General features: G+C 33.7%; 4 protein-coding genes across 28 annotated transcripts; all 4 read right to left on the reverse strand.

The window, feature by feature from the left end:
- Positions 1–7,628: 7,628 nt before the first annotated feature.
- Positions 7,629–15,162, reverse strand: LOC126717120 (disease resistance protein RUN1-like). 6 transcript variants are annotated; one of them, XM_050418498.1, is made up of 9 exons: positions 12,693–13,908; positions 12,312–12,584; positions 11,129–11,944; positions 9,958–11,029; positions 9,781–9,843; positions 9,442–9,609; positions 8,777–8,932; positions 8,125–8,232; positions 7,629–7,962 (listed from the first exon to the last, which is right to left on the reverse strand). In XM_050418498.1, the coding sequence occupies exons 3-4, from the start codon at positions 11,732–11,734 to the stop codon at positions 9,992–9,994; spliced, it is 1,644 nt and encodes a 547-aa protein (XP_050274455.1). In that variant the 5' UTR covers positions 11,735–11,944; positions 12,312–12,584; positions 12,693–13,908; the 3' UTR covers positions 7,629–7,962; positions 8,125–8,232; positions 8,777–8,932; positions 9,442–9,609; positions 9,781–9,843; positions 9,958–9,991. The 6 variants fall into 6 exon arrangements, with proteins under 6 accessions (XP_050274455.1, XP_050274454.1, XP_050274458.1 ...); XM_050418497.1 differs by lacking the exons at positions 8,777–8,932; positions 12,693–13,908 and adding an exon at positions 14,508–15,162; XM_050418501.1 differs by lacking the exon at positions 8,777–8,932 and having other exon boundaries at positions 9,958–10,986; positions 12,693–13,915.
- Positions 14,453–21,918, reverse strand: LOC126719272 (disease resistance protein RUN1-like). The gene is made up of 2 exons (XM_050421844.1): positions 21,857–21,918; positions 14,453–15,029 (listed from the first exon to the last, which is right to left on the reverse strand). Exons 1-2 carry the CDS (start codon positions 21,916–21,918, stop codon positions 14,453–14,455), a joined length of 639 nt encoding a protein of 212 aa, XP_050277801.1.
- Positions 17,161–28,818, reverse strand: LOC126717114 (uncharacterized). Of its 20 annotated transcripts, none has more exons than XM_050418469.1 (11): positions 28,717–28,818; positions 28,252–28,533; positions 27,392–28,138; positions 26,198–27,281; positions 25,690–25,905; positions 24,535–24,960; positions 24,302–24,334; positions 23,074–24,090; positions 22,101–22,288; positions 21,857–21,983; positions 20,945–21,398 (listed from the first exon to the last, which is right to left on the reverse strand). In XM_050418469.1, the coding sequence occupies exons 1-4, from the start codon at positions 28,810–28,812 to the stop codon at positions 26,361–26,363; spliced, it is 2,046 nt and encodes a 681-aa protein (XP_050274426.1). In that variant the 5' UTR covers positions 28,813–28,818; the 3' UTR covers positions 20,945–21,398; positions 21,857–21,983; positions 22,101–22,288; positions 23,074–24,090; positions 24,302–24,334; positions 24,535–24,960; positions 25,690–25,905; positions 26,198–26,360. The 20 variants fall into 20 exon arrangements, with proteins under 20 accessions (XP_050274437.1, XP_050274426.1, XP_050274424.1 ...); XM_050418467.1 differs by having other exon boundaries at positions 24,302–24,375; XM_050418475.1 differs by having other exon boundaries at positions 23,074–23,385; positions 23,991–24,090; positions 24,302–24,960.
- Positions 28,819–28,910: 92 nt separating this feature from the next.
- LOC126719273 (disease resistance protein RUN1-like) lies at positions 28,911–60,205 on the reverse strand. The gene is made up of 3 exons (XM_050421845.1): positions 59,470–60,205; positions 29,064–29,849; positions 28,911–28,929 (listed from the first exon to the last, which is right to left on the reverse strand). Exons 1-3 carry the CDS (start codon positions 59,940–59,942, stop codon positions 28,911–28,913), a joined length of 1,278 nt encoding a protein of 425 aa, XP_050277802.1. The 5' UTR covers positions 59,943–60,205.
- Positions 60,206–68,302: the final 8,097 nt, after the last annotated feature.

Raw genomic sequence — 68,302 nt, forward strand, 5'->3', positions numbered from 1 at the left:
ATTCCATGAACAATTGAAGCGGATAAAGAGAGAGCAATATATAGAAATTAAGGAGAGTAAAAAACATGTTTTAACTACCTCAAAATAAAACATGATGGGTTGGATTGAGCGACGATGGAGAGGCAAAGAGAAATCGATGCAGTGGCAATGATCCATGGTGGCGGTGGTGGTGGGAGGATCGAGTTTTGGCGTGCCAGTGTATATTAGAAAACAGAGAGGTTGTAGGGTTTAGACGTGAAGGCTAAAGAAAGAGTTGTAACTTGGATTAGGGTTCTAAATTGATAATTCTAAGAAAAGAAATACTTAGTGTACGTTTTAGCTAAAAAACGTTAAGAAGAATTAAAAAACATTTTATTTAGCACAAACGTTAAGAAGAATTAAAAAAAGGTGACGTGAAAGCTGATGGGGGGGAATAAATGGAAAAATTCTAATATAAATAAAACATCAAAAATAATTATAAAAAAAAGGTGACATGGAAAATTGTGGAGCTAGCAGAGGCTTCGGTTTTATATATATATATTTATAGATTTCTGAAAGTAACAAGCAGAAATTTTAAATGGTCCTACTCAGGTTGAAATGACCCGGTACAAACTTTGACTTTGAGAATGTCAAGGATGTACAGCTCTTGGGCGAGCGTATATTACAATTAAGGGAATGTGTTACTTATAAATTAATAAATAAAACCATGTTTAGTATACTATAATAGACCCTATAATAGAATAGTTATTACATAAGAATATAATAAAAACTAAAATATAAAACTTACTTTTTAACTTTCAATAAAATTCATTTTAGTTCTCTAACTTTACATTCATTCAATTCAATCTTCTAATTTTCAAAACTGTTCAATTAAATCCTTATTTAGACCTTCGTTTATCTTTGCCGTTAACTTTTTTTTTTTTAATTTATTATTAAATTTAGTATTTTATTATTTATTTCTAAACTTTAAAAAAATGCTAATTAAATAATAAAATAAAATAAAAAAAAGACAGAACCCATAAATTAAAAACGATATCATGCCAAACCAAGCCTAAATCTGAGAGAGAGAGAGAGAGAGAGAGAGAGAGAGAGAGAGAGAAGGATATCTAGAGTTTGTCAATTGAGTTGGGTTTGGAAAAGATAGGGTTCAATGGATGAAGAGTGGCTAAAACAAAGAAGGATAGGTAGCATGACCAACAGAATTAAGGATTTAAGGGATTGTTTTAAATGGTGATATGAAGTTCCAAAGGTTGGGAAAATTTAGGCTTTTTGAGGTTTCAAATCTGTCCTACGTCAAAGCTCTTCCTTAGAAGTGGAGGTTTTGACCCTTTTATGGTGTAACTGTTATGGAGGAAGAAAATATAAATTTGATTTTAATGGTGCTTACCAAAAAAATAAAATATCATATAATAACTAAGATTATTATGTGCTGGCATAAGTTTGGATGTAGAAGAGCAGTATTAATGTGATATGAAGTTCTCAATATCTCTCTCTCTACGTTTGGATTGAGAGGGAGGAAAATGGAATAGAGTAGAGTAGAGTAGAGTAAAGTAAAATTGACCCAAAATTAGTATATTTTCAACCAACTTTACTTTACTAATTCCTACTCTCCCCTCCCTCCCCCCTCAATCCAAACAGGCCCTTAGTCGTAGGGTTTAGGGGTTTGGTGGGAGTAAGGTTTTTTTTTTTTTTTTTTTTTTTTTTCCTTCAGATTTAAGCTCAGTTGGGTACAATGCTCCTTCTATGTTCATTGCACGAACACCAGAATGTGAAAGAGAATGAGACCCAAGAATGAGATTACTTGATTTACCACTATTAATGAATGATCATACTTATCTTTTTTGGTGGGAGTAGGCTTTTTTTTTTCTTCAGATTTAGGCTCGGTTGGGTACAATGCTCCTATGTTCATTGCACGAGCACCAGAATGTGAAAGAGAATGAGACCCAAGAATGAGATTACTTGATTTACCACTATTAATGAATGATCATACTTATCTTTTTTGGTTTCAGGCACACAATGGGTATGTGAGAATTGAAAATAGTAAGAAGAAGACATTGAAGCAACTGGAGAGGAACCAAATCTTTATTTTTGTTCTTTAAGAAAAAAGATATTTATTTCTTTTTTTTAAATAAATAATTTAATAATAAAATATTTTAAAAACACTAAAACTACTTCGTTTGGAGGGAATTAATTGTAGATATAAACAGAGGTTTAACGGAGGATTGAATTGAACATTTTTTAAACTTAGACGATTGAATTAAATGAAAGTAGATTTAGAAAATTGAAATAAATTATGGTGAAACTTAAAGGGTGAGTTTTGCATTTTAGTCTATAATTAATATAGTAATTTGGTTGTATTTCAATTACAAGGCATAACAATTTCTTGAAATAAAGAATAACTATTATTTACCAAAATTGTTGTGATTGTTGTTCCAAAATGCTCAATGCTATTGCAGCTTTGCTCTTCTATGTAGGTACTCTCTCTCTCTCTCAAACAATAATAATTTTTTCAATCCTTCAGATAGGGATTTCAGATTTTGACTTCGTATTACCTGTTACTTACTGGACCAAGTATTTTGGTATTAATTAATTTCTGACATGTAAAATAATTTTTGTAATATTTTCATTATAAAAATGCCACATTATTAAAAAAAAAAAAATCAGGTTACTATTCCGTTAGACATGTAAGCAATATCATTAATGGCTATTAACATAAGTACTACTAATACTACTCATTTTTAAAATTTGAGAGACCAGTAATACTTACTTGCAACTTGAGGAACCAATTATGCCATGTAGTTTCGCTTTTGAATTTTAAATGTCACCTAAATTTAGGCATTTTTTAAAGAGAAAATTTAAATGTTTGAAATATATTATTTTTCTTATTTGATCATATTATTTGATTTTTTAATAAAATTTTATTGTGATTGATGGTTGAGGGTATTTTGGATCATTTAAAAATTAATGCCAATGGATTCTTATTCTCTTAATAATAAGTTGATGACTAGCATTCAGGGGCGGAGCCACATAGTGGCTTGGGGGGGCCATGGCCCCTGCAAAAAAAAAAAAAAAAAAAAAAAAAAAAAAAAAAAAATTCCCATTAGCCTATGAAGAAAAAATAAATGGGCCCTTCAACATTAGACAGCCGGGCCCCCCAACATTAGACAACCGGCCCCCCTACCCATTTCTCACCCATTCTCCCAGCCCTCAACCAAAAATTAGGAACACCTCAAATTAAAAATTTAAAAAAAAAATTATCTGTTCTACTTTCAAGCAAAAAAAAAAAAAAAAAAAAAAGCCCAAAAAAAATTTGAACTAAAATCTGAAAAAAAAAAAAAAAAAAAAAAAAAAAAAAAAAAAAATTAACAGAGCCCAGCCCACGGCAAGCCAAGCCCACAGTGAGCCCAATAGATGACAGAGGTAGCTCGCTCACGGCAAGCCCACGGATTCTTAACCAAAAAAAAAAAAAAAAATCAATACAGAGAATCAGAAAATGAACCCATCACGTTGCTGGTCACGTCCCTGCCACAAAATCAAACCCCAATATTACTGCGTATATAGAGCAAATCAGCTAAAGCAAATCAAACTCCAGCAAAACCAAACATAGACTCACAGAGTGACAGAGGTGTTTATCTAAAAAAAGAAAAAAAATCCCCAATACACAAACCAAAACCAAACCCAAAAACCCACGGTCACGTCGCCGCGACGCCGCAGCTCGTCGTCGCTCGCCCCTCATCGCAGATCGGAGATTGGAGATCGCTCTACCTCTGCCTCTGCTCCGGTGCAACGGTGCTCGTTGCCGGTTGCTCCCATCGGCAATCCGGCCCTACCTTAAGGTTTTTCTCTCTGACTCTCTCTCAGTCTCTCTCTCTCTCTATCTCACTGAAATACTGAATGAAAAAATGAAATGTAATTTTTGAACGTTTCTCTCTTTATTCTTTAACTTTAATAGCCTATCTGAATATCTGATCTCACATCTCAGTAAGTCTCTCTCTCTTTTGGCGGTCTCTTATTGGTTGGCTTTTACTTTTTTTTTTTCTTTTTTTTTCTTTTTTTTTTTCTTTTTTTTTTTTTTCTGTTTTTGTCTTTTTTTAATTTGGCTTTATCTTATCCCTTTTTGTTGGTCAGTGTGTTGGTCTTTTTTTTTTTTTTTTTGCTAAAAGTCAGTGTGTTGGTCTTTAGTGTAACGTGTGTTTACTGTGTTGTGATTTGTGATTGGCATTGCGAAATTTTCTGATTGCAGCTGGCTATTGTGATTGGGGCGCATGTTGTGCTTGTCTGTTGTTTGTTGAGTGGGGTGGGGAGGGGGTAGATGGGCTCATGGGGTCGGGTAAACAATAATTAAAGCAATGTAATGTGCAACACATTACACTGCTTTAATTATTGTGCTGTACATGTAATGTATAATGTTCGGCTCTTTTAATGTAATATGTACAAGGGGCTAAACAATATAACAAATTAAAACAGTATAATTAATGACAAATAAATTAAAGCAATATAGTTTATTGTTACGCTAAACATCAATAATTAAAGCTATATAATTAAATTAACTAATACATTATAAAAGACAAATTAATTAAATTATTTTTGTTTTTGTTTGAGGGGTTATTATTAATTAAAGTTGTATTAAAAATGGGTTGACTGTTTAAATTATAGTGGAAATTTTGTTTTTTTCTTGAGTATGAATAACATTCATATAACTAAATTAAAATTTCTAATTAATATTTTATTTTTTATAATTCTTTTCAGGTTAATTTTTGAGTCATATTCTTAAAGGTAAAAGAATTATGAGCAAACGAAAAACAATTGATGCATTCTTTAAGAAAAAAGATGTTAGCAATTCAGAAATTGGGACATCTGTGACTGTAGAAACAAATGTTAATATTTAAGAATTATATTTAGTATATCTCTGTTACAACCCGGCCCTCCCAAGTATGTATTCCTGGCTATGCCCCTGCTAGCATTATTGTACATTCAATGTGTGCTCATAGGCTTTTTTATTTTTATTTTTTCAATGTCAAAATTTTCCACATATTGCAACTGGAGGTTTATGTGTTTGTCATTGTCATAGTTAGGGCGCTATCGTCTTTTTCAAGAAAAATGATTGGTGAAATTTATACGTTTAGCAATCAATGCAATAATCAATTCAAAAGTGAGAACTCCTGTTCAATTTTTCTTTAAAGTTAAGTAATAAGTGAAAATTTTAGATGGACCTTACTTTGAACCAGTTCTGCATATTATATTATCTTCTATCTTTTTGTTTCTTATAAGATAATTGATAATTTGTTCAACTCAATGCCACACTAACAGAAGAAACGAAAGAGTTTATAATAGAGCTGCTCCATTTCATTGAATGAGGAAATAAAATGAGAGAGTACAGTCAGTGGATTACACCTCTGTCCTATACAATATAGTGAAACAGAGTCAGAAGAAGTAAAAAATCTGTAATAGAACTCAACGTCTACTAACAGAATCTTGACACGTAATCTGGCCTAATTATAACAGACCAAAAAAAAATTAAACTCGTTTCTTCTTCACGTGACTTCGGCGTGTATCACTTAAGTAAAGCGGCACCGTTTTGCACTTGTTCTTTTATGAAACGTGAGGATCTCTGGCATAAAACGATGGCGTTTTGTCGCTGCCTTCTTTGTTGAGATCAGCGTCAGAGTTGAGAATGCTCGATGATCTATCTTCAGCAAAGTTAATGCTTATTCACTTAGTCTCATCTTACTCAGTACTACTGACCCATCAAGCTGAATATCAAGAAGACAAATGAAGTGTCTATTTGGCAAATATTATTTTTGCTAACTTTTTTTACTAATCAGCTTATTTTTGCTACTATTTATAGATTTTACTGCACTTTTTGATATTATTTACAGTTCTTATTATACTATTTCAGATAACTTTTACCGTTATCTACAATATTTTCAATAAAAAATTTTCAATTTCAGCAAAGTATGCGAATCCTAAACAGACTGATATCACCATTCCCATAAGCATTTGGATGAATATTGGTTGTTTTTATCACCCAAAAAGCATGTCTAATAAGTCAAACATTGGTCATTGTTGGCTGACTTGCTTTTTTTGGGGGGGAAAATGGGCTTTTGCTTTTATTTAAAAAAAAAAATCTAGCACAATGTTCATGTTTTGAAACTATGAAGAACCGTGTTTCTTTTTCGAAACTCGACTTTAACAAAGTCGAGTTCTATACATATTTTGCCACGTAATTTTTTTTGAAAATTTAAGTGAAATTTGACATTAGTAATGTCGAGTTTCAAAAATAAGGACATTTTGCTAAATAATTTCAAAATATGGACATTGTGCTAGATTCTTTTAAAAATAAGAGCAAAAGCCCATTTTCCCCCTCGGAGCTTTTGCAATGGCCATATCAGCAACAAATATGCCCATAACAAACTCATAACACATGCTATAAGCCTATACACACTACAATCATCTACTTAATTTTTAAGGGGTCAAGGTGAAGAACTGCAAGAGGAGCTGTCCAAGAGTACATTAGATTGAAGAGGGAAATAAATGCATGAGAGGAGGACAAACAATGGGATGATCAAATGGCTATGAAAGGTCAATATTGTAGGTGCAGTTTGTGGAATTGTGAGCTTTAAAAGAAACGAGACAAGATGCTCCCATACTTCTAACATCAATTGAAGAAAGCTACTTAAATTTGATTCTTCTTAAAACAAAACAATCTGAACACAAACATTGAGTTTCATGGTATGTCCCAGTGGAAGGAGATTAGAAGAGAAATAATAATATAATGATGTACATAGGGTCTGATGTGAATCCCTCCCATGGCAGGCACGGCCTTCTCTCTTCAACCGTCCCTCAATCAAAGCCACTGCATTCTTAAAAACCAACTCACTCATACCAAAAATAGAATTAACACAACTTAACAAAGTTTTAACAATCAAAGAAATTAGAATTGGAAATTTATATAGTGTATCTGGCTCTCTATATCTCTTTTGATCTTTTGACAATTTGAAAATGTAGGGAGAATAAATAGGTAACTTTTATACTCTAGGGTTGAAGTTTATAAGCAATAGCATAATCCCCATCCACCTAAAAAAGGTACTTTTAACTGGTAATGACACAGAATTTTTTGCAATTTTTAGATTTTTTTTTTATACAATCAAAAGGAAGGGTTGGTTCAAGTTTCTATTACAAGGCCAGGAGATATTCATATGTGATTTAGAAGCCAATTTAGCTAAAGCCCTAGCCTCAGTTAGTGCCCTTGTTATGAATAGCAAAAAACACTGCCATCCACTGCTTCCGTGAGTCAGAAGTGATTTTATTTTATTTTATTTATTCATCAAAGAAGCCTTCTCAGTACTCACATGTTTTGATTACAGCTTCTCCTCATTTACTTCTTGTATTCCTTGATGATTCTCTGAACTTTTTGACCGCATGCTGAGGTTTACAAAGTTGCAGATTTTCATTTATTCTCTGATGAGATATTTCAAACACCCAAGTTGGATATTGCATATCCCCAATTATCATCAATCCCCATCCAAAGAGCATTGTTGTCGATCTCCACATTTATGTTCAAACAACTTGATCTATCATTCCAACTTTCATTACCATAACCAAAGCACAGATTACATACAACAATTTAGGATCATTTCTCAATGTCATCAAATAAATGCATATATGATTGCATAAATACCACCTATTAACAAACAAATAATTTTCCTCATTTTAAAAATATGATTTCACAAGTCTTTCATTCTTAGTGCCACCTGAATAACAAAAGCACCAGAATATTGTATTTACTTCTTAATATCTCCTCACATCCCAACAAGCACCTCATTTTTTTTTTTCTTTTTAAGGTAAGGCAAGTCGTGTGTTAATAAGCTTTGCCCGAACTAAATTGAAATCTGACACATCTTAATGCTATGTAGACACCGTTATATTGAGTACTGCACAAAACCCACAGATAACTTAACCGAAACATAGATGCTGCTTAATCTGCATATAAATAATAAGAGGCCATTAGCATCTAGAAATGGGAAATGCAATTCAGTTGCGTTTACAATTAGAAATCTAACAAGAATGCTTCATGTTGCTTTTACAATCATTCTTCTAACGTCTTCATAACAAAAAAACACAAGAGCGGGGATCTAGGATTACCTCAATAATGCTGAAGACAACACTTGGGCATCTGTTCCCAAGAACTGAGAATGTCACAGTGTAGAGTGGAGACATAAGCTGAAGTCTTATCTCGCCCCATAACCGTATCTGTTAAACAAATATGAAGGAATTTAATAAATTTCACACCCCTACACAAAACAAAAACAAAAGAGAGCATCCAGACTTCAAATCCAAAACAACACACATGTATCTCAAGTTCCAGTAACACTTCCTAAGAATCCCATATTACTGGCTACCATTGTGTTCTGATTCCTAATACAGAAATCATTACTAACTAAATAGTATTGCAGTCTTATTCCAGAATTCAGAAATAGTTTCCACTGAATCAGAATCAGAGCAGATTAACAATGTTCCACATGATCCAGTGCACCGGGCTTACTTCTAATATTCCAAGTGAAAATTCTCTTGTTAGCATTTATTCTATCTACTTAGTCAAGCTTGGCATATCTAGGAGCAAGAAAATATCGAGGTACACCTTTCAAAATCACCTTACAGCTGCATTCTTTCTTCAGACCCTAAATCTCAAAAATTAAGAAAAAAATTTTCACTATAGAACTGCCTATTCTTGAACCCCTGTAATGAATAAGCCTTCGATTTATATTGCTCACCAGGTACTTTAACAATGTTTTACCTCAAATAATATATTGAACAACATCGCATTGTTTCCATGACCCTCGTATACAGAGAGAGCCAAAAATTGAACTCCCTTTCATGCTTTGGCTCCAAAGAATCACATATGCCCTTGTTCATATTTTCTTTGGTCAAATAAGAACCTTCTTTTTATTCCCTGCATTAGCATCAACTACCTAGTCAACTTGATGTTCTAATATCTCTACTACTCAACATCCTGCATTTGATAGTTTTAATTTTACAATAATTCAGAGGTTTTAAAAGCCTTATTATGGAACTGCCTTCAAGAAAATAACATTCACCTATATACCAAAACAAAAAGGCAGATATACATAGAAATACGTACATATATGCATGTGTGTGTCTGTGTAAAAGAGAGAGAGGGTATCAGACTGTCGAGTTTGTAACGATTGAATATATTTAGCTAGATCTCATTTAACATAGACTCCATCTCCAAACTTCTTTCCACTCCAATAGCTGGGTTACCAAGTAATGTAATTATGTAACTCCCATCTAATTCCCCAAAACCAGTTTCCAAAGGACACATGATTACTAAATTAAGCTCATTCTCATAGAAAATAAACCAGCAGAACACATAGAGCACAAGACATATACATAAACTTTAAAAGCATTCAAACAAAAACAAACATCACATCTCAAATATACCATTCCAAGAGCTCGACAGGACCCAAACCAGGCTTCACTTCCTCCAAATTTCCTGAAACCTCTCCAATCTAGCAGTCTTGTTCAACCAACCTCTCTCCACCTCACCTTCCCCTGATGAAACTCACCTCAGTACCCCTCTTCCATCATAATGACAATCCACACTCCACACTAAAACAGTGGAAAAAAATTGTTAGTTCAAAGTCTAAAAAGTTTTAAATGAAAGAAAAGGCCTAGGAATGAGCTCTAAGGCAAAAAACTTATGCAGAGAGTGAATAAAGAACATGTTCCACCGGCAAACAGTTGACTCAAAGTTAGAATAATTTTGAAAAGTTTTTTTACCATTAAAAGAGAATGAACTCTGCATGTCATTTGCAATTGTATTAATACCCCTCACGCATAAACCTGTTCATTTAGAGAGAGAGAAAGAGAGAAGTGAAAAAGACACCCAAAGGTTCAAATGAAATAATGCAACTAAAGAAAATTATTTGAAAAAAAAAAGTCTTAAGAGTACTTTACCTAGGCATATTTCTTCATTTTTTTTTTTAATTTATCAAGATCTCCTCATTTTCTTTGATCTTGTTCTATTTTGGGTAGAGTGACTTATTTTTGGTATTTCTGGTTCACCAATTGGCATATCTATAATCCGACTGTCCGAATTGCTGGACCGCACTGAAGTTAATCCCTCCGAATATGTAGAGCCCAACTCTTTTGAGCACAAGCCATGCTCTTGAGCTCCATACAAACATATGCAGCTCTTGGCTACTAAGAGCCTCTTGCTGCTGTTGCTGTTATGGAATTTTCTTGCTTTTAGTAGTTGTCGACGAGAAGTACTCTGGATTGGGCACTGGGTATGGTACAGTCTGCGTAGGATAAAGCTGGGACCTCGGTTAAGAAACGGTCTGAGTCGTTGGTGCACAATCCTCTTTGAAATTTGATGGTTTTGTGGTTGGACCAGTTCATAGTTTTCACTGATGATAATGGAATTCTGAGGATGACAAATGCATTCCACATGGATGCCCATCCTTGCAATGATCGGAGCATTTTCTCCGCCAGTTTTACTAGTCCAATTAGAGATTTTACATGAAACTTCAACAAGATTCTGATCACCTTGAAGCAAGTCTCGAAATTCCTGCTGCAATTGGCTATGAGGTACACCATAAAACCACAGATGACCACACTCCAAATTATCAAAGAGTCTTTGCCTGAGCAATCGCTTATGACCATTGATGAAAATGTCGACAACACAAATATAACTGTATGTATCTGTCTGCCTCATCCCATCTAGACAAAAAGCTAGACACAGGGCAAATGTTGGAAATTCTGGACCAATCCTGAATGATATGGAACCATTGACACTCTGATGGTTGAACTTCTTTGGAATCTCATTTCCTGGTAATATAATCTGAAATTCGCATCTAGGGTCATCTTCAACATAATTTTGTGACACATTTATAGGGTCATAGAAGTCAGTTTGAATGATAGAAAACTCAGTGGGGGAGAGCCTAGTAGATGATTGTGAATCCAGTAATATGTCACCTTTCACACCTAAACATGTCATAATTTTTGGAAGCCTTAACATTCTTCTAAACTGCATGCAATTAGGATATTCAAGAAATTGGCATTTAGCAAATCTAGTGAAGTATTGGAAAGGTAACAAAAAATATTTTGTATAAAGAGAGAGAGATACCTGAAGCAATAATTTTTGTATTGAATGTGAATCTAACGAGAAGCAGTTTGATGCATCTACTTCTCTTACACTTTCTGGAAGCTTTGGAATTTCCTCAACAAACATACAATCCCTAATTTCAAGCCAATGTAACGAATTGAATCTATTAATGCTTTCTGGGAGGCTAATATCTTTGCTCCATATGGATAAACGTTTCAGCGAGGGTGGGCAACAAGAAGTCAAAATGAAATCTATTTCTTCACAATTTTTAGAACAACAAAGAAATAGGAAATTCAAGCTCCGAAACCCATAATTGGAAAATCCACCATAGCTCAGTGCTTGTCTACTTATCTCCACGTCCTTTGGAAATTCGACGCCACCAAAAAGATAGAGTAGGTGAAGATGCTGCAATTTATAGATGCTACTTGGAAGATGAATGGAGCAAAAATTGGAACTTAGGTATAATTGCTCGAGCCCAATGAGATTCCCAAATGATGGTGGCAACTCTCTAATAGCAGTGTCAAACAAATCTAAAACCTTTAAACCATCCATTTCTTGCGGAATATTGGGAAACTTCTCAAGCCTTATGCAACCAAAAAGGCGAAAATATTTTAGAGATTTCATCATGAGGGAGCTTGGCAGAATTTGAAGTTCACTACAATCTGTGAGGTCCCACTTTTCAAGCTTATCAAGACGTCAAACCGACTCATGAACTTCGACTAAATTTCTACATTCACGAAGATCCAATTTCTTTATGTTTGGGGTGGTGATCGATAAGTCAGGCAATTTTCTAATGTAATGACAGTGACTGACATTCATAGATGCCAAGCTTCTCAGCTGTGTCCATGGGGAAAAAAAGCCAAATCAAAATTTGGCCAAAACAGAATTTTCTTTATTGAGAACAAACTTTAAAATAGGAGTAAAACTTATTTTCTTTTTCCACTTTGTACCTTAATTTCCCCAATTAATTAAATTCAATTATGTGGTCATACATATCAATGAATTATAAGCTTGAATTTTAACTTCTTTAGAAAAAATAGCGTCGTTTTTGTTGCATTGGTTAATACAAAAATGTGGATGAATTCAATTGTAAAATCTAAGGTACAACACCAAAAGATAATACCTCAAGAAAAAGTTATCAGTTTTGCCTTTAAGATATAGTTTATTAAAGGAATAAGCTATAAATAAATAAAAATTATTATACCTCTAGAAGCTTGTCCAATATAATGTGACTTTGTGGCACATTGAATGCAATGAGTCTGTGGGGACAAAAAGTGGATGGCAGGGAAGAGAAAGGAAATCTGGGCCAATCAATCAACCGTAATCCATTGGGAAGATATTCAAGGTCTCCACAAAAATGTACATTATCAACTATAAGGAATTTGAGATTTTTCATCCGTTGAAGACATTTAGCTTCTAATTTCATCTTTGTTGGTCCTGGCGAGCGTAACATTATGCCTCGAATTTTTTCTGACCCCTAGTTGGAAAAAGCAATGAGTGAATTAAATTATACCCAAAAAAAAAAACAAAAAAATTCATCTACCCAACAAACAAAAGGGAGAAGGTGAAGGGAATTAACTTATACCATATTTTCAATTACTACTTCAAGAACATCCTCATAACACCATAGCCTACTACGTCTTCCAAGCATTTGCGGGGATTCTTGTCGAACAATTTCCCTACCCATTTGTTGTATCAAGTCATGCATAGACAGTGCATTATATTCACTTAAAGTAATGAGTGACTTATCAACAAGTTTCTGAATACCAAAAAGTGGGTATAAATTGCAAGCATTTAGTATATCTACAACATAATTCTTGTCAAGTCCCTTGAAGAAACATGCAATATCAAGGAAAATATCCTTTTCATTTTCATCCAATCCTTCATAACTTATTTGGAGTATTTTATGAATATCATTGTTAGGAATCCTTTCATACTTAGATAATGCACTTTTCCATTCTTGCGTAGTTCTTCCATACAATTCAGCACCCATTATTTCTAGAGCTAATGGAAGGCCTTTCGCGTAATGAATAGCTTGGTATGCAAGTTCCAAACAATCTTCTTTAGGTTTGTTTCCATGGCAAGCATGCATACTAAAGAGTTCAAGAGCTTCGTCATTATCTAATTCCTTTACCTCATAGGTTGAACAACCTTTTCCAAGAGTAGCTAGCAAGTGTTTGTCTCTTGTTGTGATAATGATTCTACTTCCAAAGGCAAGCCAATCACATCCTCCAAGCAAATTTTCTACCTGAACCCATTTATCCACATCATCGATAACTAAAAGAATCCTCTTACAAGAAAGTCTTTCCTTTATCACATTGATTCCTCGAAATTTGTTTCCCACCTTCAAATTTTTATCCCCTAAGATCTCAAAAAGAAGTGTCTCTTGTAGTTCAATTACACTAGCATTTGTCCCTGACTTTTCTTTAACATTCTCTAGATAACTAAATCCTTCAAAACGATCACAAATTCTATTAAAAATAGCTTTTACAATTGTTGTCTTACCTATTCCACCAGGGCCATAAATCCCGATCATGTGAATATCATTCGACTCAATATCTGAAAGTATGGTCTTTACACGATAATTTACTCCAACCGGGTATCGAGCAACAAATAATGGTGTGCAATTCAATTTAGAATTTGAGATCTCCTCAACAATTCCTTGAATAAATTTGAACTCACTGCACCAATCATTCAGAGAGCATATAGGCATGCGATGAGTTTGAATCTAAAATAAAAATAAGAAGGGATAAAATGGTGGGGCCCACACTTGAATTTATTGATAAGATAATTTAAATATAGTTTTTTGTTTTGCAATCCATAAAATAGTGGGGTCCACACTTGAATTTATTATTTGACTAATATTTTCTAATTACAGTTTTCCAAAAACTGTATCCTATTTTCCTGATTTAGAATAGGATTTTAAAAATGACTAAAGGGGTATTTTAAGTATACAGAAAATGTTTTTAATGACATAGTTGTAAATAAATTGAAAACAATAGACTCCACTTAACTCTTTTACCTCTTGAACTTATCTTTATCCCAAAAAGAATTCTTTATACTGTTTTGAAAACAAAAACAAAAATTCTCCTACCACCAATCAAGCCCTTAATGTGTATAAAAATTACTAAGTATTTTTTTAGCACCAAAAAAAAAAAAGTTTTTAATTTTTTAGATACATAGTTGTTTAAATTTTTGATAAATTTGTTTAAAGGTAATTCAATAACTTCAAAATTAAAATAAATAAATAAATAAATAAAAAAGACAAGACATCTGACGATGTTCCCCTAAATTTTTCTAATCAGGGTAAAAAATTTAGCAATAAAATTCAGAAATCAGCGGTCATCACAAAGCCATTAAAACTAAGAAATCAGCACAAGAATGGTCATTGAATACATACCCATACTGGTAATGCCAACCAGATATATTGCCAGCTTCAGTTAGAGCTTCTCTCCACCTTTGAACCTTGTTGTTATCCTTGACTTTTCCATGCTCAGCCAGTGCTTCCCCGAATTTTCCCTTTTGGTTACGAACTTCTGATGGATCCACATTGTAGAAAACCGGCCGCACCAACTGATCATTCTTCTTACACTCAACAATCTTGGCAAGTTCATCCAAACACCAAGCGGAGGATGCATAATTTTCAGAGAAAACGACAATTGAAATTGTTGAACTCTCTATGGTTTTGAGAAGTTGGGCAGAAATTTGTTCTCCTCTTGGGAGATTATCATCGATGAAGGTGCGAATACCCCGCCGAACCAAAGCGTTATACAAGTGGCCTATAAAACCAAGGCGGGTATCTTCACCTCTAAAACTCAAGAAGACGTCAAAGTTCATGGGTCGGGGGGTGAAAGAGGAAGATGAGACTTCATTGCCGGTCACAAGAGACATGGGAGATATAGGAATTGATGGTTGGGATGACCTGAAAGGAAGAGGAGAAACTGAGAAAGAAAGAAATGGGATTTGGAATTGGAAGAGACGACTGACGAGAGGAGTAGTCAGTTTGCAAAGAAAAGGAGCGTCTGGACGCGTGTTTAAGCTGTCTAAGCACACCGTTCATGAGATGACTTTTTATTCTATGATCAATTCTCAAATCACATATGATAATGTCAGCTTGGAAAAAAAAAGGGTGTAAAATAAATACCCAAGTTAAAAATGTTTTTGTTTTTCAAAAAAAGAAATATTAAAAATGTTTCTTTGCTCTTAAAAAAAAAGTTCAACACGTTTTAAAAAATTGGCTTATCTCCCTTATTGTGGAACCTCTTGGAAATTTGGGAACAATATGAGAGAATGTATCTATTTGTTGGAAATTTTTTCTTTTTATTTTTTGATAAATGTTAATGGATGCTATAAGTCCATTTGTTAATAGGCCAATTTTAGAAATTTTTTTATGCGAAAAGAAAAAAAAAGAAATTGACTTTTTAGACTGCTTTTTATATTTCTTATAAAATTAATATTAAAATTTTCTTGGAATGATTCATTAACGAATGACATCCTAGAAATTTATTCAAATTAGCAAATCAATAAAGTGCTCATCCAAACGTAACTATGTTTGTCAAACATACATGGCTACATGGTGATGATGAAGCCATCTGCTGTAATACTAATACCTTCAATTTTTTTAATTTTCAAATAATATTTGAAAATTAAAAAAAAAATTGATAATTTGTTCAACTCAAAGCCCCACTAACAGAAGAAGTGTCATTACTCTTTAATCTTGTAAGGTTTCTTCCATCTAACTAGTCAAGCATGGCATATCTGGGTACACTTTCCAAAAGCACCTTACAGCTGAATTCTTTCTTCAAATCCTAGTCCTCCAAAATCAAGAAAAAAAATGTTTTGCTATAATACAGATTCTTCTTAATCCCTTCTTAAGAATTAGCTTTCAATTGTTTCGAAGAAAAAAAAAAAAAAAAAAAAAAGGAGAAGAATTAGTTTTCAATTTATATGGTACACCGGGTACCTTAACTATATTTTAGCTCAGTTATTGCATTGAACAACATTGCATATCTTCCATGATCCTCATGTACAAAGACCCAAAATTTCAACACTATGTTTCATGGGTTCTAAAGAACCACATATGCCCTTGTTCATGTTCTCCTTGGTCAAAGAAGACCTTTTTTTCCTCACTGCATTAGCATCAACTATATACTGAATAGGATGTTCTAATTGCTCTACGACTCAAAATCCTCCATTTGATAGGTCCAAATTTTGCAATAATTCAGAGGTTCTAAAATCCTTTTTATGGAACAGCATTCAAGAAAGAGAGTATCAGATTGTTTCCAATCTTTATATTTCAAGTAGCCTCTCTAATGCTAATACCTTCACTTCCTCCAAATTCACTGAAACCTTGCAGTCTTGTTCACTAGAGTAACGGCACCAATAGTGGGAGAGAGATTGAGTTGGTTAGTTAGTTAGGTAGTTACAATGGAGAAGTGGTTTTGAGTGGTATTGATAAGGAGAGAGATGGGAGGAGCAGAGAGAAATGGGTTTTGGGTGAAGAGGCACTGAGGCAGGAGTAGTAGGAGGGATCTGATGGGAGATTAGGGGAAAAGAAGAGAGGTAGGGTGGGGAATTGAGGAGTATGGAGAAGAGAGAGAGAGAGGGGAAGTGCAGTGGTTTTGAGGGAGTGGGGAAGAGAGAAGGGATGACCATGCCAAGGGAATGTGGACATTCTTGAAAAATGTAAATACTGGTGTCCACATTTTATATATGGTGTGCAAGTATGTGGACACTGTTAGATGTGAAGTAATAAGCAGTTTATTTATTTTTTGATAAAGCCAAAAGGAAGGGTTGGTACAAGCTTTTATTGCAAGACCAAGAGATATTCATATACAATTTAGAAGGAAATTTAGCTATAGAACCCTAACCTAAGTTAGTACCCTGTTATGAGCAGCAAAAATACACACGCAGCCCCTGCTTTGGCAAGTCAGAACTCAGAAGCATCTTCCACTATCACTTTTATTCATCATGGAAGCTTTTCTCTTCCGTGCAGATATCTTCCAATACATTACTTGCAATCAAGAGGACATGGAGGGAGAATTCTTTAAGCATAGCTGTGAAAAGAACCTTTTTTTTTTAAATGCAAAACATCCAGCAGTCTTCTTTGCCTAATGTATCACAACTGAAGAAACTAGAAACAGTTTTTGAAATTTTTCCTCCAACTTGGAGAAGTTTTCCAAATGGTGATCACCAATTGCCAATTTTCAGGAGCTGTGCACACCCAGACAGACCCCTCTGGTGTTTGATCTTAAGCTTGCAATGCCTGAGCTGTTACAAAAGCACTGGAGTACCTGCAAAATAGAGGCTTAGAGAGCATTAGGAAAGATTGCATAGAGCTATCTTTTTCACAATTTATAAAATCTGGTTGCTTAAATAAATCACTATTAAGAAAGTGTATTAGAAAGAAAGGTCAATAACTTTTTGCCTTCTAGGTCTATACCAATTAGTAACCATTCAAACTTCCCCTGACTACTTAGTACTCGCATGTTTTGACAACATATGGATTCTCCTCAGTTGCTTCTTTTATCTCTTCCTTGATGACTCTCTGAACTTTTTAACGGCATGCTGAGGTTTATGAAGTCAAAGATTTTCATTTCTTCTCTGATGAGATATTTTGAATACCCTAGTTGGACATTGCATATCCTCAATTATCATTAATCCCCATTAGAAAGGCATTATTGTTGTTCTCCATTTTTATGTTCAAACAACTTGATCTGCCATTCCGACTTTCATTACCATAAATCAAGCATAGGTCATAAAAAACAATTTAGGAACATTTAGCAAAGTCATCAAAAAAATGCATATATGATTGCATAAATACTAACAAACATATCCCACATTTGTGAATATGATTTCACAACTGTCTTTCATTCTTAGTGCCACCTGAATAACAAAAGCACCAGAATACAGTAAATACCTCTAATTATCTCCTCACGCCCTGATAAGCCTCCCCATTTTTTTTCCATTTTTATGGTAAGTCATGTGCTAGCTAATAAGCCTTGCCAAAATCTGTCACGTTTTGATGGTACACAAATACCATTATATTGAGAACTACATGAAACCCACTAATAATTTAACCCAAACATGGATGCCCCACTTAATCTGCATAAAAATAATCAGAGGTCATTACCATCGAAATATGTTGTCCTACAATTAAAATAGGAATAGACTCATATCGAACAACAAGGAATAATAAAATAAAGTGATTCACATTTTGATAAAGATCAAGATTTATTCTAAACTTCCATCAGAACCCACAGCATCTACATCTTAACTTAATGAATGAAACTTCAAAAATAATTTTATTCATATACATGCCTTCCCATGCCTTTTTCAATGTGTTAACAACTCAAGCCTATGTTCAGGCAAGACAAGAAAAACTATAGGAGAATATCATGCTTTGTTTTGTTTAACAATCCAAAGTTTTGCAACAATTTGATACGATTCTAAGGAAGGAACAAAATATAATTTATAAAATGAAATAAAACACACACACACACACAAAAAAAGAAAAGAAAAAAGATTGCACTTAAGTTTATCTAACACTGAAGAGAGAGGAAAATAGATTATGGCATATATACTCTAAAGAGTACTCTTAAAAGAGCAATCTTGCTTAGCTTTGACAAATATAATTTCTGACAACCACAATGTCCACGTTTGTTCATTCATTACATTCCAAACATAGTTATAATGCTGACAAATGCCAGTTGGGAGTGGAGTGAGTTGACAAGAACTGAGAATGTCACTCTTAAAAAGTGGAGAGACATAAGCTGAAGTCCATCTTTTCCCGTAACCAAATGCATTACAGTTAAAGTTGTTAAACAGATACAAAGAATTTTCACAAATAAAAACTAAGGAGTAATCACAAATATATATACCATAGAATCATTGAAACTCATAAAATACATTACACATACTCGATGCTTGAAAGAGGAAGAGGAAGTTGAAGATGAGACTCCTTTGCTGTTCATAAGAGCTAATAACGGGGATTGAATTCATGAGAAGATCTGAAAGGCGTATGTAACTTTAAGAAGATAACTTTTCTTTTTCCTTTTCTTCTTTTAATAAAGTAGGATTGAAATTGAATGCTTTGATCGATGTCTTAAAGGTTGAAAATTTCCCTATGGATACAGGCTGAATGTGAAATGGCCCAATAAAATCGTTGATATGACTCGGTAGAAATTTCAGTATTCATTGTGGCCCATGAACGAATTTACAATGAAGGGAACGGAGCCAATTTTCCGAACAATAAAAATAGAATTTGAAAAATAAAAATATATACATATATATTGATGCTCCTGTGTTTTTGTTTTTGCTTCTTTTTTTTTCCCAAAGTTTTACACTTAACCCAATTCAGGGTTTATTAAATTTCCCATTCAAGTTTCAAAACTATTTAGGGATATCAAAAATAAAACCAAAATACAATCCAACCAAATTATTATACAAAATTCAATCAGCATTTTGAAAAAACAAATACAATAATTGAGGATCTGATGTCTTTGGTAGCCTATTTCAATTGTTTTCTTTTTCAAGGAAATTTGCCATTAAAATATGAAATAAATAATTTTTTGTTTACAGTATTATAAAGTACTAAAAATATAATTTGTGATCTTAAAAAACAAAACACAAATGGATTACTAGTTATACTTTTTTTTTTTTTTTTTTGGGTGAAAGATTATTAGTTATGTTATGTACCTTTCATTCTCCAAAATTTAACCTCTCAGAAATCTTATTGGTAGACTCTCATTTTACCATATCACCTACATATCCCACCATTACATGCTTATATCAATCATGATAACTGCCCCTCTCTTTTCTTTTCTTTTTTTCTTTTGATAGAATGATAATCACCACCTTAAGCATTTTAAGTTGTCCAAATGCAATCATACAACTTCGTTTTGCCCATCCCTAATTTTTGCTTAAGGATTAATATCATAAAAATTAATGTACATGGGGTCCTTTTGCCATTCACTCAAAACCCAAGAGGTCTTTTTGCAATCTGGCCTTAGTTTTTACATTTTGACTTTAGGGATTATATTTATAGGGCAGGGCTGAGACATCAGACATGACAATAACCATCAATAATAAAGAAATTCATTGTATTGAGTTATCTTGACATTTCTTCATTTTTAACCCGCTACAGAAAACAATTGGACCATTTATCAGTTGAGCTTACAATATAATAGTAGTGGCTGCCCCTGTATATAGGATAAGGATTGAGATAGGAATAAATAAGCCAACCAACATAATTGCAGAGAAGCATGAAGAAAGGACAACTAGAATATGAGTATTCTTTCAGGCAAAAAATTATACTCATATTGCTCTTTGCCACCTATTATTTTTATAAGTTTGCATTAACAAATTGCAAACTTATAAAAGGGATAGGTGGCAAAGAGCAATATTGGATGATGCATAGAATCTGCTCCTTTATGAAGATGAGGTTTGAGGAAATTTGAGTGTGACACTCTTGTGTGCAATTTAAGAAAATCAGGTCAACACAATTTGAAGAACACTCACAATTTTCTTTCTTTTTTAGAAGAACTCTACTCACAATTGATTCCTGTAGAAATTAAAAAATAATAACTTCAACATAGATTTTGTATCCTTTTTTTATTTTTATAATCTATAAGTGAACCTGAACATAGACTTTCATGGTGTCTCCCAGTGCGAAGAGATCAGAAGTTAAAATGATGTATAAAGTTCTACTTCCAGATTGCAAGCATTTTCTTTTATCACTTTTTTATGTTGCTTGTTCTTTTTGGGGATTTTATGGAGGGATTTGGGAAACGCTGTTAGAAAGGGCCATATGCATCAAGCTAAACAAAGAAACTAGTGTTTTACATGTTGACCCTCATTTCATTAACCTATTCTATCAATCATCATAGGTTACAATACATGTTTTATAAAAGTAGGCAGATAACATTAGTACAATATCACTACACTAGGTTACTGATCTGGAGACCCCAATGTCATTCAATGCCAATAAGTTGATCAGTTCCTTTGATTACATATATATTTTGACATGTACCCTTGTTTTACCAACTCTTCCAAATTGGCAATTAGCTATGTTGATTATTATCAACCTAAGACAGAGCTAATAGACTATAAACATTTAAAAGATTGTCAAGCAGATTGACATTGTTCCACATGATCCAGTGCATGAGACAGCTACCTACTTCTAAAGTTCCAAGCGTCAACACTGTTCAAGTCTAAACTTCTCTTCCATCCACCAAGTCAACCTTGTTATATCCTAGAGCAAGACAATATGTGGGTACACCTTTCTCCAATTCTGCAAGGTTACAACACAGAGCTTAACAATTTGTGTTGCAGTCAAGCCTTCCAAATGGAGACGAGGAAAAAAAGAAAAAAGAACAACCCTGAAGAGGTTTTGCTATGGAAGCACTGTGCCGAATAGAGGCATAAGTAAAAAAAACTGATTTAGAGAACAAAACCCAATTCATATTCAAGTAATTGATTTTTCTAACGACATTAAAATTAAAAACAAAATTTCTACCAAGCTTATAATGATGTGTAAATAGATAGCGTATGTCCAAATCCAACTTGAGTAAATTACTGTCAAATAATGTGTCTGAAGGGAGAAAATGTGGCTTTTATCTTCTTGGGATGAAGTTTATAATCATAAGCCCAAACCCACCTAAAAAGCTACATTAACTAGAATGGACATATAGTTAATTTTTTTTTTTAAATTTGGCCGGTACAACGAAGAACCCTAGCCTCAGTTAATACCTGTTATGAACAACAAATAACTCTTGCATCCCATGCTTCAGCAAGTCAGAAGTGTCTTCCATTATCACTTCTAATCTTCAAGGTACCTTTCCCTTCTTCAGCAAATAACACTTGCATCCTCCAATATCTGACTTTAATCAAGAGGAGAAGTTAAGAAAATCCTCTAGGCTTAGCTCGAGGAAAAAAAAAAAAATTTGAACAAGAAGATTGCCAAATATCTTAGTAGTCTTTTTCTTTTCCCTACTTGTGATTTGACCACAAAAGCTGGCATGCCACCCTGGCCACCTCGGCCACCTCCCCATCTTGGAAGAAGCTTGCCAAAACCCATTAGCGGTGATCACCAATTGTCAACTATCAGGAGCTGTGCACACTCTTAACAGGCCTCTCTGGTCTTTCATCATGAGGTTGCAAAGCCTGAGTTGTTCAAAAGCACTGAGTACCAATAAAATAGAGACATAGAGAGCATCAGTACAGATTGCATAGAAAAGAGTGCTTAAGTAAAACACTCTTTAGACAGTGCATTACAATTTTCTGCCATCTAGGGTTACACCAACCAGCAAGCTTCCCAACTCCTCCTCAATACTCACATATGTTTTGACTACAAATGGCCTCTCCTCAACTACTCCTTGATGGTTCTCTGAACTTTTTGAGAATATGTTTGGGCTTACAAAGTTGTAGAATTTTTATTTTTCTTTTAGAAGATTTTGAGACTCCCAAGCTGGATATTGCATAATCCCAATTACAATCAATACCCATCCAAAGGGCATTATTGTTGATCTCTAATTTTATGTCCAAACAACTTGATCTATCATTCCAACTTTCATCACCATAAATCAAGCACAAATCAAATCCATTCTTTGTATAAAACTCCATCTGGACTCTCATTCAAAATGTCATTTTTTTAAAGAGAGCTACTAAAAAATTGTCCTGTTCAATGTTCACTGATAAATATGAATTATGTTCTAGAACCTATGTTATCTACTAACATTTTATTTACTTCATGATGACAGTGTTAACAACCTATGTAACCTAGTAACATTTTATTTAGTTCATGACAACAGTGTTAACATCATTCATCAAGGGAAAATATGTATGTGAAATAGGAAAAGTGTGCATGTGCACATCTGTGCTGTGGGGTACTCTTTAATGACAGTCAGAGGAAATGAAACAGGAAAATCCTTTATCCTAGCAACATTATTGATGAGAAAGCACTGCACCTTGATACAAGTTATCCAAAGATATCATTGGTGGTCACTGTTTGGTAAATTTCATCACCAGTGAAGCCATTCCGAATGGGGAGATCCTTTACTTCCGTGTAATCTTCATTAAGCTTAAATTTTGATCTTCTAGTACATCTTTGCCACTCATAATGCCAAATCTTCTACTGCATGATGCAACCATCTAGGACAAAGCTTGAGCATTGCATGTAGGACCAATCTTATTCCTTCTATGCAATTGCTCTAACTCAAGGTTAATATAATAACAGTCCATGAGAATCACTACTAGCAAATATTGGTCATCCTCTTCACCTACAACTTCAAAATAACTCCCATTACATGCAAGAATTTATTCTAAAGGGCACCAAAGCAAAATTGGAACAATTATATTGTTTCCTATAGTTACAAAATCAATCTCCAACATTACTTGAAATGGGGAGATTTCAGAGTTTTTAAACGACACTTTCAAGAAAACTAAATGCAGTAATTGCACTATCTTGAAATTAAAACTTATGACAACACTAATTAGTCAAAGTTTTTACATTAACTTATACTAGTGTAGTTTTCACATGGCCTTCATCTATAATTATGCAGATGGTCATAAAATATCTATCGAGTCATAAATTGAACGTACCAATCCTTTCAATCTATAGGTAGTGTTGAGAGAGAGGGAGAGAGAGAGAAAGAGATCATCAGTCCTAGCTCATAGTCCTCAATGTCCAGTGAGTGACTTTAGTAATTTTTCCTTTCATTGGTGTTGCCATTTCCATATATCAAAAACAAATATTTGAAATTTGGGAGAGTTCTATTATGGTATGTTTATTCATGAGATCTTAATTTGAAACTTATGAGAGTTATATGAAATTTTATACCTTCAGAAGAATTCTAAAAAAGAGTAAATATGGGGAAAATCTCACCAAATGTTGTAGCCTGTTATAGGCTTGTGAAAAGAAAATCTTACTAGCACCATTACATGCAACCAATCTTGAACCACTTGGTTATACCCTCCAACAGAAGCTGGATTTCCATTAATCAAGCAGAAATAAGCATAATTATTAGTTCTATGACATCAGACTTTGGATAGTAACGACAGAAAATGACAGATGCAACTGAAAGAATGTTGATATAGTAAGTTAAGGAACAACACAATGAAATATGAATATATAAGCAGACAATAATATTCTTTGAATTATTTGGGAAGCTCTCAATTCTGAAACAAAAAATATACCAATCATCAAATTGAGGTCTTCATTGTTGAAATCTGCATTGCATGAAGAAATTCTGCATCTTCATTAGAAATCCCTTCAACATATATAACAGCAATTTGTAACCAACTCGGAACAGATTAATTTCTATGAGACCAAGCATCAGGATGCAACTGGATTTTTTTATTATGTATAAGTAGCACAATAGAACAACAAAATAATCTAAAGATACAAGAGTGGATAAGTGACAATTCACCTTGGTTTAAGAATCCTAGACATAATCTCAGTGGTTACCATTTCTCCTGTTTCATCCCAAGATAACCCACTCTATTGAAGAACCTTTATGTCATTATATTGCCTTCTCAAATGATTGTATCTATGCCTGAGAGCATTTAACCATTTCAGTCCCATTGAACATCTTGACCATTTCAGTCCAAGCTTCGGCAACGAGTCCATGACCTGCTTTATTCCCTCCAAGTACCTGTTTTCATGACAAATCAATGAGGTAATGATCCATTGTTGATGTCAAGCTCATTCTCAGACATTCACTATCGGGAATGATAAATCTATTGGGTCCCAATAATCTTATTATGGGGATAACTATTCATTCATCAAAAAATTTCAAAGTTCTCTGTACTTGAATGCACTTAACTTGCTGGGACAAGGCTATTCATTGTAATACCTAATTGGTGATTAGCTTTATTCATTAAAAGCATATAATACTTCTTGAAATACACATCACCACATGCTAAAACATAACCAATATAATTTAAATCAGTCATACTGCCTTTAGATCTTATCCAGTTAATAAAGCAACAAATTAAAAAAAAAAATTACAATTACTTCTAGAAACAATCAGAAAGGAAAAAAGAACATCAAGACCACTCCAATCAATCATGAATAACCTTTTACCTTTTTTTGTGTTATTGGGCAGGGGGATTAAAAATGTTAATTTTTCCCATAATAAAGACAAGTTTACAAAACATGTATTATCATTAGGTACTAGTTATGTTATAATTGGCTTAGGTTACAATAAACTATAAACATATTACTGATCCTTGTGCAAAGCAGACCACAGTTGACTGGCCATTAGTATATAGATTTTGGAGATGCTAAAAAGGCCATATTTCTTCAAAATATATTAAACTCTTGTGGGAAAAGAGTCCATCTATGTTTGACATGACTTATAATAAGAAATTGGGTGGGGGGTGGTGGGGTGTGTTTGGTAGCTTATGACTCTATCTTGTTTTTAAGCATGCTTTCTAGATTAATAATAATAAATAAATAAATAAAACTTTTGCATAACCAAATTTATCACTACCCACAGTAGGATCAATATAAGCATAATCCTAATATCAACATTTCAATGCCAATGATAAATGCAAAATTATGACATGATATAAAAACACACCTATATTCAATTCTTGAATAGCATGATATCACCAATATCCACCAAAAGAAAGGGTCTAGCAATGAGTTCTAAGGCAAACATCTTAAACAGAAACCTTTTTCTCCTTTTTTTTAATCACAATGATCCTCCAGGGAGTGCCAATCATTTACATTTTCAATAAATTTCACCAACGCCGCTGCCTTGTTCATCATCAATGGTCCTCCAGGGTGTGCCAACCTGTAAGTTTTTAAATAATTCAATCAAATTCCCGAATTAAATTTTTTTTTTTTCTACTTTACGGGTAGAGAGGAAAAAAAGGGAGATGGCCAGATGGTTAGAGCTCCTGTGCTCCACATACATTGACTGCAAGCTATTGACCATATTGAAGAAAACAAACCCAAATCATACCAGAAACAGAATTGTTGCACCTCAACGAAGGTTAAGCAATCAAAGAAATTATAACTAGTGAGGTATGTTCTGAATGTTTCAATGTAATAACAACCGCAAAAGATATAGAACAAAGACATACAAAGGAAAACAGTTTCAATGTAATAACAGTAGCTTGCCATGTTTTTCGAAATTTGATCAGGACGTTCTCCTTTTCTTTGACTGTGAATACTGATCACCAATGGTTTGAGTCAAATTCCAAACCCAAGTCAGACCCATTTTTCACATCCATTGAAAGCTCTGAATTAGAAACCGAGGATGACCCGCCACCATTCATAGCACTTGAGATAATCCGACTTTCCAAATTGCTCGAATGCACTGAAACTGGTCCTGCTCAATATGTGGAGCCAACCTGCTGAATATGTGGAGCCAACCTCCTTGGGAGACCAACAAAAGGTTTGAGCTCCACACAAACATTTGCGGCACCTTGCTACTAAGAGCCTTTTTTTGTTGCTGATTTTTCTTGCTTTTAGTAATGGTTGAAGAGAAGTACTTGGGGTTGGCCACAGGGTACTACGGTACTGGGTATTGTACAGTCTACGCAGGATAAAATTTGGACCTTTGAGAAGAGATGGTCTAAGCCGTTGGTGCACATTTCTCTTTGAAATTCGACGGCCTCGGGGTTGGATACAATAGTAGTCATGGAAGATACTGGATTTTTGAGGTGGAGGACAAATGCATTGTACATGGACTCCTATCCATTCAATTTCACGACAATATAAGTACGAATCATGCATTGGAGGAGTGGTTTCACAGAAGATCTTAACAAGATTCTCATCACCAAGATTGAAGCCCTCAAATAGTTCCTGCAATGAGCTACAAGAAAAACTCATGTCCTCATAAAGCAAAAACTTTTCAATCAGTATGCTTTTGGTCGTTTGTTTACTACCATTGACGGAAATGATGGCATGACAATAATATTGCAAAGGATAAGTTGAGTAAAAAGCAACACAGAGAGCAATTGTTGGAAATTCCGGACCAATTAAGAATGATATGAAATTTCCATTCCTTTGATGGTTGAAACAACTTGCAAACTTATTGTTGACATATTTCTTGCCAAATGGGAAAGCACTTGCACAGGATATTGTAGTAGATGAGGGAGTACTGTGGCTTGTCACACCTAAACATGGTGGTAGATTTGGTGGAACCCCTATCAATTCTCCAAACTGCATGCAAGTAACGAATTCATCAAATTACATCTTAGCAAATCAAGTCATGTAATATTTGGAAGGTAACAAAAACTGTTTCTAAATAAGTTTAAGTTTAAGAGAGATACCCAATGAAAGACCGATTTTAAACTCAGCGGAGTAGGCCAAGTATTTGATACAGTTAAACATCTTAAACTTCGTGGAAGCCTAGGAATTTCCCCACTTGCAATTTTAAGCGAAAGTAATCTCTCACATCTGCTTATGCTTTCTGGGAGGGTAACATCTTTGCATAAGAAGACGTCTAATGTTTTCAATGTGACGGGGCAACAATAATTCAAAATAAAATCCATTTCTGATTGATTAGAAAAGAACCTAAGAGTTAGGTCTTTCAAGCTTGGAAAAACATATTTGGAAAAGCCTCCCAGAGAATTGCACGGTGGCTGTCTATCAATCTCCACATCCCTTGGAAATATGAATTCGCCATAAAGTAAGAGTTTCTCTATATGTTGTAAATTATAGATGCTACCTGGAAGACGACATGGCTTTTCATTTTCACTCGTTCCAATATACAACTCCCTAAGCCCAATCAAATTCCCAAATGACAGATTTTGACAGCTAGGATACTGTTGGCCAGGACACCAGCTGGTACAACCCCATGTTATCACCTGATAGGTCCAACGGCCAAAGTGAAACCCATATGGTTCCCCCACAAAAAGCCTTTCAAAACGCCCCACGGAGTCTTCAATCTCAACTAAATTTTCACACCCAGTAAGAAACAAATCCTTTATGTTTGGACACATTGATAAGTCAGGTGTTTTCCTAATGAATGGACAACATCTGAAGTCCACCTCTGTCACGAATTCAAGTGCACGAATCTGTTGAAGAAAAAAAATTTCGAAATTTAGAAGTATTTATTAAAAAATTAAAAATTAAAAATAAAAACTTTAAAAATATATAACAATTTACAAATAAATACTAATGACCATACCTGCTTTAATGGTTCCTCCATTCGGTTATGAGGCATTCGGAGCACAACTAGTTTTTTAGGACAAAAACTGGATGGCAATGAAGAAAAAGGATATGTATCCCAATCAAGCAATCTTAATCCACTGGGAAGATATTCAAGGCCTCCATGCTCAAGGAAATGTACATTATGAATTATTAGGAATCTCAGATTTTTCATCTTACGAAATATTTGTGCCTCTAATTGCACCATTGTTGGTTTTGATTCAGGTGACCGCAACATTATGCCTCGAATTTTATCCGATCCCTAATTGAACAAATTGAACAAAGGGGTAAGTAAATCACCAAAAAAGAAATTATAATTATTAAATTTTAAACAAAAACCACATTGAGAATTTTGAATTTTCTTCCACATTAAAAGGGATAAAAAAAAATGTGATTATGACTTTCATGTGAGAAAAATGTAGAAAATGAATCAAAACAACTTTACCATGTCTTCAGTTAGTACTTCAAGAGCCTCCTCATAATTACATAGTCTGCTACGTTGTCCCGGGTTTCCTTCTGATCGAACAATTTCCCTACCCATTTGTTGTAGTAACTAGTAAGTCATGCATCCACAATCCATTCTCTTCAGTCAAAAGACACTTATCAATAAGTTTTTTAATACCAGATTTTGGGTATAAATCACAAGCTTCTAGTATATCTACAACCTCATAATAACTGTATCCTTTGAAAAAACATGCAATATCAAGGAAAATATGTTTTTCAGTTTGTTCTAATCCATCATAACTTATTTGTAGTATTTTTTGAATATCCCCACTAAGAATATTTTTATACTTATTTAAGTCACTTTCCCATTCAGGTATAGTTTTTCCATACAAATCAGCGCCCATTACTACTAGAGCTAGTGGAAGGCCTTTAGCATAGTGTATAACTTCGCTCACAAGTTTCAAATAATCTTCATTTGGTTTGTTGCTTCGAAAGGCATGCTTGCTAAGGAGTTTAATAGATTCCTTTTCATCTAATTCCTTAACTTGATAGGTTGAGACACCATTTCCAATAGTGTCTATCAAGTGTTTTTCCCTTCCAATAGTGTCTATCAAGTGTTTTTCCCTTGTTGTCATAATTATTCTACTTCCAGAAGCAAACCCATCACATTTTCCAAGCAATTTTTTTATCTGGTCCGAATTATCCACATCATCAAGAATGATAAGAACCCTCTTTTTATAAAGAATTTTATTTATCATGTCAGTTCCTCCACATTCGTTATGCACCTTCAAACTCCTATCACCTAAGACCTCAGAAATAAGTGTCTCTTGTAAGTGGATTATGCCTTTTGTTATTGACTTCTCTCTAACATTCTCTAGAAAAATTTTTGCTTCGAAATGATATGAAATTTTATTATAAATAGCTTTTGCAATTGTACTTTTGCCTACTCCACCAAGGCCATAAATCCCTAATATTCTAACATCATCCTTTGATTCAATATTTAAAGATTTTAGAACACTCTTTACGCGAGAATTTATTCCAACTGGATATTCAGCAACAGATAATCGCATCTTATTTAAAAAAGTCTTTGAGATATCTTCAGCAATTTTTTGGACAAGTTCAGAGTCATCGCGGCTGCCATTCACAAACCATTTAACACATGTAACAAGTTAGATTATATAAACGAAACAAGAGCGTGAGCTAAAATCATAATTGAAGTATTGCTGAATAAATTAATCGGCATTTAAATCATGGATTGAATAAATATTACTTTATTGATTCCAAAAAAAAAAAAAAACTACTTTATTCACTTTTTGTGTGTACCAAATTAGCTTTTGACACGAAGTTGCATAAAAGGTCAAGTCAAGTTAGAGGAGAATTATTATATTGGAATCCCATTATATTATATTATATTATATTATATTGCCAAAGCTAAAATCCAATTAAATTTTAAATTAGAATCTAATTTTGTACCATATGTCTCATCTAATTTTTTTAATTTTTGTGGCAAATGAATTAGTAGGTACAAAAATCAAAGAGTCTAGATCCAATTAGATTATATATATATATTGCTGTTTTTGGCCCCAAACCCTATGCTGACGCCTTTGTTCACTACAAACAAAAGATCATCCTAATCTAAACAGTCTCCTCATCCCAGGAAAAACTCCAAAGCTTGAGCCAATTTTATATTGTGGATTCTGTAATAAGTATGCTATTTACCATGATCATGTATGTGATTCTTCACAAGGTCCTTTTGATCCCTTTGATGGTTATCCCTCCGATGCTCCCTCTACTGATTGATGAGGTCACTACTATTTCTAGACTGGTGTTACTTTATTTGTCTGGCTTGCACAACAGCCAAAATATTTTATTGTCATTCACAAATATGTTGCGGAAAATCCGGAACTAACTCGTGATATTCCGGATTTTGCGGAAGATAAAGGGGGAAGGGGACGCACAGATGAAGAGAAGGAGAAGGAAGCACAATAATATTGTAAATGGAAATAATGTAAATGGAAATAGTGTAAGGAAATTGAAAGTAAATAGCTTTAAAGTAAATGACTTGAATGTAAGAACAATAATAAGGCGGTAGAACCAGCCAAGCAGTATATATCAAAATAATTCAAAGTAAATAAGAACAATAGTTCAAAATAAATGAAAGCAATTTAGAACCATCCGGTATGGCGGTAATCCGTCTAAGGTGGTGGTAGCAACAAGTAAAGTAATGAACATAGAACTGAAAATACTTGTTATTGAAAATAGGATAAACACTTACAGTAGTAGTAGTCAATACAAGATCTCAACAGTTATGGGTTAACAAGTACAAAGCTTGAACTAGTCCTAGTTACAAGGTTTGTAGGATTACAAAGTTTTTGAGTAAACAAGGATGAATAAGGTAGTAGAAGTAGGGTGAGTTCTTTCTCTAAGAAGGCTAGTTCTAAGGAGAAGGAAATCAGAAGTAAAACTTGACTTGAAGAACCCTTAAGGGACAACCCCCCTTAAATAGGCAAAATTTCGGAGTGAACAGTGTCATGAACAGTAAAAGTGAACAGTGATCTGTGAACAGTAATCCGTGAACAGTAATCAGTGAACAGTAATTAGTGAACAGTAATCAGTGAACAGTAATCAGTGAACAGTGTTTTTTCCACTTTTTGAAATAAAAACTTCTGAGCTTTTGGCTTTCATTTGGTCCAACATGTCAGGAGAATCATGGCAAAAGGCAAAAGGAAAGCATGCATTTCTTCCACCAAGTACTTGGATGCTTCATTCTTTTCTAAAAAGACTCCAAAGGTGGCATGGTTAGTCAAAAGGAAGCATCATATCTTCACAACCATCATGGCTTGTGTCTTTCAATTCTGAATTTTGTAATAGATGTGGCCGTTGTGTAGGCTAGAGAAATAGTGGCCGTTGTGCAGGCTAGACAAATAGTGGCCTTTGTGCAGGCTAGACAAATAGGGGAATCAAAATCTTCCGCAAAATCCGGAATATCACGAGTTAGTTCCGGATTTTCCGCAACATATTTGTGAATGACAATAAAATATTTTGGCTGTTGTGCAAGCCAGACAAATAAAGTAACACCAGTCTAGAAATAGTAGTGATCTCATCAATCAGTAGAGGGAGCATCGGAGGGATAACCATCAAAGGGATCAAAAGGACCTTGTGGAGAATCACATACATGATCATGGTAAATAGCATACTTATTACAGAACCCACAATATAAAATTGGCTCAAGCTTTGGAGTTTTTCCTGGGATGAGGAGACTGTTTAGATTAGGATGATCTTTTGTTTGTAGGTGAACAAAGGCGTCAGCATAGGGTTTGGGGCCAAAAACAGCAATTCTACCTGTGCTTCCTATGAAATGATAATTTTTCCATAGATTATGAGCAACTTCACGAATTTGATTATTAAAATAATTTCTCCAGCATTTTGCAAGACCAAAAGGATCGTTAAGGGACAACTGAGAATTTCCCTCGAACCATGGCCCTTGGTGGGTATAGCCATTAATGAGGATGAGATGCTTTGAGGGGTTAACATTCATCCAGTTATTTTTCTCCCATTTCGGTAGAGTGCTCCAGCATCTGATGGTAACAAAAGGTCTGGTGGAAGAGTTTTCAAACCCTTTAATAGCATTCTGAATGATCTGTGGAAGTTGGCTGACCTGTTTATGACTTGTCAATTTTACAAACCTAACAAAGCCATATTCAAACATTTGGGAAAGCCAGCTAGAATTAGGATCCTCATCATCACTATCATTTGAATCTTCATCAGTGAACCCATTCAAGCTGAATAAAGACATTATCACCTTCGTCTATTTCATTAGGGTCAGGAATAGTAGCAGTAACAAGTTTTCTGAAATACTTGGACCATAGGTCAAAAGACCGAGACATAGCCTTGCAATCCAGAATACGAGATTGTAAATCTGAAGGCAAGTTGGCAACAGCACTTCTTAACATGGATTGGGTCTTAAGACTCAATCTAGCATAATCAGTGCCCATTATAGTCTTTGTATCCATCGAATGGATTTCCTCTTTGCCAAAGAGTTGACTAATGTAGGTTTTAAGACGGCTCACATGAGCCTCATTTTTTGGAATAAGGTTACTATAATGGTTCATATAAATCTCGTTTTGAGCAGTAAGGTTAACAAGGTGGATTTCAAGGGCTCTAAGGGTTTTGTGAAAAACATTAATGTGGTTTTTGGTAAAAGCAAACTGAAGGTTATCAAGAATGAATTTAATAGAATCTGGTAATTCTGAGTAGGTACCATTGTGGAATTGCATATTTTTTGACAAAACTTCTTGTAAAGCAATTAATATATCACCATTGGAGTATGTCACCTTTGCCGGAACATCTCCTTGAAGGGATGTTGATCCACTGGGTTTTACACCAGAAGATACGCCTTCATGCATTTTAAAAGGTCGTCCCGCTGGGAACCTTTTACTTTGGGAATAGTCATGCGCAGGAGCTTTTCCCTTGTTTTTTCTTTCCATGATAATCCACTTACTAGTGGTATAAATATGAATATTATTATTATCCCACTTATTAGTGGTATTTATCCACGTATCATTATCCGATTCCTGCAAAGAATCATTAATATTGTTAGGATAATGGATAGGTTTTAACATTTTAGTGTTATGAAAATCACCTTTAAAATCATCAGAATTCATTATCAGTTCTTGAACAAGGTCATTCATGGGAGAGTCTTTCTTATAAGACAGATTATCAATATCAATTTCAAACTTTGAAGCAAATTTGAATTTTACTTTCTGTCCAAATGGATCAGTAGTAATTCCATCATGTTCAACAAGAAAGGGATACAAAGAGTTAATAAATGGCAGACCAAGAATCACTTTATCAGTCATATTTTTGACAAGAACAGAAGGAATCTTGAAACAAACATCATCATGGCACACCTGAGCATTATTCAATTCATACTTAATTTTCATTTGAGAACCATTAGCAGAAACCAATCTTTCAGTAGATTTCTCAAAATATTTTGAGGGAATTAATCCTTCTTGGATACAGTTCATATCTGCACCAGAATCAATCATAGCAATAACAGTGAAATGATAATCAGGAGAAACAACAATTTTAACTTTTGTAAACCATTTTGGAGGAAATAATTTATTAACAAAAGCAAGTTGTGGATTAGTGAAAGTATCAGGAGTACCTTTATTAGGAAGAAGAGCCTGTTGACTGGAATCATTTCCATCACTGTGCTCATTTTGTTCGTTACTGGATTTATTAACATCTTTATCAAGTTTTAGCATTGTCAATTCTTATTTGAGATTATGATTATCACTTTTCATGCTTTTAAATTCATGTTTTAATTCATTTATTTCTTGTTTAACAATATGAATTTCATTTTGGAGATCATTAACAGTTAAATCTTTAGATTTCTTTTTATTAAATCTTTCCAAAGTTTCTTCAAAACTTATGGTTGATTTTGGTTTTTTACCAATTTCAACTCTTATCAAGTTTTTCTTAAACCTGTCCAAATAATCTTTCTGGAGTTCAGGGTTTTGAATTTGATTTATTAGCTGAATTATCAGTTTTTCATCTTCTTCACCCTTGGTGAGAGTATTAATAACATTGCAACAGGAATCTCTACAACCAATTTTAATATTAGGAGAATCAGAAGAATCATCAGCAGATTGATAGCAAGAATCAGATGAAGAAGAAAAATCATCTTCCAAAGAATCAGACGGACTGTTTGATTCAAGGATTCTAAATAATTCTTCTTATTATCATCAATGTTTAACATGTTGAACTTGTTTTTTAACTTACCAGGTTTTTCTTTACAATCTTTACTAAAGTGTCCCGGTTTACCACAGTTAAAGCATTTACCTTTACTTGGTTTTTGTTTAACATGTTTTTTAAAAACATTTTTCTTCTTAGCATAGAAATCATTAGGTTTAAAAGTATTTCTGTATTTTTTATGGCTTTTATCATGTTTTTTACTTTTCTGCCTAGAAGGAGCAATAGGAGGCAGACCATATTGTTCACAGAAATTTCCCATTTCATATTTAGCTTTTCTTTTATTCTTTAATTGGTGTTTTAACAATTTTTCATCATTGCACATATTAATACCAAGTTTTTTAATAGTACTGAACATATCACCATAAGTTAAATTATCATAATCAATAGAATCATTTTTTCCCATTAATTCTTGTTTTACCTTATGAGCAAAGATAGGAGGCAGACCGTCAATAAACTTTTCTTTCCAATAAGGCTTATGGCAATCTTTCCGGAGCATCACTCTGGAAGTAAAAACATCTTGATACCATCTGTAATCAGACATAGTTGGACAACTCAAATTATTTAGATAATCAGAAACACGGGATGAAATATTGGATGGAGTACCAACAAAATGTTTGAGAATGGTATAGATCAAGGTATTAACACCATCAGGAATACCACGACCAATACTTTCATCAAAAATAGGCAAACCTTCTTCATTCTTTTTAATAGCATGTTTAATAGACTCTTTGGATTCGTCAGTGATGTATGAATCCCACCATCCACGAAGAGTACCAGAAAAACCAGTAAGAAGCAAGTTAACAATTTCAGGTTGATCAAGATTATGGTTGTTTTGATAAGCAATACCAACCATAGACATGTGGCTCATTTTATTAATGATTTCCTGTTCAGACAAACCATCAATATTCCATTCATAGAGTTTATCAGCAGAGACAGAAAACTGTGTTTGAAAAGATCTCTCTTCAAACTGCATATCAGGAGGAGTAGGTTTTGGATACCAATTTTTTGTAAAAGACATGGGTTTGGAGTTTCCAACAAATCTTTTAATTTCTGGGAAATCATTATCAAAGATTCTTTTTGCAGGAACAGAAGAAACAGAAGAAACAGTATCAGAATCTGTATTTTCATCAGAAATAATTTCTTTTTTGGAAATAGTGAGAGCAGTTGGAGTTCTTGTAGAAGTACTAGTACCCTCAGATTTAATCTTTAGATTAGAAAGCATTTTGTCAACAATTTCAAGAGTCTTGGACTGAGAGGTTTTAAACATAACTTTTTCTCTTTGACTGGGTAAATCAATCAAAGGTTTCTCAGTTTTAACAGTAACAGATTTTTCAGAATTAGAAACAGATTTTTCAACAAATTTTTCTTCAATACGGTCAAGCTGTTGACCAATAATATGCAAAGATTGATTAGTAAAATTGTTTTGTTCAATAAGACTAACAATTGGAGTTTGATCATCAGCAATTTTGAAAGGAGAGGCCTTCACTTCCTCTTTTGTCACTTCATCTTTCTTAGTAGTTATCAAAATTGAATCAAGAGGCGGATGACTAGACCTAACAATGGTTTTATCAATCTTAACAAAATTTGATTTCTTTATCACATATAAATGTTGTTTTGAAACCTCATTATTTGGAACATAATGGTTTTCGAGAAAATCAAAAAACAAAATATGTTTTTTCAATTGATTCATCATTTCCAGCCATTTACCTTTAGCATGGTCTTTATCAGACTGAGCAAAATTATCTTGGAAATATTTTCTCTTGGTTTTGTTTGAAGCAAGCATAAACTCATTGTACAAAGAATCCCAATCAATTTCAAAATCATCATTTAAAATAGTCAAAACTCTTAATTGATTTTGGTAAACAGGAGGAGTTTCAATAGGAGATTCAAAATCAGATGGAGTAAGAGAAACAGTATCTTCCACATCTTCATTAGCAGTTTTACTAAATGGAGTGGAAGTTTCAGGTTTAGTTGAATAGTAAACAGAGCTAAATTGGGATTTATCACTTGAAATACCTTTTAGCTTTAAATCAGAGGATGTTTCCAAATTCTTTTTCAAAAACTCATTGATGTCGCGATCTCTTTTTGAAATACTTTCAGATCCACCAAAGGAATGTCTTCCTTCTTTGATCCTCAAAGGTGGATTGTTTTGAAAACTTATTTTAACAGTACCATCAAGATATTGTTGAATATGGGTGAGATCAAGCTCATCAAAAATGGGTTTAGTAGGAGGGGTTTCATGTTCTAACAACCAATCCTTAGGAAGATTAATATCTTGCCATTGAATCATTTTTGGAACTTGGATTTTAGCATCAGGAGTTGAACATTGAATTAACATGGTTTTACCTGAAGGTTCTCTAGGCATTAAAGCACAAGGATTCATTTGAGTACCCATTAGTTTGTAATAAATGCGATAAATCAAAGCAAAAGGCTTTGTTTCTTGCCACTATGCCTAGAGAACCTTCAGGTAAAACCATGTTAATTCAATGTTCAACTCCTGATGCTAAAATCCAAGTTCCAAAAATGATTCAATGGCAAGATATTAATCTTCCTAAGGATTGGTTGTTAAAACAAGAAACCCCTCCTACTAAACCCATTTTTGATGAGCTTGATCTCACCCATATTCAACAATATCTTGATGGTACTGTTAAAATAAGTTTTCAAAACAATCCACCTTTGAGGATCAACGAAGGAAGACATTCCTTTGCTGGATCTGAAAGTATTTCAAGAAGAGATCGCGAGATCGATGAATTTTTGAAAAAGAATTTGGAAACATCCTCTGATTTAAAGCTAAAAGGTATTTCAAGTGATAAATCCCAATTTAGCTCTGTTTACTATTCAACCAAACCTGAAACTTCCACTCCATTTAGTAAAACTGCTAATGAAGATGAGGAAGATACTGTTTCTCTTACTCCATCTGATTTTGAATCTCCTATTGAAACTCCTCCTGTTTACCAAAATCAATTAAGAGTTTTAACTGTTTTAAATGATGATTTTGAAATTGATTGGGATTCTTTGTATAATGAGTTCATGCTTGCTTCAAACAAAACCAAGAGAAAATATTTCCAAGATAATTTTGCTCAGTCTGATAAAGACCATGCTAAAGGAAAATGGTTGGAAATGATGAATCAATTGAAAAAACATGTTTTGTTTTTTGATTTTCTCGAAAACCATTATGTTCCAAATAATGAGGTTTCAAAACAACATTTATATGTGATAAAGAAATCAAATTTTGTTAAGATTGATAAAACCATTGTTAGGTCTAGTCATCCGCCTCTTGATTCAATTTTGATAACTACTAAGAAAGATGAAGTGACAAAAGAGGAAGTGAAGGCCTCTCCTTTCAAAATTGCTGATGATCAAACTCCTATTGTTAGCCTTATTGAACAAAACAATTTTACTAATCAATCTTTGCATATTATTGGTCAACAGCTTGACCGTATTGAAGAAAAATTTGTTGAAAAATCTGTTTCCACTTCTGAAAAATCTGTTCCTGTTAAAACTGAGAAACCTTTGATTGATTTACCTAGTCAAAGAGAAAAAGTTATGTTTAAAACTTCTCAGTCCAAGACTCTTGAAATTGTTGACAAAATGCTTTCTAATCTAAAGATTAAATCTGAAGGTACTAGTACTTCTACAAGAACTCCAACTGCTCTAACTATTTCCAAAAAAGAAATTATTTCTGATGAAAATACAGATTCTGATACTGTTTCTTCTGTTTCTTCTGTTCCTGCAAAAAGAATCTTTGATAATGATTTCCCAGAAATTAAAAGATTTGTTGGAAACTCCAAACCCATGTCTTTTACAAAAAATTGGTATCCAAAACCTACTCCTCCTGATATGCAGTTTGAAGAGAGATCTTTTCAAACACAGTTTTCTGTCTCTGCTGATAAACTCTATGAATGGAATATTGATGGTTTGTCTGAACAGGAAATCATTAATAAAATGAGCCACATGTCTATGGTTGGTATTGCTTATCAAAACAACCATAATCTTGATCAACCTGAAATTGTTAACTTGCTTCTTACTGGTTTTTCTGGTACTCTTCGTGGATGGTGGGATTCATACATCACTGAAGAATCCAAAGAGTCTATTAAACATGCTGTTAAAAAGAATGAAGAAGGTTTGCCTATTTTTGATGAAAGTATTGGTCGTGGTATTCCTGATGGTGTTAATACCTTGATCTATACCATTCTCAAACATTTTGTTGGTACTCCATCCAATATTTCATCCCGTGTTTCTGATTATCTAAATAATTTGAGTTGTCCAACTATGTCTGATTACAGATGGTATCAAGATGTTTTTACTTCCAGGGTGATGCTCCGGAAAGATTGCCATAAGCCTTATTGGAAAGAAAAGTTTATTGACGGTCTGCCTCCTATCTTTGCTCATAAGGTAAAACAAGAATTAATGGGTAAAAATGATTCTATTGATTATGATAATGAAACTTATGGTGATATGTTCAGTACTATTAAAAAACTTGGTATTAATATGTGCAATGATGAAAAATTGTTAAAACACCAATTAAAGAATAAAAGAAAAGCTAAATATGAAATGGGAAATTTCTGTGAACAATATGGTCTGCCTCCTATTGCTCCTTCTAGGCAGAAAAGTAAAAAACATGATAAAAGCCATAAAAAAATACAGAAATACTTTCAAACCTAATGATTTCTATGCTAAGAAGAAAAATGTTTCTAAAAAACATGTTAAACAAAACCCAAGTAAAGGTAAATGCTTTAACTGTGGTAAACCGGGACACTTTAGTAAAGATTGTAAAGAAAAACCTGGTAAGTTAAAAAACAAGTTCAACATGTTAAACATTGATGATAATGTGCAAGAAGAATTATTTAGAATCCTTGAATCAAACAGTCCGTCTGATTCTTTGGAAGATGATTTTTCTTCTTCATCTGATTCTTGCTATCAATCTGCTGATGATTCTTCTAATTCTCCTAATATTAAAATTGGTTGTAGAGATTCCTGTTGCAATGTTATTAATACTCTCACCAAAAGTGAAGAAGATGAAAAACTGATAATTCAGCTAATAAATCAAATTCAAAACCCTGAACTCCAGAAAGATTATTTGGACAGGTTTAAGAAAAACTTGATAAGAGATGAAATTAGTAAAAAACCAAAATCAACCATAAGTTTTGAAGAAACTTTGGAAAGATTTAATAAAAAGAAATCTAAAGATTTAACTGTTAATGATCTCCAAAATGAAATTCATATTGTTAAACAAGAGATAAATGAATTAAAACATGAATTTAAAAGCATGAAAAGCGATAATCATAATCTTAAACAAGAATTGACAATGCTAAAACTTGATAAAGATCTTAATAAATCCAGTAACGAACAAAATGAGCACAGTGATGGAAATGATTCCAGTCAACAGGCTCTTCTTTCTGATAAAGGTACTCCTGATACTTTCACTAAATCCCAACTTGCTTTTGTTAATAAATTATTTCCTCCAAAATGGTTTACAAAAGTTAAAATTGTTGTTTCTCCTGATTATCATTTCACTGTTATTGCTATGATTGATTCTGGTGCAGATATGAACTGTATCCAAGAAGGATTAATTCCCTCAAAGTATTTTGAGAAATCTACTAAAAGATTGGTTTCTGCTAATGGTTCTCAAATGAAAATTAAGTATGAATTGAATAATGCTCAGGTGTGCCATGATGATGTTTGTTTCAAGATTCCTTCTGTTCTTGTCAAAAATATGACTGATAAAGTGATTCTTGGTCTGCCATTTATTAACTCTTTGTATCCCTTTCTTGTTGAACATGATGGAATTACTACTAATCCATTTGGACGGAAAGTAAAATTCAAATTTGCTTCAAAGTTTGAAATTGATATTGATAATCTGTCTTATAAGAAAGACTCTCCCATGAATGACCTTGTTCAAGAACTGATAATGAATTCTGATGATTTTAAAGGTGATTTTCATAACACTAAAATGTTAAAACCTATCCATTATCCTAACAATATTAATGATTCTTTGCAGGAATCGGATAATGATACGAGGATAAATACCACTAATAAGTGGGATAATAATAATATTCATATTTATACCACTAGTAAGTGGATTATCATGGAAAGAAAAAACAAGGGAAAAGCTCCTACGCATGACTATTCCCAAAGCAAAAGGTTCCCAGCAGGACAACCTTTTAAAATGCATGAAGGCGTATCTTCTGGTGTAAAACCCAGTGGATCAACATCCCTTCAAGGAGATGTCCCGGCAGAGGTGACATACTCCAATGGTGATATATTAATTGCTTTACAAGAAGTCTTGTCAAAAAATCTACAATTCCACAATGGTACCTACTCAGAATTACCAGATTCTATTAAATTCATTCTTGATAACCTTCAATTTGCTTTTACCAAAAACCACAGTAATGTTTTTCACAAAACCCTTAGAGCCCTTGAAATCCACCTTGTTAACCTTACTGCTCAAAATGAGATTTATATGAGCCATTATAGTAACCTTATTCCAAATAATGACCTTGCTTCAAATATTGACTTTGTTCCATAAAATAACCTTGTTTCAAAAAATGAGGCTCTTGTGAGCCGTATTAAAACCTACATTAGTCAACTCTTTGGCAAAGAGGAAATCCATTCGATGGATACAAAGACTATAATGGGCACTGATTATGCTAGATTGAGTCTTAAGACCCAATCCATGTTAAGAAGTGTTGTTGCCAACTTGCCTTCAGATTTACAATCTCGTATTCTCGATAGCAAGGCTATGTCTCGGTCTTTTGACCTATGGTCCAAATATTTCAGAAAACTTGTTACTGCTACTATTCCTGACCCTAATGAAATAGACGAAGGTGATAATGTCTTTATTCAGCTTGAATGGGAAGACCACTTTGGGAGCAGTCTCAGAGTATATGAAAAGAAACATCCATTTCCTGGTCTCCTTATTAATTTTGATACTGGTTCATATTTCACTGATGAAGATTCAGATGATAGTGACGATGAGGATCCTAATTCTAGCTGGCTTTCCCAAATGTTTGAATATGGCTTTGTTAGGTTTGTAAAATTGACAAGTCATAAACAGGTCAGCCAACTTCCACAGATCATTCAGAATGCTATTAAAGGGTTTGAAAACTCTTCCACCAGACCTTTTGTTACCATCAGATGCTGGAGCACTCTACCGAAATGGGAGAAAAATAACTGGATGAATGTTAACCCCTCAAAGCATCTCATCCTCATTAATGGCTACACCCACCAAGGGCCATGGTTCGAGGGAAATTCTCAGTTGTCCCTTAACGATCCTTTTGGTCTTGCAAAATGCTGGAGAAATTATTTTAATAATCAAATTCGTGAAGTTGCTCATAATCTATGGAAAAATTATCATTTCATAGGAAGCACAGGTAGAATTGCTGTTTTTGGCCCCAAACCCTATGCTGACGCCTTTGTTCACCTACAAACAAAAGATCATCCTAATCTAAACAGTCTCCTCATCCCAGGAAAAACTCCAAAGCTTGAGCCAATTTTATATTGTGGATTCTGTAATAAGTATGCTATTTACCATGATCATGTATGTGATTCTCCACAAGGTCCTTTTGATCCCTTTGATGGTTATCCCTCCGATGCTCCCTCTACTGATTGATGAGATCACTACTATTTCTAGACTGGTGTTACTTTATTTGTCTGGCTTGCACAACAGCCAAAATATTTTATTGTCATTCACAAATATGTTGCGGAAAATCCGGAACTAACTCGTGATATTCCGGATTTTGCGGAAGATTTTGATTCCCCTATTTGTCTAGCCTGCACAAAGGCCACTATTTGTCTAGCCTGCACAACGGCCACTATTTCTCTAGCCTACACAACGGCCACATCTATTACAATATTCAGAATTGAAAGACACAAGCCATGATGGTTGTGAAGATTGTGAAGATATGATGCTTCCTTTTGACCAACCATGCCACCTTTGGAGTCTTTTTAGAAAAGAATGAAGCATCCAAGTACTTGGTGGAAGACATGCATGCTTTCCTTTTGCCTTTTGCCATGATTCTCCTGACATGTTGGACCAAATGAAAGCCAAAAGCTCAGAAGTTTTTATTTCAAAAAGTGGAAAAAACACTGTTCACTGATTACTGTTCACTGATTACTGTTCACTGATTACTGTTCACATTACTGTTCACGGATTACTGTTCACAGATCACTGTTCACTTTTACTGTTCATGACACTGTTCACTCCGAAATTTTGCCTATTTAAGGGGGGTTGTCCCTTAAGGGTTCTTCAAGTCAAGTTTTACTTCTGATTTCCTTCTCCTTAGAACTAGCCTTCTTAGAGAAAGAACTCACCCTACTTCTACTACCTTATTCATCCTTGTTTACTCAAAAACTTTGTAATCCTACAAACCTTGTAACTAGGACTAGTTCAAGCTTTGTACTTGTTAACCCATAACTGTTGAGATCTTGTATTGACTACTACTACTGTAAGTGTTTATCCCACTTTCAATAACAAGTCTTTTCAGTTCTATGTTCATTACTTTACTTGTTGCTACCACCACCTTGGACGGATTACCGCCATACCGGATGGTTCTAAATTGCTTTCATTTATTTTGAACTATTGTTCTTATTTACTTTGAATTATTTTGATATATACTGCTTGACTAGTTCTACCGCCTTATTATTGTTCTTACATTCAAGTCATTTACTTTAAAGCTATTTACTTTCAATTTCCTTACACTATTTCCATTTACATTATTTCCATTTACAATATTACTGTGCTTCCTTCTCCTTTTCTTCATCTGTGCGTCCCCTTCCCCCTTTATGGTATCAGAGCCACTCTTTTCTGGCCGGTTGTAGTGTGGTTGTGTTCTTTGTCTCTTGTCCGTGTCTACCCGAACGCTTGATATTCCGTTGTTGTGTTCCCTTCTTACCGTCGTTGGCGCCACCCTAGTTGTAAAGTGAATTCCTAGGACCTAGCTGTAAGGCCCGTTTGAGCCAAGAGAGGGCGTGTAGGGCATGAGAGGTATGAGGTTGATTGGGGTATGTGTTACGAAATGCAACGGTTGTGAGAAAAACATGATAACTGAGTGTTGAACCTAGGATAGTATGGATAAGTTGTGGAGATCCAACTCCTCTATCAGCTCCAGGACTAGTTGTCCTCCTGATATTGTAAATGAAGAAGATCACACTATTGATGATAATGAGATGATTCCTGATTTTCGTAAATGGACTATTCCTAAAGTTGATACTAAAACTGTAAGGTTGAATTTATTCAACCATCTAATTGGCTTTATTCCGTGCCAAATTTGCTTGTAATTCAGCATTTAGTAACCCTGTATTTAGGTGGGTTTGTTGTAAGGGTAGTGAGTGAGATAGTGTGAAGATTGCTCAAGAGTGTGCAAGAAAACAGAGTGTCGCGGCTGGGACTCGCGACTGGTCTCGCGGCTTCAACCCGCCAGAAGATGCACACGTGCCAAGCATGCTGGAAGATGAACAGTCATGCTAGCTGGAGCACTACAGGACAAAACAGGACAACTGGCCATACGGTTAACTCGCGACTGGAACTCGCGACTTAGTCAAGCCGCGAGGTCAAGCCGCGAGCCACCCCTGTTTTGGTAAAACCTGACGTTTCGCATTCCACTCCTCTCCAGTATAAATACCCTTTTAACCCACGTTTGAAAGAGAGCTTCCAGAGAGAATTTTGAGAGAGAAACCCTAAAGAAAAACCAGATTGTTTCACCCACAATCTCTACCTTAGAGTCTCATCAAAATCCCTCACTCTCTTCCTCTCCATTGTCAAATCCTTGAGAGGCCATTATACCAAACCTGGTTCTCACCATTATCATCTCTGTGAGACAGACGTTTGGAGTTCTGGGAAGCAGTTAGGAAGGAGCCAATATTCATTGGTTGATGCTACGGTGTAGTAGCGGAATCCGGAAAGCTAGAGAAGAAAAAGGTTCGGCGCAACCTCGTTGGAGCAAGAAGCTTGGAGGGCTTAGGTGCATTGGGTAGATTAGGCTTGGAGGGTCTATTGCTGTCCTTGTATCCCAACTGTATTTTCTAGTGGATTGATTACCGCTTGGAGGGCGGCGGAGAGGTTTTTCGCCGAGGTCTTCGGTTTCCTCTTCGATAACATATCTGGTGTTATCGCTGTGTTTGCATCTTCCTTCCTCTCTATCTCTGCCTTTACATTATCTGCTGTGGTTTATTTTGTTGTGGCTTAGATAGTTGTTTAATCAATTCCTTGTTATAGCATATGTTAAGTTTCCGCACACTAGTTGTTTAACATATTGCTTGTGTTGATTAAATTGGTTTTTGGGGGTCTAAACGTTCAAAAGTGTTTTTGTACACGTTTTTGAACTTTCAATTGGTATCAGAGCGGGTACACAGTTATTTGGTTTCATTACCATTGTGTGATCCTTGACTCCCTTTTTTTTTTTTTTTTTTTTTTTTTTTTGAGATGGATAGGTCTCAATCCCTTAATGCACCTCCATATTTTGATGGAAGTAATTATGCGTTTTGGAAGGTTCGTATGAGAGCTTTTCTATGCTCTATTGATGAATCCGTGTGGGATGCTGTTGAGATGGGTTGGACCAAACCTGAGGCAGCCAAATCCACATGGGATAAGGCAGCTCTTGCTGCATCTAATGCTAACAGTAAAGCACTAAATGCTATCTTCTGTGGTGTGTCTCCAGATGAATTTCACAGGATTTCTCACATTACCATTGCCAAAGTTGCATGGGAGATTCTGGAAACAACTTATGAAGGCACGAAGAAGGTGAAAGATACCAAGTTACAAATGCTGACCACTCGGTTTGAGGAGCTCAAGATGAGTGAGGATGAGTCTTTCGACTCGTTCTATGGGAAGTTAAATGAAGTGGTTGTCAGTAAATTTAACTTGGGGGAGAAGATGGAGGACTCTAAGATTGTCAGGAAGATCCTTCGATCATTGCCGGAAAGCTTCCGTGCCAAAGTAACAGCCATTGAAGAGAGCAAGGATCTTGACGATATCAAGGTTCAGGAGCTGGTTGGTTCTTTACAAACCTATGAGATGACTCTGCCAAATCAACGGAAGAGTAAATCCCTTGCTCTAAAGACCACTAATGAGAAGGTGGAAGATCAAGGCACTTCAGGAGAAGATATGGTGGACAAGGATGTAGCCTATCTTGTTAAAAATTTCAAGAAGTTTTTGAAATTCAAAAACAATGGAAAATTTGATGATAAGAGAAAATTCCAAAATTCTGGAAGGGAGAAGAGGGATTTCCAAAGGAAAGATGGAAAAGAATCCCAATCCACACAAGGTGTTACTTGTTTTGAATGCAACGGGCATGGACACTTCAAGAGGGAATGTCCTAACTATTTGAAATCAAAAGGCAAGGTGTATGCCACGACCTTGAGTGATTCAGACTCATCCGACTCAGAATCTGAAGAGAGCTGTGATGGAGAAGGGAACTACTCAGCTTTCATGACTATTGCTCATGTTGAGTCTTCGGATGAATTGAATTTGCTTGTTCAAGACCTTGGAGAACATAGTGAGGATGACTCACTAGGAATTGTTGAAGAATCGGAAGCTGAAGAAGAAGAAAGCACAGCTACTCTTCAAGAAAATTACAACTCACTTTTGGAGAAATCTGGTGAATACACAAGGGTGGCCAAGGCTGCTGTGAGAAAGATGAAGAAGGCTGAGGAGGACTACAAAAGTCTCCTAATCCGGTATAGGGAGGCCAAATGCGAGATTGAAACTCTTAATGGTGAGCTGTCCGAAGCCTACACTAAAGTGAGATTCCTTGAGAATGAGGTTGTTCAAGCAAATGCAAAAATAGAGAGGGTCACCACCAAGAAGCTTGATGATGTTATATCATCTCAAAAGAGCTTCTCAGACAAATCCGGACTGGGATATACCGGAGGAAGTAGCTCAACTGGAAATGTCACTAAAGAAGTGAAGTTTGTGAAATCCAAAGATTCAGTTGTAGCGGACTCTACTAGTGTGAACCTCGAGGTGGAGGAGAAGAAGAATGTGGTGGACCAACGGATGCTGAATCATCATAATCAGTATGTGGGCAGGTCTGAGTCTCGTGCCAAGTCACGTCCTCGACCACAAAGAGGTCCTAGAGGAATGTATGTGTGCCATTACTGTGGACTTCAAGGGCACACTCGACCAAATTGCCAAAAGCTAAGAGCAAAGAACAGTGCTACTCCTCAAAGGTCAGGAGGACCAAGAGTTGATAGGAGAACGTGGGCAGGGGATCAACCTAGAGAGCAAAACGAAGATCCCGGAATGATGAACGTGATGAAGATGATTGGTGCATTCACCAACTGCTTGGAAAGCTTCTCACGAAGGTTTGAAAGCCCTAACTCCCGTACCCAATCCTCTAAGGAAATCACCCCTAACGCAAGTGTCGTGTGGGTGAAAAGGGGTACTCATGCATAAGCATTACAACATGTCCATGCATTAATACTTCCTATGCTTTGTGACTATGTTTGTTTGGTATGCTTGTTGTTTTTGATTTTGGTTGTTTGTTTGTGAATATTTCTTAAATGTGATTTATCAATCTTTTTGTTTCTTGAGTCAAAAATCCAAAAATTACATAAAAATCTGAAAATCAAAAAGCTTGTTTGACTTTGTTGGGTTTTGTCTTAAAAACTCGTTTTGCCTTGTACCTTTGTGCAAATGGCTTTGTGCATTTTCGAGCATTGCTTGTTTTCATGCACCCATATCACTCTGGGAAAAATCTTGAAATCTATGTGATTGTTGTAAATAGATCTTCAAACTTGTCATGAATGATTAATGAATGGTTATGTTGATCTTGAAACATGCATAGACTTGTGTCTATATCTCTTCCCATTTTTTATTTTTTTGCTAAAAAGAGCTCACTAATTGTAAATCTCCAAATGAAAAGAGATATTGAGCTGCAAAAGCCTGTCGCACATTCTAGTATTTGACTAGGAAAAAGGGTAAGCGACCTCATATCAAAAGTAAAATTCTTTTTCAAAAAGGCCAAAGGCCTGTTCTTCAAAGAAAAGTATTGTTTATCCCTCTCACAATGAGAGATGATTGCCTCAAAAGATCAAATGTTATGGCTGAAAGTGGAGTCAAATGAAAGGCTCCAAGTTATGTTATCCAGTTGTGTGGGAAGTCATATATTCATATTTCTATAATTGAGATTGGTCACATGATCTAGTGCTAATTGTGTATGCCTTGGTTGAATTGATCATCGAAGCTTCACATTAGACAAAGGACTATTTCATTGTTGATATCCACACACAACACACAAGTTTATGTTTGATAAATGCCATATTCATTTGTGTGATTGTACTTGATAAAATGTGTTATTCACATGCTCAATCTTTGTTAATTCAGGCACAGAAAGATTTTTGAGTGTTTTAGGTGTTTTTGGAAAGTGTTTTGCTGAAAAATCTGAAAAATTTCAAAAATACAGTTTTGCCCTGTTTTGGCGGCTCAGTCGCGGGTGTGTCAAGTCGCGATCCTCAGTCGCATCTTCGCTGGTCAGTTTTGGCGACTTGTTCGCGAGTGGAAGGTCCAGTCGCGAGATTCACTCAGAGATTTTCGCGGCTCAGCTCGCGACTCTCTCGCGGGTAGACCTTCCAGTCGCGAAAAACACTTAGAAAAATTTTTCAAAATTTTCCTCTTGACTGTTTTGGCGGCTTGATCTGGCGACTGTGTGGCGACTTAAACCAGTCGCGAAAATCGCGTGTTTTGCAGAAACAGAAGCAGTTTTTAAACTTTTTCAGTTTTTCCCTCGAATTTTTGTGACTGTTCATCTTCTCGCTAAACACTCTCCCTCCCAAACACTCCGTGCTCCCTTTTCCAATCTCTCGTGTTGCATCCTTACAGCCCTAAATCGTCGAGTTCCAGGTATGGGTTTTCTGATTTTCACTCTTTTCTACTTGATTTTGTGCTTTTACCCTTGATTTTTCGCATTTGATTGTGTTTTTGAAATGGGTTTGTGGTTCGGTCTCTGCTCTTTGTTCTTGCTTAGCTTGTGGATTCTGTTGTTATAGGTTGTGTTAATGTTAGTCATTGTCCTATTGCTCTTGTGCTTAGCTAAATATTCCTTTCATTTCAATCTGAACGTTGAGCTGTTGAGAAGTTACTATTAGTTCTGTTTGAGGTTGTGAGTTCTCCTTTACAAGATGTGCATGTCTTAGATTGATATTCTGTGGGAAGACTCTGATAGGTTCAACATATTGTTTGTTTGTCATATAATTTTTTTTCATAAATCTGCCTCAATGTCCTTCATCTGCCTTCAGGATAGCTACACCATGTTGTTCATGTGTTTCCTATCCTAGGCTTGGTTTTTCCATATGTTTGAACTAAATTGCTTGCTGTTTAAGTGTTTAAAGTTCACTTGTTTGATTGATATCTCTCTCTGTTAACTACATGGTACTGACTGGTTATGCGCATATATTGTTATATGTTGTTGTGGCCTTTTCTGATTGTTCACAGATGGCTCCTTCACCTCAGAAGAAGAAATCTACTGCGAAGAAGGCTGACAAAAGACTTAAGATGGATCCTAGATTGTTTAGGTCAGTTCACCATTTTGAGAGATACAAGGATAACTTCTTGAATGCAGGAATCATTCAAGAGAGATTTGTGGATTTGGATGATTTAAGGCAAACTTTTATTCCCAGTTGTTTTGAAGGAAGAGGATGGGACAAACTTTTAAGTGATTTCCCCTTGGTGTGTGAACCCCTGATTAGAGAATTTTATTCAAATGCTGTGATAAAGGAGAATGAGTTAAATTGCTGGGTTAGAGGGAAAGAATTCATCTTGGATGCACATGTCATAGATGATGTACTAGGACTTGAGGGTTTGGATGATGAGGAGTTTGTCAATTTCAAGGATAGGAGTGTCTCTATTGAAACAGTTCAACAGAGAATAGGTGGGCAGAGAGAAGGGAAGTGTTTGAATACCACTGCCTTTCCAGTGGACATGAGGGTTCTAACCATTATCATGATGTTTAACCTTTATCCTATTAGGAAGTTGACCACAATCAATTGTGCTAGAGCAATTTTTCTGATGGATCTCAAAGAGAAGAACTTCATAGATATCAGTTCCCACATCTTTGACATCATTGTGGATGAGACAAGAACAACATCTAGACCAAAACTGATCTTTCCCAGTCTCCTAATGAGGATATTTCGAAGGAAGGGTGTTCAAATTCCTCAAGACATCAGTCACATGTCTACACCCTCTGCAATCAACAAACTTACCTGCAAAAGGATCAGTGTTAGGCTTCCAGGAGAAGAAGATGAAGGTGATGAAGGAGAGGAAGTCCCAATGGAGACTGATGCAGAGGCAGCAGGGCATGCATCCACCTCAACACCAAGGAGGAGTGGCAAGAGGTCCAGAGCTTCAACTTCTGCAGATGCACCTCCAGATGCTTTCCAGATCATTCTGGAAAGGCTTGATGGGATCAGGGCAGTCCAGACTGAGCATTCTGACAGAATGAGAGCCATGCAAGACCAGATTGATGTCTTGGCTGCTACACTTGACAGCTTCACAACTCAGCATGACCAGTGACCCTTTGGCCATTCCATGTCAAAAAGGGGGAGAAAGTTCATTGATAATTGAAGCAGAAAAGCAGCTCTTGAGGGGGAGTAATTTGTTGAGGGGGAGTAATTAGTGTTTTTATGGTTTTATGGTTTTAATACACTGTGTTTTGGTGTATAACTGTTCATAACTCATTTCATATACTTTTGGTTTAATCTTTAATATATGTTGTTGATGTTATTCAGGTACTTGTTGTGTTTGTACCCATATGCTTTTGTAAGCTTTGAGGGTTTATGTTTTATGCATATGTTTGTAGGCCTTGTGGTATGTACCATGCTTAAGTGCAGCCTTTATGCTATGTGAAATCAGTATTTTAAATCCAAATGTTCTGCATTGTGGTTTATGTACTGTCACTCTTGTGCCCTTGTAGGATTGTTCCTAGATGCATATGCCTTGTGTGCTATGCATTGGTTGAGTGTTGTACATACAAGTGTCTTGCCTTGTGCTTGTTAACTTGTATGTCCTTGTGTTCATTCCAAGTGTGAATGAACACTGTGATCACTACCTTGTGGTGTTCACCTGGTTGATCAAGCCATGGTTTGTTTATTAACTCCATCTTATGCTTGATCTCATATTGCCTGTTTCATATGCATTTATAATTTTCTGCTTACAATGATCATGGTGTATTGTTGTGTTTCAGGAGTTTATGTTCATATGATTCAAGTGCTTCACAGCTTCTAGAATTAGGTGTGAGTGAGTTTTGATCAACTGTTCCCAACTCACATGTTAAGTCTAGAGTCTGTTTTAGGGTTTTGTCACGGAATAGCCAAAGGGGGAGATTGTAAGGTTGAATTTATTCAACCATCTAATTGGCTTTATTCCGTGCCAAATTTGCTTGTAATTCAGCATTTAGTAACCCTGTATTTAGGTGGGTTTGTTGTAAGGGTAGTGAGTGAGATAGTGTGAAGATTGCTCAAGAGTGTGCAAGAAAACAGAGTGTCGCGGCTGGGACTCGCGACTGGTCTCGCGGCTTCAACCCGCCAGAAGATGCACACGTGCCAAGCATGCTGGAAGATGAACAGTCATGCTAGCTGGAGCACTACAGGACAAAACAGGACAACTGGCCATACGGTTAACTCGCGACTGGAACTCGCGACTTAGTCAAGCCGCGAGGTCAAGCCGCGAGCCACCCCTGTTTTGGTAAAACCTGACGTTTCGCATTCCACTCCTCTCCAGTATAAATACCCTTTTAACCCACGTTTGAAAGAGAGCTTCCAGAGAGAATTTTGAGAGAGAAACCCTAAAGAAAAACCAGATTGTTTCACCCACAATCTCTACCTTAGAGTCTCATCAAAATCCCTCACTCTCTTCCTCTCCATTGTCAAATCCTTGAGAGGCCATTATACCAAACCTGGTTCTCACCATTATCATCTCTGTGAGACAGACGTTTGGAGTTCTGGGAAGCAGTTAGGAAGGAGCCAATATTCATTGGTTGATGCTACGGTGTAGTAGCGGAATCCGGAAAGCTAGAGAAGAAAAAGGTTCGGCGCAACCTCGTTGGAGCAAGAAGCTTGGAGGGCTTAGGTGCATTGGGTAGATTAGGCTTGGAGGGTCTATTGCTGTCCTTGTATCCCAACTGTATTTTCTAGTGGATTGATTACCGCTTGGAGGGCGGCGGAGAGGTTTTTCGCCGAGGTCTTCGGTTTCCTCTTCGATAACATATCTGGTGTTATCGCTGTGTTTGCATCTTCCTTCCTCTCTATCTCTGCCTTTACATTATCTGCTGTGGTTTATTTTGTTGTGGCTTAGATAGTTGTTTAATCAATTCCTTGTTATAGCATATGTTAAGTTTCCGCACACTAGTTGTTTAACATATTGCTTGTGTTGATTAAATTGGTTTTTGGGGGTCTAAACGTTCAAAAGTGTTTTTGTACACGTTTTTGAACTTTCAAAAACTATTTATAAAACTAGTTTTGTTGAAAGTACTTTTCATTCTGCTTATAAAGCTAGAACTGTTGAACAAATTTTCTCTATTTCGAAAGTTCATGAAAAATGTTGCTTATTCACTAAAAAGAATATTAATGACTTCCTTGCTGCTAAAAAATTCTATTATTTGCATATTGGTATGGTTCAAGTTGCTATTAAACCACTTACCCGCAAGGGCATTAATGCTTCTGTTCTTATGTGTTTAAGAGATGCTAGATTTAAGATTTTTAAAGATAGCATTCTTGGAATGATCACTGCTTCTTTGTATGATGGTCCTGTTTATTTTAACTGTTATCCTGATCTTACTCTTGCTTTGGATGATCCTAATATTGTTAAAGCTTTAACTTTGAATATTGCATCATCTGGATATTACATGGAAGAGGGTAGTAAGCCTTTTGCTTTGATCTATCGCATTTATTACAAACTAATGGGTACTCAAATGAATCCTTGTGCTTTAATGCCTAGAGAACCTTCAGGTAAAACCATGTTAATTCAATGTTCAACTCCTGATGCTAAAATCCAAGTTCCAAAAACGATTCAATGGCAAGATATTAATCTTCCTAAGGATTGGTTGTTAAAACAAGAAACCCCTCCTACTAAACCCATTTTTGATGAGCTTGATCTCACCCATATTCAACAATATCTTGATGGTACTGTTAAAATAAGTTTTCAAAACAATCCACCTTTAAGGATCAACGAAGGAAGACATTCTTTTGCTGGATCTGAAAGTATTTCAAAAAGAGATCGCGAGATCGATGAATTTTTGAAAAAGAAATTGGAAACATCCTCTGATTTAAAGCTAAAAGGTATTTCAAGTGATAAATCCCAATTTAGCTCTGTTTACTATTCAACTAAACCTGAAACTTCCACTCCATTTAGTAAAACTGCTAATGAAGATGAGGAAGATACTGTTTCTCTTAATCCATCTGATTTTGAATCTCCTATCGAAACTCCTCTTGTTTACCAAAATCAATTAAGAGTTTTGACTGTTTTAAATGATGATTTTGAAATTGATTGGGATTCTTTGTACAATGAGTTTATGCTTGCTTCAAACAAAACCAAGAGAAAATATTTCCAAGATAATTTTGCTCAGTCTGATAAAGACCGTGTTAAAAGAAAATGGTTGGAAATGATGAATCAATTGAAAAAACACATTTTGTTTTTTGATTTTCTTGAAAACCATTATGTTCCAAGTAATGAGGTTTCAAAACAACATTTGAATGTGATAAAAAAATCAAATTTAGTTAAGACTGATAAAACTCCCATTGTTAGCCTTATTGAACAAAACAATTTCATTAATCAATCTTTGCATACTATTAGTCAACAGCTTGACCGTATTGAAGAAAAAATTGATGAAAAATCTGTTCTTGCTAAAACTGAGAAACCTTTGACTACCCTTGAAATTGTTGAAAAAATGCTTTCTGATTTAAAAGATAAAACTGGCGATACTTCTACAAGTATTCCAACTGCTCAAATTATTTCCAAAAAAGGAATTGTTCCTGAAGAAAATACAGATTCTGATACTGTGTCCTCTGTTTCTACTGATGAACTTTATGAATGGAATATTGATGGTTTGTCTGAACTAGAAATCGTTAATAAAATGATTCACATGTCTATGGTTAGTATTGCTTATCAAAATGACCATGATCTTGATCAACCTGATATTATTAACTCGCTTGTTACTGGTTTTTCTGGTGCTCTTGGTGGATGGTGGAATTCATATCTCACTGAAGAATCCAGAGAATCTATTAAACATACTGTTAATAAGAATGATGAATGTTTGCCTATTTTTGATGAGAGTATTGTTTGTAATAGTGTCAATACCTTGATCTACACTATTCTCAAACACTTTGTTGGTACTCCATCCAATATTTCATCTCATGATTATTTAAATGATTTGGGTTGTTCAACTATGCCTGAATACAAATGGTATCAAGATGTTTTTATTTCCAGAGTAATGCTCCGGAAAGACTGTCATAAGTATTATTGGAAAGAAAAGTTTATTGATGGTTTGCCTCCTATCTTTGCTCATAAGGTAAAACAAGAATTAATAGCTAAAAATGATTCTACTAATTATAATAATTTAACCTATGAAGATATTTTCAGTGCTATTAAAAAACTTAGTACCAATAGGTGTAATAATAAAAAATTGTTAAAACACCAATTGAGGTACAGACATAACTTTATTAAACCTAATTATTTCTATGTTAAGAAGAGACGTGTTAACTATGGAAAATTTGGATGCTTTAATAAAAATTATAAACCTAGTAATTTAAAAAACAAATTCAATATTGATAATTCTCCTGGTATTACAATTGGTGGTAGAGGTTCTTGCTGCAATGTTATTAAAACAAATGTCCTCACCAAGATCAAAGAGAATAAAACTTTAGAAAACTTCAATAATAAGAAATCTAAAGAACTGGCTGTTAATGATTTACAACATGAAATTAATATTGTTAAACAAGAGATAAGCAAATTAAAACATGATTCTAAAACTATTAAAAATGATAAAAATAACCTTAAACAAAGACTTGAGCATAAAGATGGAGATGATTCTTGTCAACATGCTCTCCTTTCCGGTAAAAGTATTCCTGATGATGTCACTATTTCTCAACTTGCTCTTGTTAATAAAATAGTTCCTCCAAAATGGTTTACAAAGGTTAAAATTGTTGTTTATCCTGATTATCATTTTACTGTTATTACTATGATAGATTCGGGGGCGGATATGAACTGTATCCAAGAAGGACTGATTCCTTCAAAATATTTTGAAAAATCTACTGAAAGATTAGTTTCTGCTAATGGTTCTCAGATGCAAATAAAGTATGAATTGAATAATGCTCATGTATGCCATGCTAATGTCTGTTTCAAGATTCCATCTGTTCTTGTTAAGAATATGACTGATAAAGTGATTCTTGGTTTGCCTTTTATAAACGCTTTATATCCTTTTTTTGTTGAACATGATGGAATTACTACTGATCCTTTTGGACAAAAAGTAAAGTTCAAATTTGCTTCGAAGTTTGATATTGATACTAATACTGCTTCAAACATAATTCATGCTAAAATTAAACATCTTAAATTTCTCCAGCAAGAGGTAAGATACAAGAAAATTGCTGAACAAATTTCTGATAAATTGTTGCAATCCAAAATTGGTAATTTTGGGAAAATGTTGATTGATGATGTTTGCTCTGATGTTCCTAATGCTTTCTGGCATAGGAAGAAACATATTGTTAATTTGCCATATGTCAAAGATTTTGATGAGAAAAATATTCCCACTAAAGCTCGTCCTATCCAAATGAATATTGAAACTGTTGAATTTTGCAAAACTGAAATCAACGATTTGTTGCAGAAAAAATTGATTAGGAATAGCAAGTCCCCCTGGTCTTGTTCAGCTTTTTATGTCCAAAAAAATGCCGAGATTGAAAGAGGAACCCCTAGATTAGTCATTAACTACAAACCTTTGAATAAGGTTTTAGAATGGATTAGGTATCCTATTCCCAATAAGAATGACCTTGTCCATAGGCTAAGTGGAGCTGTAGTGTTCTCCAAGTTTGACATGAAATCTGGGTTCTGGCAAATTCAGATTAGTGAGAATGATAGGTATAAAACTGCTTTTACCACTCCTTTTGGACATTATGAGTGGAATGTTATGCCATTTGGCCTTAAAAATGCTCCAAGTGAATTTCAAAATATCATGAATGACATTTTTAACTCTTTCAGTCACTTCACCATTGTTTATATTGATGATGTCCTTGTTTACTCTAGCTCCATTGACGAACACTGGAAACATTTGAATTCGTTTCTAGACATTATTAAAAGAAATGGTCTTGTTGTTTCAGCCAAGAAAATTAAACTATTCCAAACCAAAGTTCGTTTTCTTGGCTATGATATCTCTGAAGGACAAATTCGTCCTATAGATAGAGCTATCCAATTTGCTGACAAATTTCCTGATGTTATCATTGACAAAACGCAGCTCCAAAGATTTCTTGGATCATTAAACTATGTTGCGGATTTTTACAAGGATATAAGGAAACAATGCAAACCTTTGTTTGATCGGTTAAAAAGTAATCCTCCTCTTTGGTCTGATGTTCATACTTCTCTTGTTAAACAAATCAAATCTCATGTTAAGACATTGCCTTGTCTTGGTATCCCTACTGTCGGTGCCTTCAAAATTGTTGAAACCGATGCCTCTGATGTTGGCTATGGGGGTATTCTAAAACAAAGAGTTTCTTCTGAGTCACCTGAACAAATTGTTCGTTTTTATTCTGGTATTTGGAATAATGCACAGTTAAATTATAGTACTATTAAAAAAGAAATTTTATCTATAGTTCTATGTATTTCAAAATTTCAAAGTGATTTGTTAAACCAAAGGTTTCTGTTACGTATTGATTGCAAAAGTGCTAAATATGTTATTGAAAAAGATGTTGAAAATATTGCTTCAAAACATATTTTTGCCCGATGGCAAGCTATTTTGAGTGTTTTTGATTTTGATATTGAATATATTAAAGAATCTCAAAATGCTATCCCTGATTTCCTTACCCGTGAATTTCTGCAGTGTCCCAATGGCAAGTAGAAGGTCGAATGACAAGTCACCTGCCACTACTAATCCAATTGTTTAACATGAACCTGTTTCCTCTTTGGATATTGTTAACCGTTTTACTCCCCTAGGTACCATTCCCAAACCCAATTATTCTTCTGTTTTAGCTTCACAATATGATCCTTATGCTTTAGCCACTGTTCACCAACCTGTTAAAACTATTTACCCTAATGCTTCCAATGCTTCCCAGTATGTTAGAAAACAATATATCCAAAACCTGTTCTCCGTAGAGCCAAATAGGGCCTCCATCACTAACCCTTTTAGGCTTGCTACCAGTTATTTTCCTCCAAATTTTCACTGGATTCCAGAACATAGCCAAAAGACTGTCCAATATTATTCTGAAATGCTTCGACATGAGAATTCTATTGTTATCAAAGCCATAACTGATAGGGCTAATAATAATAATAGGATTATTTATCACAGTGCTTACATAAAAAATATTATTTCAGAAGAAATGTGGGGCTCCAATCATGCCGCCACAAGAAGATTACCAAATTTCTCTATTCCCTATTCATATCATGATTATGTTACTGCCTGGTTCAGATTCATGCTCCACCAAAATGAAAATATGTCCCATTCATGGTTTATTAATTTTGACAAAGAATTTGATTCTGAACTCCCCCTCTGGTTCTTCCGTTGGTGGACTCAGTTTGGTTCAATTATTGAAATATTCCCTGTGCCATTGAAGGATTCGTTCCAAAATCTTTGTCAAAATTAATAAACCATGAATGGGACATATTTTCATTTTGGTGGAGCATGAATCTGAACCAGGCAGTAACATAATCATGATATGAATAGGGAATAGAGAAATTTGGTAATCTTCTTGTGGCGGCAGGATTGGAGCCCCACATTTCTTCTAAAATAATATTTTTTATGTAAGCACTGTGATAAATAATCCTATTATTATTATTAGCCCTATCAGTTATGGCTTTGATAACAATAGAATTCTCATGTCGAAGCATTTCAGAATAATATTGGACAGTCTTTTGGCTATGTTCTGGAATCCAGTGAAAATTTGGAAGAAAATAACTGGTAGCAAGCCTAAAAGGGTTAGTGATGGAGGCCCTATTTGGCTCTATATATATATATATATATATATATATATAAATATATGACTTAAAAATGTGTAAGTTGTAATTCTTACACCAAGTTCAATTTAATTTAAACTCATATATGTGTGTGTTATTGTAATTGTTTTCAAATGTACCCGTATATATGAACGGAATTACACTAGTATATATATTAATATATATTAAAAATCAAAATCTAGAGAAAATCCAATTAGATTTCAATTGGATTCTCAATTTTGTGCCACATGTCCAATCCAATTTTTAATTTTTTTACCAAGTGAATTATTAAGTGTAAAATTGAAGAGATTAAATTTCAATTCGAGTCCAATTTTGCAACACATGTCCATTTAATTTTTGTAAAATGTGAATTATTGGATGTAATAACCAAAAAATTTAAATCCAATTAAATTCTAATATATATATATATATATATATAGTGAGAAATCATTACATATTTTAGAAATATATAGTTAAAAAAAGTGTAAACTAATACTATGTATAATTTTAACATTTTCTTAAAAAAAATATAATTTAAACCGTGTAATTGTGATTGTTTTCAGGACAAAATTTAGTTACAAAATTGATTTTAACCTTACATATTCTTAGAAAATTTTATATTTTATACATAATTTTAAACTACAAAAACTTGTTATTTAAACAATTTATTATTGATAAGATAGCTATTAATCTAGCCCATTTGGTAACATTATTCTAGTAACGTTATTTATATTTTTTGAAAATATGTGTAAATGAAAAAAAATGTGAAAATACATGTAATATTATTTAAAAAATGAAAGCTGTTGCTTAAAATGTCATACCAAATGGCCCCAATTTTCTAAAAATTTTACAAGTATAAAGAATACAAGATGAAAATGTAATCCAATGGTGGATTTGTCAAAATTCACTTCCAATAAAAAGATATTAAGTAAGATTATAACCTTACACTAAACCCTAAACCTTACACTACAACCAATTTTGAAACTAAACCTTATTCTTATTTTTAAATGTATTTGTGCATATGCTCAGAGTTACACACTAATTATTTTAAAATACTAATGAATTAAGTTTTTATTTTAAATTTTTCTATAAAATATGTGGCATAAATTCCTATTAATAATTGATACGATAATATTATTTTATTTCCGCCTTCATTACTATAATAACAAGATATGGAAAAGAAAAGAATACTTTCATAATTTAGTAAAATTATATAATAAAAAAATAATATTAAACAATTAATGGTAGTCCTTATTTAATACTCTCTCTCTCTCTCTCTCTCTCTCTCTCTCTCTCTATATATATATATATATATATATATATATAAACAGTTAAACATCAGATAAAATTCAATTATATTTAAATTGGATTTTCAACACCGTCCAATTTAATTTTTAATTTTTTATCATGTGAATTTTGAAAAGTCCAAATCCAATTAGATTAAATCTAAATTGTAATTTAATTGGATCTCAATTTTCCGCCACATGTTCACCTAATTTTTAAAATTTTTATAGCAAATAAATTATTGGATGTAAAAACTGAAAAATCTAAATCCAATTAATCATATATATATATATATATACTAAATAAAAAACTATTACATATTTTAGAAATGAATGGTTAAAAAATATATATATTAATATCTTCTATAATTTGAACTAAAAAAAATATATATATATATATATATATAATTTGAATAGTATATTTGTGATCATTTTTAATTGCATCATGCATATGTAAAGATTATATACTAGTAATACAAAAAGTATAATCAATTAAAACTTTTTATGAACTTGCATAAAGAAAAAATTTATAAAAAAAAAAAAACTACTCCTTAAGAACAACTAACAAGAGTAACCACTAAGTAAATACCTATTTTTGGAGTCCCAACCAGAGATACTGGCTGCTTTACGTAGAGCATCCCTCCACCTTTGAATCTTCTTTTTATCATTAAATTTTTCTTCATGCATAGTTAATGCTTTCCCATATTTTCCTTCTTGTTTACGAACTTCTGATGGATCCACCATGTAAAAAACCGGTCGCACTGATTGCTTATTTTTTCTACATTCAACAATCTTAGCAAGTTCTTCCAAACACCAAGTAGAGGAAGCATAATTTTCAGAAAATACGATTATTGACGTGGTTGAATTCTCAATAGTTTTGAGAAGTTCTATAGAAATTTCTTCTCCTCTGGGGAGATCATTATCGATGAATGTGTAAATACCTCTCTGACACAAAGCTTTGTGCAAATGGCTTATAAAACCACGACGGGTATCTTCACCTCTGAAACTTAAGAAGACATCAAAGTTTTTGGGTTGGTGGGTCGAAGAGGAAGATGAGGCCATTGGGATTTAAGAGTAGAAAGATGAAAAGATCTGTAGGAAGGAGAAGGAGAGCTCGGATTTACAAATAGACGGATGAAAAGATCTGAAGGGAGGAGAAGGAGAGCTGTGGAAGGGTTTGTCAATACAATTGCAGTAAGTGAAAAAGAAATTAGGAAGAGGGTGACTGAATGCAAGCAAGAGGAGACTCTAATATAGTCCTAAGACCATCAAGTTAAAAGTGGGGAAACCGGAAACCCAGAGGAAAGAAGAAAACTTTTTTGTTCATGTCAGTAATTTTTTTTTTTTTTTTTTTTTTTTTTGCCTAGTACTTCGCGTAACTATATAATAGCATCAAAATCTCTAAATTTTTGTACTATTTAAAGAAAGTATAGTGATTTTTACCTCTTAACTACTCACTTTTTCAAATATATTTCTAACGGATTTTCTATTCTATTCTCTATCTCATTTAAATATTATTTTAACTCATAAACAGTGCACATATTCTTCAAATTTTAGCTAAAAAAACCTCAGATACAGCATTGAGATGCTCTAAGTTTTTTTTTTTTTTACTGTGAGCATGCATTTACCCGTAGGGGAATTTTTTTATTATCTACTTTTCTTGTTAAAATATACAATAAAAGTAGATAGCGTTATTCCTAAATATTATTCAATTTAACAACAAATTTATCAAAACAAATTTATTAAGGGATGTCCTTAAAATATTTATTAATAAATATTTTAAAAAATAATTTTATAGAAAAATAGCTAATTCTTTTTATAAAATTTTATTTATATATACGTGAATTTTTTAAATTGATGATTGATAAATGGTCTAAAGCATTCAAGAAACGGATTCATCAAAAATATAAATATTAAGTTCCGAGAGGGACCCACACGCTTTGGCTTTTTCTGAAAAAGTAGCTATCTATAGTCACCACTCACTAAGATTTGAGATATCATCAAGTTTTTCTCTTTCTTACATATTTCCCCTCTTTTTCCTTGAGATTGACAAAGTCAGTTTTACTATGCACACATCATCAGATTTCCCCCCTTTATTTTCTTGACTCATTTTTAGATCCACTGCAACAAATAAGTGGGTTCCTCCACACGTTTTGGCTTTTTCTGAAAAAGTAGCTATCTTTAGTCACTGCTCACTAAGATTTGAGATATCATCAAGTAAAGTTTTTTTCTTTCTTACATATTTCCCCTCTTTTTCCTTGAGATGGCCAAAATCAGTTCTACTATGCACACATCATCAGATTTTCCCCCCTTTATTTTCTTGACGTACGCTCATTTTTATCGAAATTTTCTCCCTCTCACATGGTCTCGTCTAGATCCACTGCAACAAATAAGTGGGTTCCTCCACCTACAGAGAAAAAGTATGGAGTGTGCGCTTGACCTACTTAATTTGATCGGTTTATTTTAACATTCAGTTTATTTTTATTTTTATTTTTATTTATAAGTTTTATTATATTTTTTGATATTATTCATAAATCCTACTTTATTATTTTAACTAATTTTACATTTATTTATAATATTTTTAATAAAAAATTTCAATTTCAACAAAATAAACAAATTTTAAATAAACCGAGACTTGGAGCTAGTAAAATACTGTTATGATTATATTTAAATAGAAAATTCACACTAATATGAGTCCTTTTTAAGTAAATTATTTAAATTTTACATATAATTTTATTATACATAAATTAATGTGACTAACGTAACATTCACTTTTACGTTAATAATAAAAAGCATAAGCGAGCAACACATGGAACGAGGGTGAGTGATTAATGCAAGCAAGAGGAGACTTTGATGAAGTCTTGCTTTTGGTGTGGCTAGTAAACTTTTTAAACTTTTTTTTTTTTTTTTTGTTGAGAATAACTTTTAAACTTTTCAAAGTCACACTTTTACATTGCAATACCATGGAACTTTCTGGGTGAAACCCAAAATAACTCTTTAAAGTGAACATTATTACAACCGTACCTGTCAATGTGATCACATTTCACATTGCAAAATCTATTCCTCACGCGTAAAGTGGGCCCTTATATAAAATTCGACCTTATTTTGAATTCATTTTCTGAGAACAGTAAACAGTTAATTGGATTCAGTCAGTTGAAGTTGAGTTAGTAACTTCTATACACTTCCCATATAAAAAATAAAAATATTAAAGTTATAATCTACTTTTATAATAAATGAAAATATTAAAGTTATTATATATTTTACTATAAAATATAAACTAACGTGATAATTAGACATGGTAAAGCGGATTATAATTTTCTGACCTGACCCGACCTGGAAAATGCCTGATCCGAACTCGATTTTTTTGACCCGAAGTAAAAACAAATTAACCCATGACCCAACCCATGTTTTTTGCGGGTCAACCCTACCCGACCCGAACCATTTTTTAAAAACTTTTTTTTTGTAAAAAAAAATTTAAGAAATATTGGTTTAATTGTTTGTTGTGAGCTGTAAGAAAACAATTGAGACATTTACATAACTGCATGCAAATTAATTGAAAGATGAATGGTTGAACATTCTGTAATGAATAAAGTTCTTTAAATATCAAATAGCAAAGTACATGCTAAGATAATCTGGTTACAGTAGAGTTACAAACATAGATTTAAAATTATAGACATGTGTGAGAAACACTCACAAGTGTGAAAATGGTGAAGCCAAAGTATCAAATAGTATAAATTATAAATGCTTAGACCTATTTTTTAACAATTTATGTCTAAAATAAACAATTTTTCAAAATAAATTTTGTTATTTCCTAGAGTGTGTGTTACTTAACAGTGATATGATATTCATAAAAGAGACCATATATAAATAAGTAAACAATCAGACTTTAATATATATCTCAAATTAAAATAGAGTTTCAACCACAATTGATAATAGATTATAAAATTAATTTTCAAGATTGTAAATTTCTTATATTTTTTTATTCTTTGTCAAATGAGTTATCCAATAAGTCATTTGTAATTTTGTTTGATATTTTGGGATATTGATATTATGTAGAAATAAAACTTGTGTATTTGTTTTACTTATTTTTGTGTTATTTTGTTTTAGATAGCAGTGATAGAATTTGTATGATTTTAAAATTATTGAACAAATATTAATAAATTTAACTAATTTCATTCTTGATATAAGTGGTGAATTCAAAGTAATGCATTTTACATCAAGTAATTTGTTGCATAACTTTCCAAATGGCAAATACATGTTATTTTCTTTATTAAAAAAAAATTATGTGAAAAATACAGGTTAACCTGACCTGACCCGAGTCACCCGACCCAAACTCGACTGACCCGCCCATTTTTCCATGTCTAGTGATTGATGAATTCTTAAAATATAATAAATGAGCCCTAAAGCTAAAACCATAAATTCAACATTTTTGTTAAAATGGGCCTTGAATCCAACCTTGACCTTGACACAAATTAAGGGTATATCAAAGTAATAGATGTACTTAAAAAAAAAAAGAGTAATATATGTAAATTTTTCTTAAAAAGTTGTAATATATAAGACTGAGATTGGGTCGGGACAGGTCGATTTCATAGCCACCCATAGCCCGACCCGATAAAAATCGAGTCTGCCAAAGAAGAACTCGACCCAACAATAAATTTCGGGTCGGGTCGGTTTATTGGGTATTGGGTCGGGTTTCTCTCCCTCTCCTTTTAAAAAAAATTATAAATGTGGTGGTCGGGTTAGGTTAAGATTCTTCCACTTGATTCTACATTTGAATAGACAAAATTGTCAATATCTAAAAATAAGACAAATTTGCAAAGCACTAGTTCAATGGATATGTATGTTTCAATTCATATACTTTTAAGAATGCAAATGTGTTTTTCTAAGAAATTATGAGACTATTTTGGAGTTCACAAGCTATAGATTATGCAAGGTTGAATCACAGCACAATTTCCTTCTTCAATTTACTATTATTAGATTAATTTAATTTTTGTGATACATAATGAATGGCCAAATTTAAAATAGGATTCAAATTTGAAATCAAGATTTAATTGAGGAAGACAAGACTCAAAAGGTAACTTTAATTTTCAAAAGGATTGCATTAGGAAAATTCAAAAGATGGTTATGATTGGCAAATAATTTATGAAACATTCTAAGTTAAGAAGAAAAAATATATTAGGAATAAAGATAAAATTTAGCTACAAAATTGGTTATAGTCTAAGATTACAATCTTATTTAATAAAATAAATATTACTACATATTTTGAAAATCTAACATTTGAATTGCATGTTCTTGACGCTCTTAATACATATGTCAAATTTTGTGTCAATTAAATATTATTTACTATATGATCTACAAGCTTAGATTTTATGCATAGTTTTAAACTATAAAAACTTGCAATTTAAACAATTTATTGATGACATAGCTATTGATCTTTAATTTTCTATAAATTTTATAAGCATGGAGAATATAAGAAGAAGATGTGATCTAATGATGGATTTGTTAAAATTTACTTTCAATAAAAAGATATTGAATAAGGTTGTATACTTAGGTTACAACCAATTTTATAGCTAAATTTTATCCTAAGAATAATTATTTTAGAACACTATATTCGGAACATAACATCATAATTGTTTTCTTCTTAAATATATATGTCCATAAATGAGAAATATTACTCCTTAACTTGCTCCTGTCTTTTTTACCCTTCTTTGACTGGTTACAATGTTTTATACATTGAAGCAAATATATATCCTTAAATACATTAATTTCTTTCCATTTAAACAAATTTATTTAGTTTAAAGACAAAATTTAGCTACAAAATTGGTTGTAGTCTAAAACTACAACCTTATTCAATAAAATAAATATTACTACATATTTTGAAAATCTAACATTTGAATTGCATGTTCTTTACGCTCTTAATACACATGTCAAATTTTGTGTCAATTAAATATTATTTATTATATGATCTACAAGCTCATATTTTATGCATAATTTTAAATTACAAAAATTTGCAATTTAAACACTTTATTGATGACATAGCTATTAATCTTTAACTTTCTATAAATTTTGCGAGCATGGAGAATATAAGAAGAAGATGTGATCTAATGATGGATTTGTTAAAATTTACCTTCAATAAAAAGATATTGAGTAAGCTTGTATACTTAGGCTACAACCAATTTTATAGCTAAATTTTATCCTTGGAATAATTATTTTAGAACTCTATATTCGGAATATAACATCATAATTTTTTTCTTCTTAAATATATATGTCCATAAATGAGAAATATTACTCCTTAATTTGCTCCTGTCTTTTTTACCCTTCTTTGACTGGTTACAATGCTTTATACATTGAAGCAAATATATATCCTTAAATACATTAATTTCTTTCCATTTAAACAAATTTATTTAGTTTAATTTCCTATTTGTGATAAAGGAAATTTTTGTTTTAATGCATTTTCAACCAAGTTTATGGCTTTGGTTTCTAATCTCTACTATAATTAATTAATAGCTTTTTAAATTTCACTTATTTCTATTTCAAATTATTCTCTCTCTCTCTCTCTCTCTCTCTCTCTCTCTTTGGGGATAGAAAAGATAGAATATTATTATTGAGTAAAATCCACAAAAATACAATGTTAAAGAAATAGTAAGAGTATGAGAAACTTTCAACAAGGCTTAGAAAGCTTCCAAAAGCCAGCATAGGTAACTAAGGTAAGCATGGCAGCAAAACGAAAATAGTAAACTATTCACTTTTTAATTGTTCATGTAAGAATTTTTTGAGCTTTATGTTCAAAGTTGAAAATCCCAAAATGAATTCAACCTGCCGTGGCTATGAATTTATTGATCAGAGTAAGTAAGGGTTTTTCTAAAAAATATTAATCGGTCAAGTTGGGTTGACCCGACCCTAACCCAAGATCCAAAGTAAACCTAGTATTTGACCCGAGCCCCACTTGAGCGTCCATTAGACCCGTTCAAGATCTTTCAGGTCGGGTGGGCCGGGTCTATGCTCAGCCACTAATATATGCTTATGAAAAGTTATCTTATGAGTCAATTTTATGAATTCCACAGTATGTATGGATTCCACATGAGTTTCACATGTTAATAGAGAAATCTCTTGAGATGCCAAGATGTCTTCTTGACTTAGATATCCATTTTCCACACAATCCTACAAATCAAAGTTGAAAGAGAGACCCACACATTTTTAGCTTTTCAAGAAAATTAGCTATTAGTCTTTCATCAATCCCTAATGAATGTATCAAAGCTTTTTTTTTTTTTTTTTTTCCTTTGTTTTCCTACGTATTTCCTCTCTTGTCCATCTCGTTTTCCTTGAGATTTTCCAATATCGATTCTGGGTGTTATTATTATCAAACTACATGCCGCACTCATTACTTCCTATGTGATCCGTGTCGTTTACATAGAAATCAGCATTTGTTCCGCATACTACATCTACAAGTCCATGAATACTTATTTATAGTTTAAGTCTGACACATCACACATGTCACACTTATATTGGATAATTAGTTGGAAACTGATTTCTGTTTCATAATTCAGTTATTACGGTTCATTGTGCAACACCATTCATTTCTGCCTTTCTGTTATATAAACTCTACCGTATCCCTAATTCTGTAATTTACCATAATGAGAACACAGCCATAACTTTCACTCTCATTTTATTTCATCTACTTCAATTTCTCTCTCATCCCCAACTTAGTATCACTCAATTTTTCAGATATATATTGTAGCTTCCCATCGGACCTCTCTCTCTTTTTTTTGATTGAGCAAAGTGCCATGACAATTTTGGGCCTTATGTCCACACTTTCTTTGGGATTTCTTTAACATTTTTATTTTTATTGATATCTATATTCAGTTAAAAAAAGCAAAAAGAATTAAACTTTGATCCATTTTTCTTGTGTATAAAATTGTATGCTTCTCAATCATTCCATTCAGTTATGTGAAAAAAAGAATATTTTTTTGCATCATTAAAAAATAACTTTATCTATTTTATATAATCAATTTTATAATACATTATTCATCTGTTCTTCATTTTAAGATTCATGATGTTAAAATAAATATTTTTTTTTTCTTTCTCACACAGAAATTTTTATTTATTTTTATTGCCTTTCTCACAGGCAAATCACAAATCAACCCATCACAATAGTTCATTTTCTATGTTTGCATTTCAAAAGTGGGGCCGCTCACCACTTCGATAACTAAGTTAATTTCTTTTTTAAAAAAAGTCGATATTTCAAAACATAATCTATTGAGAAATAGTATATCTTTTTTTTTTTTTTGGTCAAAAGAGAAATAGTATATGAAAGTCTATGCAAACATGATGAGACTTTTCTAATTAGAGCGCGTTTGGATTCGGCTGAAAAAAACTGCGTTTGCGTTTTGTCTGTTTTTTTTTTTTTTTTTTTTTTTTTTTTTTTTTTTTTCACGCGTTTTGGAGCGTTTTGGGTGTTGCGGCTACTGTTCATGCACTGTTCAATGAACAGTAGCCGCAAACTTTGACTTTTCAAATTTTTGACCAATCACAGCCCATCGTGTACTGTTCACGGACCCATAAATTTCACTTTTCAGCAACTTTTTCATTAAAAATGGGTCCCACGATACTATTCACACATTTAACAATTATTTCGCTACAGTGTTTTTCAGTTTTCAGTTTCAGTTTTCAGTTTTCAGCTGTATCCAAACGGACCCTTAATGTAGTCTTGCTTTTGGCGTGACATATACCTTTTTAACTTTCTAGGTATCATACTTATGCTGTAATTTTACATTGCAATATCATGGAAGTTTCCGTATTAAAAGTTGGACCTTATAGTCAATTCAATATTCATGTATTGAGAACAGTAAATAGAAAATAGCTAGCATCTTATCAGTAGTATTATTTTTTTATAAAAATTAGAAACTTCTTCCTAGTGAGTTTTTTTTTTTTTTTTTTTTTTTTTTTTTTTTTTTTTTTTTTTAAACTAAAAAGTTTTATTAAAAAACAGAGAAAATTACAAAGGAGAAAACAAAAGAACTTCCTTCTTAAGAAAATCTCAGACACGAGGGAAGGGGCAACTGAAGGTGAGTTGTAACATTTTTTATTTTTATATTTAAGCTGCGTTTGGATTGCGCTGATTCCAGCGCGTTTGCGTTTTTCTCTCCCTTTTTTTTTTTTTTTTTTTCACGTGATTTTTTAGACTTGCAGTTACTGTTCATTCACTGTTCAATGAACAGTAACCACAAATTTTGACTTTTCAAACTTTTTTCATCCCATCAGTGCACATCGTGTACTGTTTACGGACCCACAAATTTCACTTTTCAGTAACTTTTTCATTAAAAATGGGTCTCACGGTACTATTCACACATTTAAAAATTATTTTGCTACAGTATTTTTCAGTTTTCAGTTTCAGTTTTCAGCTATATCCAAACGGACCTTTA

The sequence above is a fragment of the Quercus robur genome, chromosome 3 (genome assembly GCF_932294415.1).
Source record: "Quercus robur chromosome 3, dhQueRobu3.1, whole genome shotgun sequence".
NCBI classification, from domain to species: domain Eukaryota; kingdom Viridiplantae; phylum Streptophyta; class Magnoliopsida; order Fagales; family Fagaceae; genus Quercus; species Quercus robur.

Coding starts and splice junctions, on each gene's coding strand:
- LOC126717120 (XM_050418497.1), bottom strand. CDS start 11,734: ATGATGAAATCTCTAAAATATTTTCGCCTTTTTGGTTGCATAAGGCTT. Junction 11,030..11,128: donor TACAAAAATTATTGCTTCAG/GTATCTCTCTCT, acceptor AATTGCATGCAG/TTTAGAAGAATGTTAAGGCT.
- LOC126719272 (XM_050421844.1), bottom strand. CDS start 21,918: ATGGAAGACACTTCTGACTTGCTGAAGCATGGGATGCAAGAGTTATTT. Junction 15,030..21,856: donor TTATTTGTTGTTCATAACAG/GTATTAACTGAG, acceptor TCTTCCTTTCAG/GTCATCCCAACCATCAATTC.
- LOC126717114 (XM_050418480.1), bottom strand. CDS start 28,812: ATGGGTAGGGAAATTGTTCGATCAGAAGGAAACCCGGGACAACGTAGC. Junction 28,534..28,716: donor AAGTACTAACTGAAGACATG/GTAAAGTTGTTT, acceptor TTGTTCAATTAG/GGATCGGATAAAATTCGAGG. Junction 28,139..28,251: donor TGGAGGAACCATTAAAGCAG/GTATGGTCATTA, acceptor TTTCTTCAACAG/ATTCGTGCACTTGAATTCGT.
- LOC126719273 (XM_050421845.1), bottom strand. CDS start 59,942: ATGGCCTCATCTTCCTCTTCGACCCACCAACCCAAAAACTTTGATGTC. Junction 29,850..59,469: donor GGTTGGGACTCCAAAAATAG/GTATTTACTTAG, acceptor TGTGAATGGCAG/CCGCGATGACTCTGAACTTG.